Source organism: Lathyrus oleraceus, chromosome 5, assembly GCF_024323335.1.
Source record: "Lathyrus oleraceus cultivar Zhongwan6 chromosome 5, CAAS_Psat_ZW6_1.0, whole genome shotgun sequence".
NCBI classification, from domain to species: Eukaryota; Viridiplantae; Streptophyta; class Magnoliopsida; order Fabales; family Fabaceae; genus Lathyrus; species Lathyrus oleraceus.
The window spans coordinates 33033056-33105144 of record NC_066583.1 but is presented as its reverse complement, the minus strand read 5'-3'; positions in this window follow the sequence as shown (position 1 = coordinate 33105144).

The following is a 72089-nucleotide window of genomic DNA, read 5'->3' as shown; positions in this document are numbered from 1 at the left end:
GTTCATATCTCATCTAACAGCCACATGCGAACCTATATTCAAGTTATTGAGAAAAGATCGAACGGTCAGGTGGAATAATGATTGCCAAGCGGCATTTGAAAAGATAAAAGAGTATTTGCAGGAGCCTCCGATTCTGATGCCTCCTGTGGAGGGACGACCGTTAATTCTGTACTTGACGGTCCTTGAGGGGTCTATGGGGTGTGTATTGGGGCAGCATGACGAGACTGGTCGAAAAGAGCATGCCATATACTACCTTAACAAAAAGTTTACCGACTGTGAAACAAGATATTCACTGCTCGAGAAAACTTGTTGTGCTTTGGTCTGGGCTGCTCGCCGACTGAGGCAGTATATGCTGGTTCATACCACTTTATTGATTTCCAAGATGGATCCAATCAAGTATATTTTTGAGAAACCAGCATTGACCGGACGGGTTGCGAGATGGCAAATGATTTTGACTGAATATGATATCCAGTATACCTCTCAGAAAGCAATCAAGGGGAGTGTATTGTCTGATTACCTCGCCCAGCAACCCATTGAGGATTATCAACCAATGAAGTTTGAGTTCCCTGATGAGGACATCATGTTTCTCAAATCGAAGGATTGTGAGGAACCAATCCCGGAGGAGGGGCCTGACCCTGAATCCGAATGGATTTTGATGTTTGATGGGGCCGTTAACGTGAATGGTAGCGGTGTTGGTGTTGTTTTGGTTACGCCGAAAGGATCCCACATTCCTTTTGCTGCCCGGCTAACATTTGAATGCACCAACAACGTGGCTGAATACGAAGCTTGTATCTTGGGGATTGAAGAGGCGATTGATTTGGGGATCAAGAACCTTGTTATATATGGAGATTTGGCTTTGGTTGTGAATCAGGTTAACGGAAAATGGTATACGCATCAATCTCATTTAATTCCATATCGGGACTATACGAGGAGATTGTTGACGTTTTTCACCAAGGTGGTATTGCATCATGTGCCTAGAGAAGAGAATCTGTTGGCAGATGCTTTGGCTACTCTGGCCGCCTTAATTAAGGTGCAGTGGTGGAATCAGTTCCCCCGTGTTGAGGTGGGACGTCTGGATAGACCGACTTATGTGTTTGCTGTTGACACGGCGCCTGATGATGAGAAGCCGTGGTATTACGATATCAAGCGCTATTTGGAAATCCAAGAGTATCCTGAGGGAGCATCCAAGAAGGACCGAAAGACTCTGCGGAGGTTGGCCATGGTGTTCTACTTGAATAAGAATGGGGTTTTGTACAAGCGTAATTTCGATTGGGTTTTGCTCAGATGTGTTGATGATAAAGAAGCAAGCCAATTGATGAAAGAGGTCCACGAGGGGTCGTTTGGTACCCATGCCAGTGGGAATGCAATAGTGAAGAAGCTATTGAGAGCCGGATATTATTGGATGACAATGGAGGCCCAATGTTTCAACTTCGTGCGGAAGTGTCATAAATACCAGATTTATGCTGACAAGGTGCACGTGCCTCCAAATCCGTTGAGCTTGATGTCGTCTCCGTGGTCGTTCGCTATGTGGGGCATCGACATGATTGAGAAGATTGAGCCTACGGCTTCGAATGGGCACCGGTTCATATTAGTGGCTATTGACTACTTCACCAAGTGGGTGGAAGCAGCCTCTTATGCAAACGTGACAAAGCAGGTCGTCGCCAGATTCTTGAAGAGAGACATCATTTGCCGATATGGGGTTCCCGAGAGAATCATTACTGATAATGGTTCTAATTTGAATAACAAGATGATGGCAGAACTGTGTCGGGAGTTCAAGATTGAGCATCACAATTCTTCTCCTTATCGTCCGAAGATGAATGGGGCGGTCGAGGCAGCCAATAAGAATATTAAGAAGATTATGCAGAAGATGGTTGTGACTTATAAAGATTGGCATGAGATGTTGCCATTTGCATTGCATGGGTACCGAACTTCAGTGCGTACGTCTACTGGGGCAACACCTTTCTCGTTGGTATATGGAATGGAAGCCGTGCTACCGGTTGAGGTTCAAATTCCCTCTTTGAGAGTCCTGATGGACGTGAAATTGCAAGAGGCTGAATGGGTAAGGACTCGGTATGAAGAGTTGAGCCTGATTGAGGAAAAGAGGCTGGCGGCCATCTGTCATGGGTAGTTGTACCAGCAGCGAATGAAGCATGCTTTTGACCGAAAGGTGCGACCTCGTGTGTATCATGTGGGAGATTTGGTGTTGAAAAGGATCCTTCCTCCTCAAAACGATCGAAGGGGCAAATGGACACCCAATTATGAAGGTCCATTCGTGGTCAAGAAGGTTTTCTCTGGCGGAGCCTTGTTGTTAACGACCATGGATGGCGAGGATTTTCCATCCCCTGTGAATGCAGACGCAGTTAAAAAATACTTCGTATAAGAGACCCGCTGGACGAAAAGAATAAAATAGTCCAGGCAAAAATGGGCATCCCGGCGAACCAAGAAAAAAAAAAGAAGAAAGGTTCGGGCAAAAATTAGGGATAAAATGAAAAATGTACACCCGGCAAGTCGAAAACCTGAAAAGGCGGCTTGGGCAAAAAAGGGTATCCCGGTGGACTGAAAACCCGAAAGGACGGTCCAGGCAAAAGAGGGATTGAAACGAACAACTGCGTCTGGCATGATCGTTTGTGCTTTGGATATGACATGGATAATCCCCGGTAGGGATCAGTGGGAAACGTCTTGTTCAGAAGGCGGAAAGTGCGGAGAGTCTGAGGACATATAGGGTGTAACCGAGTTGGAACTCGATGAGATCACAGTTTCACATTGCCATTAGGATAGATGTTCCTTTTGTGCGCAATTACCTCTTTTCAGGAATTGCTTCCTTTGTATTGCTCAGTTATGAGCCACACTTTTTCAATCAATAAAATGCATATTCAGTCAAATAATTTTGTTTTTGTTTTCATTACCGCTGTCATACGGTGAATTGACTTTATTGTGTTTTTAATCGCAATGTCGCGGTTAGCAAGAGTCGCCACCGACTTTTCTTTTATCCCATAAGGAAAGGTGGAAAAGAACAGGAAAGACCTTAATTTAGATTCTTAGGTTCGGGAGGTACATTATACAAAGGGAAGGTGTTAGCACCCTTTGTATCCATGGTTGTCCATGGGCTCTTAATTGCTCAATCATTTATGTTTTTCTAGTTTGAAAAAGGTGGTTGAGAAATGTGTAGGAAATGTTTTGAAAAGGAGAATTTAACTTTGTAATGATTCTTGCATGAATGTATACAAAGTGGTTATCTCATTTAGATTTGAAAGTTATTTAGAAAAATATAACTCAGCAATGATCCTAGTACGGATGTATGCTAAGTGGTGATTTTCCAAAAAGGATGTTTGAAATGTGTAAGGTGGGAAAAATATTTTAGGTTATGAATGAGCAATTAGGAGTATACCTATCCGAGGTCTTTCCGGGTATTTCCTATCCTTGCGAGGGTAAAACTGTCTTTACTATTGAGAAGTAAGTAGTTTTATCCTTGGGACGTAAAAGGGTCATCGTAGGGTCATCGGCTGGTCATTGAAGGCAACAGTTGTGAGGATACCTTAGCATTCGAAGGGACTATCATCATTTAGCCATAGGCTACACCGAAGGGTCGTCGAGGGACAAAATCGTATTTGCGAAGGCAACATCCGAGGGACCATGATTTATTTTATGATGATTTAACCGAAGGGTCTTTGCTAAGGGTATCCCCATATTCGCGGGACATGACCGTATTACGTAATCGTGGGGTAACAAAGAGAGGTCCGATATCATTATTTAAAGTCCGTATTTTAAAGTTAATTAGGTAATTAGGATGAATCTCCACATTAAAATCAATACATTAACAATAATACATTAAAAGTACTATATTAAAATTAATTGAGTAATCCAGAGTGAATTTCCATAAGGGTATCCCACACATAAGGTGGAACACCTGGCCAGCCGTTGCTTCGAGAATATGTAGCCTTTACACAATTCAACACACGGGTTAGAGTATCGAGGTAAAGTACAATTGGAAATTACACCACAACATAACAGTCCCTAAATCAGACCAAATAATGCAGAATTATCATGAATATTGATCGGACAAACATAAGGCACCACAGCAAAGAAACAAAACAGCCACTGCTTCGTTCGCTCCTGCCTCGCCTAGCGAAGGCTCAGCGAATGCTCGCTGCAGGCTCGCTTAGCGATGTGCTAGCGAGTGGCCACGGGTTTTGGATTTGATGGCAGCATGATCTCCGGAAACCTGAACTTTCATGGCATTGGATTACAGGCATAGCATAGACAATTATACAGGATGTTCAGACATACTTAGATTCACATGTGAAATCAAATTACATATCAAAAATTTAATCGTAATGCATCATGTATGTAAAGAATATCGATTGGAAACGTAAAACAGTGGTGATACGCAAACCTGTGTGCAATTGCGATGTTGGATTGCAATGCTGAAAGGGACTGATCACTCTGGGTGTCGGCTTGAGTTAGGGCGGCGGTAGCTTCGGTGCGGATGAGCTGCCTTCAGGGTTTCTTTACTCTGAATTCTCCGGGTTAGCAGGGTTTCTGCGCCAGGGTTTCCGTCCTTCTCTGTCCGTCTTGGTCTCTCCGTTTGCCTCTCCCTTTTCGTGGCTGAAGAGTTGGTATTTATAGTGGTAGTGGTGACCTAATGGGCTCAGACTGAAGCCCGAAAATTATAATATTCGCAAGCTTCGCTAGGCGAGCCTGTAGCGAAGGTTCTCTAGGCGAAGGATTTGCTCGCCTAGCGAGTATGCAGTTTATGACCTAATGGGCTCAGAATGAAGCCCAACCATTCTGGTAATCGCAAGCTTCGCTAGGCGAAGGAGTTGCTCGCCTAGCGAGCAAGCTAGTTTGGGCCTCTTCTGGATTGGGTCTGTTGTGAGCTGAGCTTTTGTTCCTTTAAGATCAGTGCCTTGCAGAATAAGTCGGAATGCCTTGAAAGATGCCTTGTAATATCAACGGGCAAATTTTGGGGTATGACAGCTGCCCCTGTTCAATATTCTTGAACCGAGAGAGTAGAATGGTATGTGCCGTTCGTGGTCTGGAGGTGAAAGATTATTGGACACTAGAATGCCCCAAAAATTTGCACTTGTTAATTAGTCTTGATGGAGATGGGCTTAAAGATGCCATCCAGGAAGTTTGATGATGAGAGCTTCAGAGTGCGTCGTACGCTGCTGGGGATAAAGGATCAGAATGGACCATTCGCTAGCTCGTATCTGAATAGTAGAATGAGTTGTCCATTAGGCGGGTGACTTCACTGGGGATGAAAGATCAGAATGGATCGTACGCTAGATCGTATCTGAGTTGCAGAATGAGCCGTCCATTAGGCTGTATCTGAGGAAATGAGGATCAGAATGGATCATACGCTAGATCGTATCTGAGGAATGAAGATCAGAATGGATCGTACGTTAGATCGTATCTGAGTTGCAGAATAAGCCGTACGTTAGGCTGTATCTGAAGAAGTAAGAATCAGAATGGATCGTACGCTAGATCGTATCTGAGTTGCAGAATGAGCCGTACGTTAGGCTGTATCTGATGAAGAAAGTAGTCGTGCGCTAGACTACACCCCGGAATGTACCGTACGCTAGGCAGCATCTGAGGATTTGAGTATCCAAAGGGGTCGTACGTTAGACCGTATTGGAGTTGCTGAAAGTCAGAATGGATCGTACGTTAGGTCGTATCTGAGCTGAAGGTCCACATGGGTCGTACGTTAGACCGTATTGGAGTTGCAGAATGAGCCGTACGTTAGGCTGTATCTGAAGAAGAAAGTAGTCGTACGCTAGACTACACCCCGGAATGTACCGTACACTAGGCAGCATCTGAGGATTTGAGTATCCAAATGGGTCGTACGTTAGACCGTATTGGAGTCGCTGAAAGTCAGAATGGATCGTACGTTAGATCGTATCTGAGCTGAAGGAGTCATATGTTGGGTTGAATCAGAATGAACCGTACGTTAGGCTGTATCTGATAATATTTGTTGTATTTGCAGTGAATATCTGGGGAGGGCTTAGAGATGCCACCATTGGGAGGATGTCAGAACGTTCGTCAGATGGATTATATCTGAGAGCTGTATTCGAATCCTGAATGTGATCAGGAGGATAATTAGCCTGAAAAATAAAGTTAGTTTCATGCAATGTCATGATGCATGCGATGCTTTATGCTTGCGAACATGGTATGCATATACATGCTATGAAATGACGTAAAGTATATGATGCGGAATGAAGTAAATGTGAGCATTGTATGCAGGTATGTAATATGAAATGATGTAATGAATGCACTATGCGTCTGAACATTCTTCCAGGGAACTCTACTGGGGAAATAAATCTCCTCTTCTAATCGGAGATATTGGTATTGATGACCCTGTCTCAGCTGGGGTATTTGACTTCTGTCTGATGGTAGAAACATTTGACAGAGCCTGGCTGGGGATAGAAGAGGTGACCAATTCGTCCGGTTTTGCCAATTTCTTCTGGGAAATAGCTGGTTCTTGTTGGGGAACAGAATTAGCGACGGACTCATTGGAAAGCGTGGTTAGACCTTCTCCTTGGTCCTGAAGTCTCGTAGTAATTGCTATTTCTATTTTAGGCATGTATTTTTGTAAACATTAATCATATTCAAATGCATAAATCAATTCAAATTAAATCAATGGACGTTTATGCAATCAAAACAGAGGAGGTAAACAGAAGCATCTTTTTGGAAATAAAATTGGATTGATTTTGAAAGAGGGCCTACAAATAGGCAATTTATGTACAAGGAGACAGACATCCTAGTAAGAGGACATTGCCAGGAAAACAGAGAGAAAGCTATGCAGAGAAAGTCCTATCGATTCTAATTTCACTACTGTCATTATGTCTTCAAGCATCTCATCTCCTGCTGTCGGATAGAGGTGATTGGCTTGTTCAGTCCCTTGAACTTGGTTGAAGCTGACAGAGAACGGGATGTAGTCATACGCTTTAATCCCTAATTTTTGCCTGGACCGCCTTTTCAGGTTTTCAGTCCACCGGGATACCCCTTTTTGCCCAAGCCGCCTTTTCAGGTTTTCGACTTGCCGGGTGTACGTCTTTATATATTTATCCCTAATTTTTGCCCGAACCCTTTTGGTTCGCCGGGATGCCCTTACTTTTGCTTAGGTACGTCGACCTAGCGGGTCTCTTTTATGCGTAGTATTTTTTAACTACGTCCGCGTTCACAGGATGCGGGAAGCCTTCGCCATCCATTGTAGCTAGTATCATGGCTCCACCGGAGAATACCTTCTTAACCACAAATGGCCCTTCGTATGTGGGAGTCCACTTGCCTCTGGGATCCCCTTGTGGTAGAATGATACGCTTGATCACCAAGTCGCCAATTTGATACACCTGTCTCTTGACTCTTTTGTTAAATGTCTGGGTCATGCGCTTCTGATATATCTGCCCGTGACAAACAGCCGCAAGTCTCTTCTCATCAATCAAATTTATCTGATCGAGCCGAGTCTGAATCCATTCATCCTCGCCTAAACCCGCCTCTTTCATGATCCTTAGAGAGGGAATCTGAACTTCCACTGGTAAAACGGCTTCCGTTCCGTAGACTAAAGAGAAAGGAGTTGCCCCTGTCGAAGTGCGTACTGAAGTGCGATAACCATGGAGAGCAAACGGTAACATCTCATGCCAGTCTTTGTACGTTACTGTCATCTTTTGTATGATCTTCTTGATGTTCTTATTAGCAGCCTCTACGGCGCCATTCATCTTTGGCCGGTACGGAGAAGAGTTATGGTGTTTAATTTTGAACTGCGTGCAGAGTTCAGTAATCATCTTGTTGTTCAAATTAGTACCATTGTCAGTGATAATTCTTTCAGGGATGCCGTATCGACAAATAAGGCTATTCTTGATGAACCGTGCCACCGCGTTCTTGGTGACAGAAGCGAATGAGGCTGCCTCTACCCACTTCGTAAAGTAATCAATAGCGACGAGAATGAAGCGATGTCCATTAGAAGCCGTGGGTTTAATCTCTCCAATCATATCGATGCCCCACATTGCAAAGGGCCAAGGTGCTGTCAACACGTTCAATGGAGCAGGAGGCACATGTACTTTGTCCGCATAGATCTGACACTTGTGACAGGTTCTGGAGTGATGGTGGCAATCAGCTTCCATGGTAGACCAATAATACCCTGATCTCAGAATCTTCTTGGCCATTGTATGTCCATTAGAATGAGTCCCAAAAATACCGTCATGCATGTCTTTCATAATCCTTTCTGCTTCCTTTCTATCCACACAGCGAAGCAGAGTCGAATCATGATTACGTTTGTATAACACTCCATTACTCAGAAAGAATTTAGCGGAGAACTTCCTCAGGAATTTTCTGTCATTGATGGATGCCCCTTCAGGGTATTCCTGAGCTTCTAAATATCTTTTTACGTCGTGGAACCAAGGTTTCTCCTGTACACTCTCAGTGTTAAGTTCATAACAGTGTGCTGGTTCATCCAATCGTTCAATAGTGATCCTAGGGGCTTCACTGTCCCATCTCACTCTGAACATAGATGACATGGTAGCTAATGCGTCTGCCAACTGATTCTCCTCTCGTGGAATATGTTCAAATGTAATCTCTTCAAAGTATGGGATTAATGTCATTACCCGCTCTCGATAAGGGATGAGATTTGGATGTTTAGTATCCCATTCTCCTTTGATCTAACTGATTACCAAGGCCGAATCTCCGTACACTCTCAAAAACTTGATTCGCCGATCTATAGCAGCTTTGAGTCCCAAAATACATGCTTCATACTCAGCCATATTATTGGTACAATGAAAACACAGTCTAGCAGTGAAAGGTGTATGGTAACCTCCGGGAGAAATGATTACAACACCAACACCATGGCCTAATGCATTGGAAGATCCATCAAAAACCATAGTCCATCGGGATCCCAGTTCGGGTCCTTCATCCGGTTTAGGTTTTTCATCATCAGTAACAAGCATGACATCCTCATCTGGGAACTCAAAATTCATAGATTGATAATCGTCCACCGCTTGATGAGCCAAATGATCAGCTAGCACGCTTCCTTTGATGGCTTTCTGGGTAGTATACTGGATGTCGTACTCCGTTAAGATCATCTGCCATCTCGCTATTCTTCCGGAGAGGGAAGGTCTCTCGAACATGTATTTGATGGGATCCATCCTAGAAATCAACAAAGTGGTATGATTCAACATATATTGTCTTAGTCGGCGAGCAGCCCAGGCCAAAGCACAGCAAGTTCTCTCGAGCAGTGAGTATCTTGTTTCACAGTCGGTAAACTTTTTGCTTAGGTAGTATATGGCATGCTCTTTTCGACCAGACTCATCATGTTGCCCCAACACGCACCCCATTGAATTTTCTAACACGGTCAAATACATGATTAGAGGTCTTCCTTCAACTGGTGGTATCAGAATTGGAGGCTCCTGGAGATATTTCTTGATTTTGTCAAAAGCCTCTTGACATTCGTCATTCCACATCATCTCTTGATTCTTCCTCAGTAATTTGAAGAGGGGTTTGCAGGTAGCGGTCAAATGGGAGATAAATCGGGCAATGTAGTTCAAGCGTCCCAAGAAACCTCTGACTTCTTTCTCCGTACGAGGAACTGGCATTTCTTGAATAGCTCTCACTTTAGCCGGGTCAACCTCAATTCCTTTACCACTGACAATAAAGCCCAAGAGTTTACCAGATCTTACTCCAAAGGTGCATTTGTTCGGATTCAATCTCAACTTGTACTTCTTCAACCTCTCGAACAGTTTGTATAAATGATCGAGATGTTCTTTTTCAGTATGAGATCTGGCTATCATGTCATCCACGTATACTTCTATTTCATGATGAATCATATCATGGAACAAAACCACCATAGCGCGCTGGTACGTTGCCCCGGCGTTCTTTAAATCGAATGGCATTACTTTGTAATAGAAAGTGCCCCATTGCGTCACAAACGTAGTTTTCTCCATGTCCTCAGGTGCCATCTTAATCTGGTTATAACCCGAGAATCCATCCATGAAGGAGAATACTTTGTGTTGAGCGGTATTGTCCACCAGAACATCAATGTGCGGGAGTGGAAAGTCATCTTTGGGACTCGCTTTATTCAAATCTCTGTAATCTACGCACATTCGCACCTTACCATCCTTCTTCGGCACTGGTACCACATTAGCAACCCATTGAGGATAAGAAGTAACGGCTAGAAAACCGGCATTGAATTGTTTCATAACCTCAGCTTTGATTTTCTCAGACATTTCAGGACGCATGCGGCGAACCTTCTGCTTAACAGGACGACAATCTTCCTTCATCGGCAGCCGATGCACCACTATACCAGTATCCAATTCGGGCATGTCTTCATAAGACCAAGCGAAAACCTCTACATAATCATGTAACATCTGAATCAATCTTTCTTTGACACTGTTTTCCAAGCCTGCTCCTATTTTGACTTCTTTTCTGTCCACTTCAGTACCTAGATTTACGATTTCGAGTGACTCTTCATGCGGCTGTATAGTCCTTTCCTCTTGCAGTAATAGTCTGGCAAGCTCTCCAGGTACTTCACAATCTTCCTCACCTCCATCTTCGGCTTGGTAGATCGGATTTTCAAAGTCATAATGAACAGTAGCGGAATTATTATCCATAGGATCCAGAGTGGATACGGATCTGCAATTCGTTACGTGAGTGTGTGTAAGAAAGCATAGCTCGTTTGAAAGACGACAGGAAAGATAAAGAGCGCAATATTTGCATGCAACAAAGTCCATTGATTTATTGAATATGAATATGCTTATGAAATGACAAAACCCTTAACAAATTAGCTATTGTGCCCCGGGCATAGACACAATGCTTTAAGAAGTTCAATTGAAAAATTAAAAATTTGCAATACTAAATGGACAATAACAATTACTCCTGACTAAAGGAGATCGGGATAGTGTCTTCAGCCTTCCAATTATTGAGTCTGTCACCAATTGTTGGGTAGATCCAGCTATCCAGGTCGCAATCCCTGTCAGCATCTTCTACAGCATTGATTTGATCTTTGACCATCTTTTCAGAGCTAAATCCCAGACCAGATTTATCAGACTTGTAGGGTATGTTGATCAGTTGACCCCAGCCAGTACAGCCACCATCTTCGACCACAGCTTGAGCGTCCTTCAGGGAAACCATGGCAGGAGGAGCTCGAATAACCTCGGGCACAAGGGGAGTTGGCTTAAGGACAGGACTGGGCGGAGGAACCACTTCAAATGATTGAGATGGAGTCTCGAAGAATTCACCATCCATCTCAACGTATCTGAAGGTATGCACACTACTGACAATGTATTCTTCTTCCCCACACACAGTGACGATCTTACCCTCTATTGGATATCTCAGCTTTTGATGGAGGGATGAAGCTACAGCACCTGCCCCATGAATCCAAGGGCGACCCAGCAAGCAGGAATAGGCGGGGCGAATGTTCATTACATGGAAGGTAGTGTTGAAGACTTGAGGTCCTATCTTGATAGGCAGGACTACTTCGCCATGGACAACACTCTTCGCACCATCGTAAGCATGTACCACAATGTCACTAGGTTTCAGTTCAATGCTTTTACAATCCAGCTTATCCAGCACGGCTGTCGGCAGCACATTCAAGGAAGAGCCATTATCGATCAACACATGAGACAAAGTGATTCCCCTACACTCAATGGAGATATGCAGGGCTTCATTGTGATTCTTTCCCGCTGGTGTCAGGTCAGCATCGGAAAAGCCTAGGCCATTGTCAACAGCCAAGTGAGCAACATAATTTTCGAACTGATCGACAGATGTTTCCTGAGGCACATGAGCAGTCTTCAAGAATTTTATCAATGCATTGGCATGAGATTCAGAAGATAACAACAAGGATAACATCGAGATCTTAGACGGGGTATGCCCCAACTGTTCTACCACATCGAAATCGCTCTTGCGGATGATTTTCAGCACTTCTTCCATTTCCCGTTTGGCAACATCTTCGGGAGTAACTTCGACCGGTGTCTCTGACTGAGAAGGATTGACTGGTTCCTTTCCTCGAGTTTCAAGGACAGGAGGTGAGATTTCTGGAGAGAAGATCCTTCCGCTTCGAGTAATTTTACTAGTCCCAACAATGCCACTAGTATTAGCAGCATTATCCACTTGCTTCACGCCATGGACGTAAACATCACCGCCATAATTCCACGGAATAGCTTTGCTTGAGGAATACGGGATGGGGCCAGGTGCAGTAATGATTAGGGGGGCTACCTTGGGCTCAGCAATAATCTTCACAGGTACTCTGGGAGCAGTAATCTTTACTGGAACTTTGGACCTTGCAATCACTGATATTTCTTCGACAGTGTCTTCCGCCTTAGGAATCCTTTCAAAGAGAATTGTACGATCGTCCATCAGCCGTTGAATACCATTCCCCAATTTCAGGCAACCATCGGGTCGGAATAGACAGAGATCGCAATTTTCCGCACAACCTGGAAATAAACCAGCTTGCAACAACTTCTTCTTGATGATCAGGGGAGAGGATGTTAAGTCCGCTACAGTAGTGATGAGAGAATCGTCATCGAGAGCATTAACAGCCTTGTCATGATTAGGCATAGGTGCATTGATGACATTAGGAGTCTCCGGAGGCTCGAACTCAATTTCCCCAGCGTCGATCATGTCCTGAATTTTATTCTTCAACAGCCAACAATCGTTTGTATCATGCCCGGGGCTATCGGAGTGATATGCGCACCTGGCATTAGGATTATAACGAGGCGAAGTAGTGTTGACATTCGCAGGAGGACCTCTGAGAGTGATTAAGTTTGCCTTTAGCATACTTTGCAGTGCTTGTGCTAAAGTCATATTGAGCTTGGTAAACTGCCTTCTTGGTCTGTCTTGTCTTTGCTGGAAGTTTTGAGCTGGCGGGGCTGCGATTGTCACTGCTCCAACGGCGTGGTCACCATTTTCTTATTATGATTCTTTTGACCATACACAGCATTCGATTCATTCTTCCCATGGTAGGACTTTTTGCTGCTTGTAGAGGTAGCTGCCTGTATCTTTCCACTTCGGATGCCGCTCTCCACCCGTTCACCTGTCAGTATAAGTTCAGTGAAACCAGATGAAGAACTTCCCAGCAGATGGCTGTAGAATGGGCCAGTCAGGGTACCCATGAACAGGTCTACTAGTTCTCGGTCAGTCATAGGGGGTTTGACCCTGCCGGCCAAATCTCTCCATTTCTGAGCATACTCTTTGAAGCTTTCTTTAGATCCCATAGCCATATTCTGCAACTGTAGCCGAGTAGGCGCTAGCTCAGAATTATACTGGTACTGTTTATAAAAAGCGGTTGCTAAATCAGTCCAGGTGCGGATGTCAGAGCTCTCGAGCTGATAATACCATTCCAACTGTGTGCCAGACAGGCTCTCTTGGAAGAAATGGATCCACAGCTTCCTATCAGTGGTATGCGGCTGAATCTTTCTCACATAAGCCCTTAGATGCATCTGAGGACAGGACGCGCCATCGTACTTAGTGAAAGTGGGGATTTTGAATTTGCGAGGAATGGTCACATCGGAGACCAGGCCCAAACTTTCGAAATCCAGACCAGGCGCCTTCTGACCCTCCATGGCTAGCATGCGTTCTTCCAGCAATTTGTACTTATCATCTCTTGGAGAGTACTGTTCATTTTCATAATCTTCATCGTCGTTCTCAGGGTTGGAGAAATCAGCATTCTCTTCCTCTGAATCATTCTCCGCCCCCTCTTCTGGGCCATTCGGGATTCCAAATTTGATTCCCGTAGCCTGTCCTTTACGCCTTCTTCCCGGGTTAATGAAACTCACAGCTTTCTTGTCTTTCTTCTTTTCGACCAAAAGAGCCTTCAGTTCCTCCTGCCCCTTGGATAAGCTTAGCATCATCTCCTTGAATTGAGCATTCTGAGTCTGGAGATCTTTGACAGTTTGTTCGAGATCCATTTTTCTGTGTAAGAGGCAGACCGTGAGAATATGGTCCTTTAGAATACCTGTTATGCAATGTTATGTTATGCGATGCAATGTATGAAATGTTTTCAAGGACTTTTGGAATTTAACTTTGCGTAAGTCACCAACAAGAGAGAAATGTTTATTGCTAAAAATTTTTTGATCAACGTTCGTTACAAAAGGAATAAAAATACAACGAAAGCTCAAGTCTCCCAGGGGCGACTTCTTTTTGGGCGAAGATATGCATTGAGTCTTCGTTCCTCATTAAGCTGGCTGGTGAGCTCTAATACTTTCTTCCTTTCTGCATTGAACTGAGCTTCAAAAGTATCTCTCTCCTCTCTCAACTGGGTCCAGGATCTTTTTAATTCCTCAACATCGGCAGGCATATCTGGATAAGAAATGATCTGGGAAGTACCTCCTTCGACCCCTGATTCAACAATCAATGGTCCAGCCGCAAGATAGGGCATGACAAATTCACTAGCTCTTGCGCGTACCCATCTGAGATAAGGCTCCATAGGAATGGAGTTTCTCTGTCCCAAAGTGCTTCTTTTCACCATGCCCCAAGCTCGTACAAACCTTTGACGGAGACCTTGAGAGTCATTGTCATAGTCAAACACTGTACCCTGAATAATCATTTCATGTGGACTATCTCTTCGAGCATACCCAAACTGACGTAGGGCTAAGGCAGGATTATAAGTAATACCTCCTCTTATTCCCATGAGTGGCACATTAGGGAATTCTCCACACCGGTCGATGAGGATAACATTTTCTCTGAGATTAGAACACCAACGGATGTCTGAATGGGAGAGTGCCATTATCCTTTGTGACCATTTCAGATTTTGATCATTCTTCAAGACTGATTGAGGGAGGTGCGAAATAAACCACCTAGACAACAAAGGTACGCAGCACATGAGAGTCCCTTGCCTTTTCATAGTACGAGTGTGAAGGGAATGCAAAATATCTCCGAGCAAAGTAGGCACAGGGTTATGAGTGAGGAATATCTTAATAGCATTCATGTCTATGAATTGGTCTGGATTAGGGAATAACACCAAACCATAGATCAGTAATGCTAGGACATCTTCAAAAGCATGGACATTCATAACTTTTAGGAATTCTCGGGCCTTATTCATCAGAAATTGGGCAAGTAAACCCTTAACTCCACTTCTCGTTACCCAGTTAGTTTCAATGTCAGACTTTGTCATGTGTAAAGCTGTGGCAACCTCTTCAGACTTCGGAATCTTTTCCAGACCACTGAAAGGTATTTGATCAAGGATAGGTATCCCAAGCAACTTGGAGAATTCTTCTAATGTGGGTACCAACTGATAATCTGGGAAAGTAAAGCAATGATGTTTAGGATCGAAGAACTGGAATAGGACTCTCATCATATCTTCTTTGAAACCAGTGGTAACTAGAGTGAGGAGATGACCATGTTTCTTGTTGAACTGAGCATGATCGGGGAGTTCTGACACTAAATCCTTGAGTTGAGGAGAGATCGTTATAAGATTAATCCGGATAGTCTTCCTGGAAGCCATAACCTGTTTAACAGAGCAAAGCTAAATTCCTAAGCCCTTGAAATGGTTAGTACAATGATGTTATGATGTTATGATGTTATGCAAATAATAAGCATAAACAAGTCACACAACCATTCCTAGGTTTTAAGGCTTGCATGAGTTCCATAGGTAAGTACCCTTCCCACTGAAGTTTTGGTTGGTTCAACCTGTCCTAGAATAGTAACCGGGTTCTGGAAGGATCTCAAATCATCGACCTTTCCTTAAGTCCACTTCAGTGCAACGCCAAGTGGTTGACCGAAGCTTCCCTAAAGTCAAATCTCAAAGAGTGTAGTATCGAGTATCGACCAACCCCAGTCAGAACCGAAGTCAGTTATCTCACTACTTTCTAATGGCTAGGATGAGTCAATTAGGGTTCTAAAGGTCTGGTTAATGCTTTGATGACACCACGCGAATGCCAAATTTTTCCTCAAGTGAACATGAGGAAGATCAGGACATCCAAAGTGTCATATTAACCGTAGCCATCATTTTAACCGTTCCAGTATACGCCGGATAGTCGCGATGATCTATTGCTACTTACCTAAGGTACACTAGATCCGGGTGTAGGATCTTTCACTCAACACTACCTTTAAAAGAAGGAATAATTAGGAAAACATAAATGATTTTTTTTTTTAAGATGGACCTCTCTTTGTAGTCCCCAGCAGAGTCGCCAGTTCTGTCATACGGTGAACTGACTTTATTGTGTTTTTAATCGCAATGTCGCGGTTAGCAAGAGTCGCCACCGACTTTTCTTTTATCCCATAAGGAAAGGTGGAAAAGAACAGGAAAGACCTTAATTTAGATTCTTAGGTTCGGGAGGTACATTATACAAAGGGAAGGTGTTAGCACCCTTTGTATCCATGGTTGTCCATGGGCTCTTAATTGCTCAATCATTTATGTTTTTCTAGTTTGAAAAAGGTGGTTGAGAAATGTGTAGGAAATGTTTTGAAAAGGAGAATTTAACTTTGTAATGATTCTTGCATGAATGTATACAAAGTGGTTATCTCATTTAGATTTGAAAGTTATTTAGAAAAATATAACTCAGCAATGATCCTAGTACGGATGTATGCTAAGTGGTGATTTTCCAAAAAGGATGTTTGAAATGTGTAAGGTGGGAAAAATATTTTAGGTTATGAATGAGCAATTAGGAGTATACCTATCCGAGGTCTTTCCGGGTATTTCTTATCCTTGCGAGGGTAAAACTGTCTTTACTATTGAGAAGTAAGTAGTTTTATCCTTGGGACGTAGAAGGGTCATCGTAGGGTCATCGGCTGGTCATTGAAGGCAACAGTTGTGAGGATACCTTAGCATTCGAAGGGACTATCATCATTTAGCCATAGGCTACACCGAAGGGTCGTCGAGGGACAAAATCGTATTTGCGAAGGCAACATCCGAGGGACCATGATTTATTTTATGATGATTTAACCGAAGGGTCTTTGCTAAGGGTATCCCCATATTCGCGGGACATGACCGTATTACGTAATCGTGGGGTAACAAAGAGAGGTCCGATATCATTATTTAAAGTCCGTATTTTAAAGTTAATTAGGTAATTAGGATGAATCTCCACATTAAAATCAATACATTAACAATAATACATTAAAAGTACTATATTAAAATTAATTGAGTAATCCAGAGTGAATTTCCATAAGGGTATCCCACACATAAGGTGGAACACCTGGCCAGCCGTTGCTTCGAGAATATGTAGCCTTTACACAATTCAACACACGGGTTAGAGTATCGAGGTAAAGTACAATTGGAAATTGCACCACAACATAACAGTCCCTAAATCAGACCAAATAATGCAGAATTATCATGAATATTGATCGGACAAACATAAGGCACCACAGCAAAGAAACAAAACAGCCACTGCTTCGTTCGCTCCTGCCTCGCCTAGCGAAGGCTCAGCGAATGCTCGCTGCAGGCTCGCTTAGCGATGTGCTAGCGAGTGGCCACGGGTTTTGGATTTGATGGCAGCATGATCTCCGGAAACCTGAACTTTCATGGCATTGGATTACAGGCATAGCATAGACAATTATACAGGATGTTCAGACATACTTAGATTCACATGTGAAATCAAATTACATATCAAAACTTTAATCGTAATGCATCATGTATGTAAAGAATATCGATTGGAAACGTAAAACAGTGGTGATACGCAAACCTGTGTGCAATTGCGATGTTGGATTGCAATGCTGAAAGGGACTGATCACTCTGGGTGTCGGCTTGAGTTGGGGCGGCGGTAGCTTCGGTGCGGATGAGCTGCCTTCAGGGTTTCTTTACTCTGAATTCTCCGGGTTAGTAGGGTTTCTGCGCCAGGGTTTCCGTCCTTCTCTGTCCGTCTTGGTCTCTTCGTTTGCCTCTCCCTTTTCGTGGCTGAAGAGCTGGTATTTATAGTGGTAGTGGTGACCTAATGGGCTCAGACTGAAGCCCGAAAATTATAATATTCGCAAGCTTCGCTAGGCGAGCCTGTAGCGAAGGTTCGCTAGGCGAAGGATTTGCTCGCCTAGCGAGTATGCAGTTTATGACCTAATGGGCTCTGAATGAAGCCCAACCATTCTGGTAATCGCAAGCTTCGCTAGGCGAAGGAGTTGCTCGCCTAGCGAGCAAGCTAGTTTGGGCCTCTTCTGGATTGGGTCTGTTGTGAGCTGGGCTTTTGTTCCTTTAAGATCAGTGCCTTGCAGAATAAGTCGGAATGCCTTGAAAGATGCCTTGTAATATCAACGGGCAAATTTTGGGGTATGACAACCGCTTTGATTGCAAAAACATCCAATTGTTTGTGATAAAGAATCTTTGTGTTTTAAGACATACAGGTCCCTTCCAATGCCTGCTTATAAGATTGAAAACTTGAAATCTTATTCGGAAGGTTGAGTGACCCAAGTGTTGAAATTTTGGCACGCCTGGGGCACGTCTTTATCTAACAATCTCTTTTGCAGGTGTTGTTAGATATTTTCACTCACTTGCAGGTTGTGATGTGAAGCCTTTTTGACAAGAGATCCCCGTGGAGTCCGGTCAGGGACCAGGGATTGAAGAATGGTGAAAAGACGGCGAGGGATGACGATGATCCTGAATATTAATCAAGAAGACTCTTCAAAGTCTGAGGACTGGGAAGTTTGTATGAATCCAAGGAGCTCGATCCCCATGGAGTATGGAGAAGTCGAGAATACAAGGTGATGAATCAGAAAAGTCCAGACGAGTCTGGGAGCTCTCAAAAGTGGAAAGCTGACACTAGATTTGGATGTTGAATACCAGGGTTCGACGAGTCGACGGGTATTATGTGCCAGACTTTCCTGGTTTCCCCTAGCAGGGTCGGGATGGTTATCTCCCCAGCATGTTTGAGATCGGTGCTTCCTCAGCAGCCAGGCCTGAAGGTTGCTATTTCTCAGAGGAGGTGTCTGTGGGTAGTTTTTTCCCCCAGCAGGTCGGAGACTGTTGTCTTCCCCGCAGAGTGCGGTGGTGGTTTCTTCCCCAGCGAAATCCCCAGGCGGGTCGGGTGCAGAGGAGGTTATCTCTAGTAAGGGTGGCCTATTTCCCGGCAGCAGTACTATTCCCCAGCAGGGTGGAGATTGGAGTTTTAGTGAGTTCCTCAGTAGAGTGCCTCGAGCTCCCCAGAAGAGTCCCTTGAGGGGGATACTTTTTATGCATTTATCATGTAGATAAGCATAGCATATTGCATAGCTAATTGCGAAGCATTTCCATGATTATGGAGCATTACGCTAAAAAAGAAATCATCATCATGCATCAGCATTGCAAGCATAAGATAGTCTCAAGTCGTGGTTACTGTTCGAGGATTGGTTTCGCCAGATGGTGAAGATGTTACTCTGAGGAGTTTATCATCATGATGTCAGATCCATAATATCCCCCAGTAGTGCGATATTGGAGGAAGAGTTTCTGTTAGGCGGAGATGGAAATGATAATTCAAGAAGTTTTGGGGTTCAAGAAAAGCAAAAAGAAAAGTGAAAAGAGAAAAATCCCCAGCTGAGCGTGAATTGTTCGTTTGTTAGGGTCGAATACAGGATAGCATACTCATGGCTTGTTATCCCCGGCTTGGGTCGTCGGCATGCGTGCCGCCTCATTTATCACTGTCCCTTATTTCTGCCAATGCTGACAGGCATGAAGAGTTTTTCGGGTATTCAGACCGATGTGGCATTCAGGCCAGGTTTCCGGTGTTCAGGCCGAGGTGGGTATTCAGACCAGTTTCCGATTTTCATATCAAAGAAGTTTCCGACGATCAGGTTGAAGTACTTGTGGCATTCAGGCCAATTTCCCAGTGTTCAGGCCGAGGTGGGTATTCAGACCAGTTTCCGATTTTCAGATCGAAGAAGTTTCCGACGATCAGGTTGAAGTACTTGTGGCATTCAGGCCAATTTCCCGGTGTTCAGGCCGAGGTGGGTATTCAGACCAGTTTCCGATTTTCAGATCGAAGAAGTTTCCGACGATCAGGTTGAAGTACTTGTGGCATTCAGGCCAATTTCCCGGTGTTCAGGCCGAGGTGGGTATTCAGACCAGTTTCCGATTCTCAGATCGAAGAAGCTTCCGAAGTTCAGGTTGAAGTACTTGCGGCATTCAGGACAATCTCCCGGTATCCAGACCAAAGTGGTACCCAGACCGAAGTGGTATCCAGACTGAAATGGCATTCAGGCTAGTTTTTAGGGCATTCAGGCCAATCTCACGGTGATCGGACCGACATTAATACTCTCATGTTCTGATGCTCAGTATTCAGACCGATGAGCGGCGTTCAGGCCATGATGGTTCCTGTGTTATCATTTATTTTGGTATCCAGGTCAATGTTCCTTTTCGGTATTCAGGCTGACTTTCTCCGTACCCGAAGGATTCTTCTTTTGAGATTGTTTCTTTGCCGATTCTTACAGGCTTTGTTAATTATTTTCCCAGCGGAGTGCAAATTGTTCGTCTGTTCTTGGTATTCAATCCCTCTTCACCCTGATCATCTGAAAGCCGAGGTTATTCATATCGACAGGTTCACAGTGGATTGAATAGGGGCAGCTGTAACACCTCAAAATTTTCCCTCCTCTCTTGGGACTAGCTTAGCATATTGCATTTCATTTTGTAGGGCATTAGGCATTTGCATATTACATCTTTGTATATCATGAGAGAATAAGCAAGTCATCCTCCTAGGTCTTTCTTAGAAGATAGAGAGGTTAAGAGATGCAAGCCTGAGGGTCTCATAAATTGATCACTAATCATCTAAGGTTTGTGCTTCAATTAGGGTTTCTTGGTTCCTCAAGGAGGTTGAGTATTGTCTTGGTTGAGATGGTACCTCATCATCATCATGGTTCATTATTTCTGATCAGATTCCTTGAGATTAGGGTTTTGACCTCTGGTCAACTCTAATCAGTTGCATTCTACCAGTCAGGGTTTTTCAAGGAGATGAGGTCTTTATTGAGATGGAGATCATCATATGATTTTATTGAGCTTGTATAAGCTAGGGTTTCATTTTGGAGTTATTTCATCAAGTGTTGAAGGCTCAGAACCACAGTGCATTACCAAGTCAACTGCAAGTCAACTGCAAAGCCAACTGTGGATTTGGAGGTGGGAAGTGGTTAGAGATGATTCATTCATGTTCAAACAAGTCTCATTTGACATTTCAAACATCAACATTGAAGAATTTGAAGTCAGATCAAGACTTTCCAAAAATAGCAGGTGACCTGTAATTTGAACTTTCCAAAAATGGAAAGGTTTTGGACCAACTTCAACTCAAGATTACATCATCAAGAAAGCTTCAAATGAAATTTTGTCCAACATGAAAGTTGAAGATCTTTCTCTCCCATTTCCAAAAAGTCCAAGATCATGAATTTCTCATGTGTGGCTGAGGAGATATGGTCCAATCATGGCAAAGTGTGTTTCAAAGTTCAAATGGACATAACTTTCAAACCAAAACTCCAAAATGAGTGGTTCTTTTTGCATTTTGATCCTTATAACATGTATTTTCCAAGCATACCATTATTTGACATGAATTTCATTTGCATGGCCTTTGGTTTATTCATGAAGTTTTTGGAAGAAAATTGCATAACATCTTTTTGAATGATCATGAGCATACCAAACCAATTCACAAGTGTGCATGGACTCATTTTAAGGGAATTTTGGGCCAGAACTAATACTGTTCACGTGCATGGCATGTATGGGAGGTGAAATTCTAATTTTGCACATACACCACAAAATGGATTAATCTCATTTGCATTTGGCCTAAACAGTTCCTAAACATGATTAGTATGAGGTATAAAGGGTTAATCATAACTGTTTTCCATCATTAGCACATTTTCAGATCTAGAATCACAAAAATTCTCAAAATTTTCTCTCAAACTTTTTTCCAAATTTCTTCAAACAAAAGCACTTTCCATTGGTTGATTCATGTTCATGAGGTGTTGTTGAGTAGAATTGGACGTGGATTCAGAGAAAATCATGGCATATTGAGCTAGGTTCAAAGTGTGAAGCATCCATGACAGTTGAAGATTAAGCTGGTTTCGTGCATCCTTGAGCTTCAATTTCATCATTATTCACCTCACTAAGCATATTGGAAGAGTTCTGGAGCATCACAAGCCTTGAAGCAAGCTGAATTCAGTTCTGTTCATCAAGAGGTCAGTTTTTTGACCTCTTTAATTCTCAAATTCATTATGCTAATTGTGTAGATCCTGGAATGGTGATAATTCTGGTACAAATTTGGAGTGATTTGGTGTTGTTTTGAGTTAGTTATGTTCAATTGAAATTTTGATGTCAAATCTTTTTCTCTTCGATCCGTGCTTGTGATGTTGTTTTTGCATGAATCTTTGTTTGATCCTTGATGTACATGGAAGGATGAGTTGAATGGCGTAGGTTTCATTAATTTCTGGACATATTTTTTGAAATCTGGAAATTCCAGATGAAGATCTTCATGATCTTCATCGTCCATGCATGAAGTTCTTCGTTTCCAGTATTTGCTACAAATTGGCTAAGATTTAGCTACGAAAGTTGCATGTGTATGTTTGAAATTAGCTACGAAATGCAGAAGCGCGCCAGGCTAGGGTTTGAATATCAAAACGTTGTCGTTTGGCTTTGGCGCACTTGGAATTCAAATGTGCACATGGTTCGAATCCGGTTGAAGGCATATTTCAAATTGCCTTGCCAATTATCCTTTTCCCTCCACATTTCATACCTTGGTTCCATTTTCATTTTCAAAATTTCTCCAAACTTCAAAAAATCATTTAAAAATGAAAAATAATCCAATTGATCTCCAATTTTTTGCATCATGATCCTCATTCTGTCTACTTTTTTATGATCATTAAATTTTAAGTTGTGCCTGGCTTAAAAAATGATTTGTCCTAGGGTGTTTGAATGCATATACATGTTTGACCTTGCCTTATTCCATTCATCATAAAATGCTCAAAAATGATCCAATGCTTCTGAAATTTTGTGTGTGGATTCTAGACATTTTGAGTGATGTTTTGGCTTTGGTTTGAGATTTTTCCCATGATCCATCTCTGTTTTATGATTATGCTAAGTTGGTGTGACAATTTGTGTCACACATTTGGTTGTCTGTTTTATACTAAGTGATTGCCATGCCTAATGATGTCCAATGCCTCTAATTTTTTGTGTGATGATCATGTTGTATGTCCTGTTTACTCATGAATTTTGCCAAGATTATTTGAGTCATTTTTGATTTAATGTGCATTTGTTGCTTCTGATGTCTCAATGTGATCACCATTTGCATGCCTTGCCATGTTTTGCTCATGAAATGAATATGATTAATGATTTTGATGTGGGACTTTTTGAGATTTGTTCTTGATTGAATGAAGATGATTCATGTTAAATTTCATGTTCTGTTTTGGATTTTTGACCCTCCTTTAACCCTAGGCTTTGACCTAGTGGTTTGTGGCTTACATGTGGGTTTTGATTTCAGGTTTAAGCTTCCAAGTCCATAGTTGATGATGCTTCCTCATTTGAGCATTGATGTTTGCTCTTGATTACTAACATTTGTGTGTTTTGTAGGTTGATGTTAATTCATTTGAGGTTGCCTTATGGCTTACACTTTTGTGCATTGTGTGTCTGTGTGATGTTGACTGTTGATTGTTTGTCTGTACAGTTGAACTGACTGGTTTAGTGTTTTCACAGATACTTAAGTTGCTTTGAGTTCATTTGAACTTGCTTTGCTAGCTTGTGGTTTGCTTACCACTGAGGTATAATTCTTCTGACTTCATGTAGTCTGGAAGACCTGTCCTGTTATGTGGGCAGGCATTTGTCTGAAGCCCTCCTTAAGAGGCAATGCTTGTGTTTGTTTATTTTGTGCCTTGTACATATCAAAGACCTCCTAAGTGAAGAGGCATTGGCAGATATAAGGGATGTGCAATCCATCCCCTGCTATTCAGTTGAGTCATTCATCCTGCTCACACCATTGTGTTGATGCACTTTGAATATTAACCCAAGATCCTATTGTGTCAGTCATCTGTGGAGAAGAGTTCCTACATTCTGAACTCCCACACTTTCATTTGTCTGAAGCTCTCCCAGGCCAGGGATAAGAGCTGTGAGGTCTTACCCTCACTTCCCATTTCATCTGCTTCATCCTAACTCTCAATGTTAGGGTTAAGAGCTAATCATACCCCATTCCAGTGGCTTGTTTGTTGAGGTTGACATGACCCCTTGACTAAAGCCTAGCCTTGTATGAGCCCATCTGTTTGCATATAGTGTGTGTGCTTGCTTTTTGTGCCTGTATGTCTTTGCCTGTGCTGTTTAGGATAGCTTGCTTCCTGTGCAAGTTAGATAGAAACCTTAACATAGGGATCGTATGCATGACAACTTCTAGGCTCGAGTCGTAGTCTCCCTAGTAGTTTGTGTCTCCCTTTGTTTCTGGTTAGGACAGAAGTTCTTTCCCTGTTAAGGGGAACTACGTCGCCCTGATCCTCATACCAGATGAGGTACGTCGGCAGGAGATGAGCTGATCTCTCAGGGCGCCCTTTTTCTTTTTCAACCCCTTTGTGTGTGTTGGAGTCTGACATAAGTCCAGCGATTGGCAGTTAGTTTCCTGTGTGTGTTTGTTGGTTCGGAGTCTGATGTAAGTCCAGCGATTGGCATTCGGTTTCCATGTTTGCCTGTTTGTGTGGAGTCTGACGTAAGTCCAGCGATTGGCAGTCGGTTTCCCGTGTGATTTTGTTTGGCGTGCGTTAGCCGAACTACGGTAGCTCTGATTCTCATTCCAGATGAGATACGTAGGCATAGGATGCGATATCCTAGCGAGCCCGTTTCCCCTTTCCTCGAACTACGTCGACTCTGATGTTTGTGTCTGACAAACTACATAGGCCCAGGATGCGATATCCTGCCGAGTCCTCTTCCTCCATCCTCTCCCGCCTATTTATTCCAGTGTGTGTGCATTCTTTTGAGCAGTTGTCTAGCAACCTTATTCTTTTCTTTTGAGCGTGGATCCCGTCGAGTACGACGGACGTGAGGGGTGCTAATACCTTCCCCTTGCGTAACCGACTCCCGTATCCTGTAATCTCCGGTCGTAAGACCATTCCTTTCCAGGTTTACTTCGAGCGTTTCCTTTCCCTCGTTTGGGATAAATAACGCACGGTGGCGGCTCCGTTTGTTTTTTTTTCCCGCCGGTTGTTTTTCGCGGATGCGACACCGTACAAGAGTTTGTGGAAGTAAGACGAGCTTTCACTTGAGGGGGAGCATTGTGGACTCACACTTGAGGGGGAGTGTTGAGAATGTATCAAGTGTAAGTAGTATGGTGTCGCATTACGCGAAAAACCGGCGGGAAAAGAAAACAACAGAGCCGCCACCGTGCGTTATTTATCCCAAAAGAGGGAAAGGAAACGCTCGAAGTAAACCTGGGAAAGACGTGGTCTCGCGACCAGAGAAAGATGGGATCGGGAGTCGGTTATGCGAAGGGAAGGTATTAGCACCCCTACGCATCCGTCGTACTCGACGGGATCCACGCACAAAAGGAAGGAAAAAGGTTGCTAAACGCTGCTCAAACAACACACACATTGGCTGAAAGAGACACAGGAAACAAAAGAAACTAACTCGGCAGGATATCGCATCCTGGGCCTACGTAGTCTATCAGGCATAGACATCAGAGTCGACGTAGTTCGGACAGGGGAAAACGTGCTCGCTAGGATGTCGCATCCTATGCATACGTATCTTCTCGGACTAAAGAAGAATCAGAGCACTCGTAGCTCGGCTAACGCGCGCCAAACAAAACCAACAGGAAACCGACTGCCAATCGCTGGGCTTACGTCAGACTCCACACAAAACAGGCAAACATGGAAACCGAATGCCAATCGCTGGACTTGCATCAGACTCCGAACCAACAAACACACACAGGAAACCAACTGCCAATCGTTGGACTTATGTCGGACTCCAAACAAAACAAACCAGACACAGGAAACCGACTGCCAATCGTTGGACTTACGTCGGACTCCAAACACACACAAAGGGGTTACAAAAGAAAAAGGGCGCCCGGAGAGATCAGCTCATCTCCTGCCTACGTACCTCATCTGGTATGAGGATCAGGGCGACGTAGTTCCCCTACGCAGGGACAAAGGACTAGCCTAACCAGATACAAAGGGAGACATAAACTACTAGGGAGACTACGACTCGAGCCTAGAAGTTGTCATGCATCATAGCCCTATGTTAAGGTTTCTATCTAACTTGCACAGGAAGCAAGCTAACCTAAACATGACTTGCACAGGAAGCAAGCCAAACTAAACCTAACTTGCACAGGAAGCAAGCTAAACTAAAGAAAGCACAAACACACAAGCACAAATAACACACACTATATGCAATCAGTTGGCTCAATCATGGTTAGGTTTTAGTCGAGGGGTCATATCAACCTCGACAAACAAACCACTGTAACAGGGTGATGTTAGCTCTTAACCCTAACATTGAGAGTTAGGGTGAAGCAAATGAAATAGGAAGTGAGGGGTGTGCCTCACAGCTCTTATCCTTGGCCCGGGAGAGCTTCAGACAAATGAAAGTGTGGGAGTTCAGAAAGTTGGAACTCTTCTATCCACATGACTGACACAACAAAGATCTTGGGCTATTATCCACAATGCATCAACACAAGGTGTGTGAGCAAAGTGGATGACTCACTGATTAGCAGGGGATGGACTACACATCTCTTGTATCTGCCAATGCCTCTTCACTTAGGAGGTCTTTCATATGTACAGGGGACAAAGATAAACAATCACAAACATTGCCTCTTAAGGAGGACTTCAGACAGGTGCCTGACCACATAACAGGCCAGGTCTTCCAGACTACATGAAGAAAAGAAATTATACCTCAATGCTCAAGCTATCAAGCAAAGCAAAAGCAAGTTCACAAAGGAACTATAGCAACTAAGGTACCTGAAAACAATCTAACACAATCAGTATACAAGTCAACAAAAGTCAAACAGACAGACTAGTGGTCAACAGTCAACAGTACACAATTAAACAGACAAGCATCAATGCACAGGAAGCAAAGCACAAGCTCAACTTAAAGGAGCTAATCCACCTACAAGACAACTCAATGTTAATCAACATCAATCAAATAGGTAGATCAAGCCAATGAACCAATTCCTCAAGGCCATATGCTTCTTGTCCTGAAAACACAACTCAACCATAAGCACAAACCACTAGGACAAGGCCTAGGGTCAAAGTGGGAGAAATAATCCAAAACAGAACATGAAAATATACAAGAAGCAAGCTCAATCAATTAGGAACATCATCCAAAAAGTCTCACATTCATATCATACACCAATTTCATTTCATAAAGCAAACATGGCAAGGCATGCAATTTGAAATCTCATAGAAGCAAACAGAATGAACCAATCCACATCAACTCAAGAATGACTCAATAAATCCCAAGAAAAATCATGGCTAAACAGCACTCATAACATGATCATAATAACAAATTTCAAGGCATTTGGACAAGTTTAAGCAAGGCAATTAAATTCATCAAGGCAAGGTATACACAAACAAGCTCAAACAAGGCACAATTGGATGCATCATCTTAACACAAGCCTAAAACATAATCCAAACATGATATGGACATCAAACTAAAGCCAAGACAAACTTCAAAGTGTCTAGAAAACATGTTCAAAATTTCAAGTTCATAGGATAAACATCAAGCATTTCGCAAATCATCTAAGTTCATGACTATCAAAAAGTGCACAAATGACAAGTCAGCAAGAAAAATCCCAAACAAATCAGAAATCATTCCAAAAATTCATGATCAATCCTAACATCCAGAAGTAGCATCATGCAAAAATTCACTTCATTTGGCATTTAATTGGCATGGCAAATAAATTCATCAAGTTGAGCAAGCAAAGGTGTGACACACATTGTCACACCTACATTAAACAGATCATAACTCAACAACCAGAAATGAGAAAAATGCAAACTCTATACCAAAATGTCCCTAAGGATGTCTAGTTTAAGCATGCAAAGTTTCAAAGTCATTAGATAAAATCTCATCATTTCACAATCAAAATGGCAAGGTAGGTGCAAGATAGCATACACATGAACAATCCCTAAGCCAAAACAAATTCCATCCGTGCACAATTTCTGGAAAAAATCTCATAAAATACTAGACATGATAAGGATCATAGTGCAAAAAATCCCAGGTCAATTGGATCAATATTCAATGAGTTATGATTTTATGAAGTTAGAGAAAAATTTAAAAACAACATGAAACCAAGGCATATGAATAACATGGATGAGCAATAAAAATGAAATGCAATTGAAATAGTGTGGCAAGCCAGAATCGAAGGGTGGTATCATTTGAAATGGATCAGGCGCCAAGGGATGAAACGCGCCGTTTCATTTAATCCCTGGCTAGTCAACGTAGTCAACGCGGGGAGGCCACCAATCAAAACACCAGGCGGGTGCAACGTGGACCAATACATGGAACGATTCACACAAACACATGCAAACCCTAAAAAAACTCAGCCTAACGGATCTATGCGCGCCTGGGAACGAGTTCATCAGCACCTTCATACAGTTCATCATGTTCTTCCCAGGCCAAGAATAAAATTCTCAGAAATTAAAAAAAATTACATCAATGCGTTCGTCTTCCAATATACATCAACAATCCATCAATGATTCATCAAGAGAACAACAAGCATGTGCAAATCGAAAGAAAAACAAATCAACATCAAGACTTTAAATGCATGTAACTAACTCATTTTAGCACGAAAATCAATGGTTCAAAGCTCATTTTCACCAGTGTCACAAGACCTACAACTATCACATAACCAATTTAAGAAAGAAGAAACTCGAGTTCTGACCTCTTGGAGCAAACAGAATTGGAATCGATGGATTTAGGTCCTGAAATGCATAAACAGTGGATCCTTAGCTCCTATATGATGGAATAGATGAATGATTGATGTTTATCCTTGCATGATTTGGCCAGAAATTTCAACTGCCATTAATGGATGTATGCTTCAACAATCCCAAATTAGCTCGAAAATGGATGGATTTTGCTTCCAAAATGTCCAACTATGCTGGTGGATGAAGGATTAATCGAGAAACATGCAATGCTTTTGAAGAAATTTGCAGAAAAAATTGAGAGCACAATGTGAAAAAAAGTGTGAAATAGATCTGGATCTGAGAAATTATGAAGTGTTAATGCTGCAATCTGTTAGGGTTTCACTTATATATCATTTGTTAATCAAGTTCTTAATCATGTTCAGCCATGTGGTAAGTGGAATTAGTGAAAACAAGTGTTTATGCAAATTGATATTTCCACCTCTATGCATGGTATGAATGGAACAATACACGAATTTGGGCCTAAATCCACTCAAAATTCTGTTTGTAAGCCAATGGAAGTGTTGAAATGTGTAAGCAATGCATTACTTTAAAATTTGAAAATTCCATCCAAAAATCAAGTGAAAAATCAAAAAATTATGTGATGAGAATGCATGGTTTTTGATGTATGTTTTGGATAGCTCATGTCAAAATAGAAATGTTACAAAAAGAACCATCTCATTTGGAGTTATGGTTCAAAAGTTATGCAAGCTTGAAGTTCAAATTGACTTGGCAATGATTTATCCATAACTTTCCAACCATACATGAGAAATTCATGTTCTTGGACTTTTTGAAAAGGTGAGAGCAAGATCTTCAACTTTCATGTTGGACAAAATTTCATTTGAAGCTTTCTTGATGATGTAATCTTGAGGATAAAACCTTTCCATTTTTGGCAATTTCAAATTACAGGTCACTTACTATTTTGGAAACTTTTCATCTGACCTCAAATTCTTCATTGTTGATGTTTGAAATGCCAAATGAGACTTGTATGGACATGAATGAGGCCTCTCTAACCATCTCCCACCTTCAAATCCATGATTTCATGCACAGTTGACTTTCGTTGACTTTCTAGGGTTTCAGATGCATTGTGCAATGACTGATGAGCTTTGAGCATCCAACCTTTGGCCAAACCACTTCAAAATGATCCCTAGGTCTCATGAAATCAATGAACCAACCCTAGGGCTTTGCTTCAATAGGAAATGCACTTGCTTGCTTGCACAATTGGATCTCCTGACCAGTCTTGACTGATGACTTGCACTAGGCAATGAACAATGCAATGCTATGCAGTGGACAATGTTAATGTTAATGACCTACAATGAAAATGAATGTACAAAATGAGAGGTGCAAATTTGAGGTGCTACAGCTGCCCCTATTCAATCAACTGGGAATCCGAATGGATGAGAGCAACGGCTGTCAGACATTCAGGATAAACAGGGATTGAATACCAAAGAACCGTAGAAATTTGCACTCTGCGGGATATGATACCAAGAAAAGCCAGGTCATTTACCGATGACGGCTGCACGATAACTTCAGGAAAGCGAAACCGTTTACCGATGGCTAAATACTGGAAACTTGATATTTACCGATATCAGCTTCAGCGAGACCATTTACCGATGGCTGCTGGGATTGAGGATTCGATATTTACCGATATCGAAGAAAGCGAGGCCATTTACCGATGGCGGCTAAAAATGGGCATTCGATATTTACTGATATCGAAGCAAACGGGGCCATTTACCGATGGCATCTCCACCTGGGGAGGAACAAGATATTCGCAACTGGAATCAGACAAGACGTTTACCAACGAATTCTGGGGATTTTTGATTTTTATCAAAGGAAATATGCACGACCAGACATTTACCGATGACTGGGAACAAGACTCGATGTTTACCGACATCGAAAGATGATGTTTACTGACATCAAAGAAAGGTGACCAGACATTTACCAATGACTGGGGAAAAGAACTCGACCAGACGTCAACGGACGAAAGGGAGAAGCTCGACGTTTATCAACACCAACGGAGAGGTGAGCACTTCACTGGGGAAGGAAAACAAATACTTGCAACCGGAAACCAGATAAGACGTTTACCGACGACTCTACTGGGGATCTCTAGCTGGGGAATTACCAGACATTTACCGATGACTGGGGAAAATACTCGATGTTTACCGACATCGAAAGATGATGTTTACCGAAATCAAAAAAATGCGACCAGACATTTACCGATGACTGGGGAAAAGGACTCGACCAGACGTCAACGGACGAAAGGGAAAAGCTCGACGTTTATCGACACCAACGGAGAAGGAGACTCTGTGGGGAAAGATAAAGATGTTACAAACATCGAAAGATGATGTTTACCGACATCAACAAAGAAGACCAGACATTTACCGATGACTGGGGTAGGACTCGATGTTTACCGACACCGAAACAATGGTGTTTATCGACACCAAATAAGGGACACACGCGGGTGCTGACATGACACTTACCGGTATCACCAGGATGACATCTTCAATACATCAAGGCAAGGCTAACCACTTGATGGGGATCTCACTGGGGAGAAACAAGCTTTCCGTTCGCGGACGGGTGAGGAAATAAACCTCTCTGGGGAATATCAATCCTGAATGTTGTCAGGAGCAACTGTAGCAAACGTGTTGTACGGACGTTGAACAAATGATCCGCCTCTGTCGGGGATACGATCTGGTTAGGTTTAACACATGAATGCATATGTTTGAATTTTTCCGTGGCGTAATGCTCCATATTGAATCGAAATGCTACACGATTTTGAGGATGCAATGATTACTATATGCAAAATGCAAATGATGAACTCCTGCTAGGGAGCAAACTGATTAGACACTCCAGCTCTGTGGGGAGACTCTGTTTGAGGAATACTCTGCGGGGGGAGCACCGACTTCTCACCCATGCTGGGGAAATAAAACTGCTGCTGGGAAAAGACCCCAATCCACTCAGAGACTCCGCTTGGGGGAACAAACAAGGCGACTTCACTGGGGAGAGCTAACCACAGGTAGGATAAACTCTGCTGGAGATAAATTCCACCGAACCTGATCCGCCCGGGGAACCTGCTGGGAAAAAACCATCCACACAAATCTCTGCTCAGGAGACCTGCTAGGAAAAACTTTCACGACCCTGATGAGGATAAGCGTTCACGACCACGCTGGGGATAGCAGTACCTCAAACCAGACTGCTGGGGAGCAACACTCCACTGACACCTTCACTGGGGATACAACATCTACCCAATTTAATGGGGATAATCAAACTTCAAACTCAGCTGGGAACTCAACTGGGGAAATATCTGCTGGGGAAACGTCCTCACAGATGACAACCTGCAAAACAGCACGACATTCATGGCCCAGGGGATGCATGGACAAGATACGCTCAAGCGTCCTCAACATTCAAAAATGATTTTCAAATGTTTTATCTTTCTGCACATTATTGTTTAGCCTTCATGTTTTTATATGCAATGTTTATCAAAAATTCGGACGTTTTTTGCAAACAAAACAGTAAAATAAAAACAAGAGAGCTATTTAACTGAATAACGACTTTTATTGATTGAAAATGGGCCTGAAAAGGCGAATACATCGGGAAGAAATTCCTAGAAAGAGGTAATTGCGCACATAAGGAAAAATCTATCCTAATGGCAATGCGAACACAGCATCCACTATTTCCCAATTCTGTTATAACCCACAGATCATCAGTTTTTTCCTCCCAACTCCTTGCTTTCTGAGAAGAATGACCGATCACATCTTTCGAGATGGTAGACGACGAAGCGTGAAGTAGTACAGATTACTCAGGCTGTAGCCTTCGCTTTAATCCCTCGTTTGCCTGGATCGCCCTTTCGGGTTTTCAATCCACCGGGATACCCATTTTTGCCTAAGCCGCCCTTGCGGGTTTTCGACTTACCGGGTGTACAAATTCTTTTCATTTTTATCCCTAATTTTTGCCCGAACCTTTTCTTTCTATTTTTTGGTTCGCCGGGATGCCCTTTTTTGTCTGGACTCTTTTATTCTTTTTGTCCAGCGGGTCAATTTATGCGAAGTATTTTTTTACTACATCTGAGTTAACAGGGGACGAAAAATCTTCACCATCCATAGTTGTAAGCATCAAGGCTCCACCGGAGAAAACCTTCTTCACACCATATGGACCTTCATTATTTGGAGTCCACTTGCCCATGTTATCTGTACCGGGAGGAAGGATCCTCTTCAAGACTAGATCACCAGTCTGATAGCTTCGAGGACGCACTTTCTGATCAAAGGCTCTCTTCATCCTTCTCTGATACAACTGCCCATGGCACACAGCTGCTAGCCGTCTCTCTTCGATAAGGCTCAACTCATTAAACCTTGTTCGAATCCACTCGGCTTCGTCTAGCTTGACATCTAACAAAACTCTCAGAGAAGGGATCTCCACTTCAACTGGTAGGACTGCTTCTATACCATACACAAGGGAGTACGGGGTTGCCCCAGTTGACGTACGTACTGAGGTACGGTACCCATGCAAAGCGAAAGGCAGCATCTCATGCCAATCCTTGTACGTCACGACCATCTTCTGCACAATCTTCTTGATATTCTTGTTTGCCGCCTCTACAACACCATTCATCTTCGGTCTGTAAGGAGAAGAATTGTGATGTTCAATCTTGAAATCTTTACAAAGCTCTTTCATCATCTTGTTATTGAGATTCGAACCATTGTCAATGATGATTCTCTCAGGAACCCCATAACGACAGATGATTTCCTTCTTGATAAACCGGGCAACCACTTGTTTGGTAACATTAGCATAGGAAGTTGCTTCCACCCACTTGGTGAAGTAGTCAATCGCAACTAGGATGAAGCGATGTCCATTCGAAGTAGTAGGCTCAATCTTCCCAATCATATCAATGCCCCACATGGCAAACGGCCAAGGCGAATTCATGACATTCAGAGGGCTTGGTGGTACGTGCACCTTATCAGCATAGATTTGACACTTATGGCACTTCCGAGCGTACTTGAAACAATCGGATTCCATAGTCATCCAGTAATAACCGGCCCTCGACAATTTCTTCGACATTGCATGACCACCAGCATGGGTACCAAACGAACCTTCGTGCACTTCTTGCATCAACATGTCTGCTTCGTGTCTATCCACGCATCTGAGCAAGACCATGTCAAAGTTCCTCTTATACAGCACATCATCCTGATTCAAATAAAAGCTTCCAGCTAGCCTTCTCAGGGTTTTCTTGTCATTCTTCGGTGCACCTTCAGGATACTCCTGGCTTTTGAGGAAGTTCTTGATATCATAGTACCACGGCTTCTCATCAACAACAGACTCGGCTGCAAACACATACGCAGGCCTCTCGAGTCGATTCACCGCAACATGTGGCACATGATTCCACCAATGAACTTTGATCATAGAAGACAAAGTAGCCAAAGCATCAGCCATCTGATTCTCATCCCGGGGGACATGATACAACTTCACCTTCTTGAAGAACGTCAGTATCCTTCTGGTGTAATCTCTATAAGGAATCAAATGCGGCTGGTTGGTATTCCAATCTCCATTGACCTGATTGATCACTAGAGCGGAATCCCCATAGATGTCAAGAGTCTTGATTCTCAGATCGATGGCTTATTCTATACCCATAATGCAAGCCTCATACTCAGCCTCATTGTTGGTCACATCAAAAGTCAGCCTGGCAAAAAAAGGTATATGTGCACCTTTGGGATTAATCAATACTGCCCCAACACCGTTGCCATTCATATTCACGGCCCCATCAAACATCAGTGTCCACTTGTCATCAGGATCCGGTCCTTCCTCGACAAGGGGCTCTTCGCAATCTTTCATCTTAAGATACATGATGTCTTCATCAGGGAATTCAAACATCATAGGCTGATAATCCTCAATCGGTTGCTCGGCGAGGTATTCTGACAGAATACTACCTTTGATGGCCTTCTGCGATGTATACTGGATATCATATTCTGTTAAAATCATCTGCCATTGAGCAACGCGCCCGGTGAGAGTCGGCTTCTCAAAGATGTATTTTACTGGATCCATCTTAGAAATCAATAAGGTAGTATGGTTCAACATATACTGCCTCAGTCGGCGAGCAGCCCAGGCCAAAGCACAACAAGTTTTCTCGAGCAGTGAATATCTTGTTTCACAGTCGGTAAAATTTTTGCTAAGGTAGTATATAGCATGCTCTTTTCGACCAGACTCGTCATGCTGTCCCAATACACACCCCATCGAGTTCTCAGTCACTGATAGGTACATTATCAGAGGTCTCCCTGGAACTGGAGGTATAAGGATTGGAGGTTTCTGCAAATACTCTTTTATCTTGTCAAAAGCTTTCTGACAGTCATCATTCCACCTGATTGCTTGATCTTTTCTTAGTAATTTGAAAATTGGTTCACACGTGGCAGTTAGGTGAGATATGAACCTTGCAATGTAGTTCAACCTCCCTAAAAACCCACGGACTTGCTTTTCCGTTTTCGGTTCAGGCATTTCTTGAATAACTTTGACTTTCGTTGGATCAACCTCAATCCCTTTCTCACTGACAATGAAGCCTAACAGCTTCCCAGATCTCACTCCAAATGTACACTTGTTTGGATTCAGCCTCAGCTTGAACTTTCTCAGCCTATCAAACAGCTTCTGCAAATTAACCAGGTGCTCCTCTTCTGTCTGCGACTTCGCAATCATATCATCCACGTACACTTCAATCTCTTTGTGCATCATGTCATGAAAGAGAGTCGTCATAGCCCTCTGATAGGTAGCACCGGCATTCTTCAGCCCAAATGGCATCACCTTATAGCAGAACGTGCCCCAAGGTGTAATGAATGTCGTCTTTTCCATGTCCTCTGGCGCCATCTTGATCTGATTATATCTAGAGAAACCATCCATGAAAGAGAAAACCGAGGATTGAGCCGTATTATCAACCAATACATCAATGTGAGGTAATGGGAAATCATCTTACGGACTCGCCCTATTCAAATCCCGGTAATCGACACACATTCTGACTTTGCCATCCTTCTTCGGCACGGGAACGATGTTGGCCACCCACGGGGGACAACTGGTAACAGCCAGAAAACCCGCATCCCACTGCTTCTGAACCTCTTCCTTGATCTTGACAGCCATATTAGGACTCGTTCTCCGAAGCTTCTGCTTGACTGACGGATAATCTTCTTTGAGAGGTAGTCGATGCACCACAATGTTTGTATCCAAATCAGGCATATCTTGATATGACCAGGCGAATATCTCCACATATTCTCTCAGCATCTCAATCAGCCTCCTTTTGACAGAGTCCTCTAAAGCAGCCCCAATCTTGATCTCTCTTCTGGCGTCCTCGGTACCCAGATTAACAATCTTCAACTCCTCCTGATGAGGTTGGATGACCCTTTCCTCCTGCTTCAGCAATCTAACCGATTCTGCGGGGAGTTCACAGTCTTCCTCACTCTCCTCTTCGGCTTGGTAGATGGGATTATCAAAATCATACTGAGCCATAACAGAACTGTTCATAGTGGATTCCGTGATATCACTTCTGCATGTTTAATGCTTTATTTTAGAAAAAGAGTTCAAGAAAGTCACAAAAAACAAAAACATTGCCATTTTTATTGTTTTGGAAAAAATGAAAAAAATAAAAATAGAAAGACAGGGATCATAAAATTTGATTGCAAAACGTCCTTTATTAATGATAATCATTAAAACATGATGAGGCCCTACAATGAACCACTACGCCTTAGGCAGAACGTAGGGTTTTCATGCAAAATGAAAAACAAAAGAAAATTACTCTGTCTGAAGAGTAACTTGGACCACTTCTTCAGCCGTCCAGTTGTTGATAGACTCCCCTGGTGCACACGGGCGAACCCAATTGTCTAGATCATAATCACTATCACCGTCTTCACTACTGGTTGCAAAGACGTCACCGTGGTTCATCAGCCCAGCGCTGGTAAAGGTACTCAGACCTGTCTGCACACTCTGCTCTGCTTGGAGAGGCTCATAACCAATGCCAAATTTGTCTTCTTTTTCAGGCAAGTCCACCATCTTGCCCCAGCCTTCAGCTCTACCAGAGTCAACAACCTCCTTGGCCTGCTTATAGGATGCAATCGAGGCACCCGGCTTCTTCTGCTCAGCAAAAGCCACCCTCTCAATAGCAACAGTCTCGAATGCCTGGCATAAAGTTTCGTGGATCTCGCCATCCACCTCTACATATTTGAAAGAGGATAGATGACTCACCAGAATATCTTCTTCGCCGCACACGGTCACAATCTGACCGTTCCATACATACTTCAACTTCTGGTGGAGAGTTGACGAAACTGCCCCAGCTGCATGAATCCACGGACGCCCCAACAAACAACTGTACGCGGGCTGAATGTCCATTACATAGAAGATGATGTCAAAGACCTCCGGACCTATCTTCACTGGCAAGGTGACTTCACCAAAAACAGACCGTTTGGATCCATCGAATGCACGCACAATTAGGTCACTCGGAGTGAGCACAACCCCTTCCACATCAATCTTACCCAGAATCTTCTTAGGCAGCACATTCAACGACCAACCAGTGTCTACCAGCACATGAGACAAAACAGCACCCTTACATTCCACAGTGATATGCAAGGCCTTGTTATGGTTTCGCCCATCAGGTGTCAAATCCAGGTCAGTGAACCCCAAACCATGCCTGGTACTCACATTGGCAATCACTCCTTCTAACTGGTTGACGGAAATCTCTTGAGGTACATACGCCATATTCAGCATCTTCAACAAGGCGGTACGATGTGCCTCAGAGCACAGCAGCAACGAGAGTATTGAAATTTTGGACGGAGTCTGATTAAGTTGGTCTACAATCTTGTAGTCACTCTTCTTGATTATTTTCATGAACTCCTCCACGTCCTTCTCGAATGAACCCTCAGGCGCCTCCTTCTGAGTCGGTTCCTCATCAACGATAGCATGTTTGCCCTTTGACTTGGCAGAAGCCTCAGCATTAGCATCTCTCAACGGTTGAGGAGCAAACAGTCATCCACTTCGAGTAAAACCTCCTGGTCCACCAACGTTGTCCACAACGGGACTCACAACCACAGGAGTTCTTAACGGCACACCAATTGTCACAGGCGCTTGATTCACCGGCCTTGTCTGATTCTCAGCCCTTCGATTGCTGCGGTAGGCATTATCATATTTCCATGGCACAACCCTACCATTCTCAACCGGTCTTCTTCCAGATGCAACGATAGTAGCTGGAGCACTGATGGTCATAGGAGCGGAAATGGTAACTGGGGTACCAACAGTTGTAGAGGCACTTCTCTGGCCACGTCCCTCGGACGGTTTGAAATAAATGGTGACGGTCGACACCACCCCATTATCTTTAACATCCCGAACAAACTGTAGACAGCCCTCATCTATTAGATTCTGAATACCAGTCTTCAACTGATCATAACCATTTTCTGACTCTGCACAGTCTACACAGCCCTCACAACAGCCCGGGAATACTCCACCTTCCCACAGACGACCCTTCACAACCATCAACGGAGTCTGGACCTCCTCAACACTAACCACCAAGTCTTCAACTTCTCCCCCTTCAACATTGTTCACCCCATGCCCACCATGCTGAGGCATAGGATTGTTCACGATGTTAGGCACTAGAGCGAAGTTGATCGTCTTGGCGTCGATCAAATCTTGGACTTTGTGCTGGAAAGCCCGACATTTCTCGGTATGGTGTCCTGGTGCCCCAGAGTGAAAGTCACAACGGACGTTGGCATCGTACCCAGGAGGCAATATTGTTGGCGGAGCCATTGTACACAACTCAACAAATCCCAATCTGAGTAGTTCGGGCAACAGTTTGGCGTACGACATTGGTAGCGGATCAAAACGTCGATCAGGCATCCTCTGTCTGGGCTGATACGGACGCTACTGTTGTTGTTGTTGTTGTGGCGGTTGTTGAACTCTTTGTTGTTGTTGTTGTTGTTGACGAGGTCGAGGCGCTGGGATGGTTACAGCAGCAACCGGGCGATACTGATTTCTATTTGTCGCATTACGCGAAAAACTGGCGGGATAACAAAACAACAGAGCCGCCACCGTGCGTTATTTATCCCAAAAGAGGGAAAGGAAACGCTCGAAGTAAACCTGGAAAAGTCATGGTCTCGCGACCAAAGAGAGATGGGATCGGGAGTCGGTTATGCGAAGGGAAGGTATTAGCACCCCTACGCATCCGTCGTACTAGACGGGATCCACGCACAAAAGGAAGGAATAAGGTTGCTAAACGCTCCTCAAACAAACATCAAACACTGGCTGAAAGAGACACAAGAAAACAAACGAAACTAACTCGGCAGGATATCGCATCCTGGGCCTACGTGTAGCACCTCAAATTTGCACCTATCATTGTACATACATTTTCATATTAGGTCATAGCATATCATGGTCCATTGCATAGCATTGCATTGCCTCTTTTGCCTCAAGTGCAAGCCAATCAAGAAATTAGGTCAAACTGGTCAGGAGATCAGTCAGTCAGGCAAGCAAGTGCATTTCTCAAGGAGCCAAGGCCCTAGGGTTTGTCCAACAAGTTCACATGACTTGGAGGTCCATTTGAAGTGTTCAAGTCAAGGGTTGAAGGCTCAGAGGTCATCAGTTCATACACAGACAGTCAAAAACCCTAGAAAGTCAACAGTCAGTCAAAGCAGTGGATGGTGGCTATTCTTGTGGAATTTGGGCACCATGATCAATAATCAAGAGTCCATACAACTTGGGACATCATTTGAAGTCAAGGTCTCAAGGAATTAGGGTTTGGAAGTCATCAGTCAATGCACAGTCAGGCAGAAACCCTAAAAGTCAACTGTTGGTCAACTGTCCATTTAATCAGTGATTTGATGATTGGAATTGGTTTGTGAGAGCTCATTCATGGCCAAATAGTCATCATATATCATGCCAAACACCATCATGGAAGAATTTGAAGCCAGATCAAAAATTTCCCAAAATGGAAACTGGACCTGTAACTGAAACTTACCAAAAATGGAAAGTCTTGATCCTCAAATTTACATCATGATACAAGCTTCAAATGAATTTTTGCCCAACATGAAAGTTGAAGATCTTGTTCTCCCATTTCCAAAAAGTCCAAGAACTCTCAATTCCCATGTGTGGTTGGCAAGTTATGATCGAATCGATTTCAGAAAATCTTGAACTTCAAAAGGCCATATCTCTCAAACCGTTTGGCCAATTTTGGTGGGGTTTTTTCCTACAAGTCACATTTGATCCCCTCTTTCCAAAAATATAAATTTCGTGAGCCAAAACTTCACCAATCAAAATGGCATTTTTCGACCTATCTCATTTAAATGCAAGTTTGACCAAGAGTTGACTTTTTGATATAAACATTTTTCTAACATTTGGCTAATTGGAACAGCTCAGAAATGTCATTTAAAATGTGTTTGCAAGCTCAATTATGCAGTACATGAAGCCATTCTTTAACTTGCTTGAAATTTGGATAAAAGTACATTTCATCCATACTTCCAAACCATGCTTTGTGCCATGACCATAGCAGCCTTGATCATCATATTTTTCTGTCATGAGGACATTAGGAGAAGCACAGCAGACCAACCAATTTTTCACTCATCTTGATTCATCTTGCTTTGGCACTGTTGCAAGAAGGCTGTCAAAAAACACCAAAGTTACAACCATGCCTTGTACTGTCTAACAGCAGAGATTATGCAGCATTTTTCTATCATGTTGAAATTCAATGGCAGCCTCTAACCACACAAAATCCTCACTCTCTCACTTAGCATTTTCCTCCTCAAAAATTGCAAGAGCCTGCTTAAAATAGAAGCAACAGCAAACAGCATGGAGAAGCATGATTTGCTGTCAATTGAAACACAGTTTGAAGCCTGATTGTGCAGCCAAAACCAACAGGAGGCCATGCCCTAGCTGCTTGAAATGTGGAGAGCAAGTACATGTTTGCAACAACTCCATCCCACAAAACCATAGACCATGCTTGGCACTCAAGGGCAGCAGACTTATGATGGATTTTTCTGTCAATTAAGGACAGTAGCAGCAACTGCAACCAAAAAAAAAACCAACAGAAAAAACCTTACTTGACTGATTCATTGATACACACCCTTGGCCATTTTTTTTCTCAAGAATATTGCCTTACCAAAACGGCACCAAAACAGAAAGTGAAAGCCTCACTTTCTGTCATGGAGTAGCAGTAGCAGCCAACACATAACAAACCAAGAACTTCATACACTCTCTCAAAACCACCCTGCTGTTTTAGCATTCCAAATTTTTCTGTCCAAACACAAAAGACCAACCCTGCCTTGCCAACATAACCAACAAACCACAAACCATTTGGCCCAAGCAGTAAAAAACACACTGCACACATCATGCATTCTAAGAGCATTCACTTTACTTTTGGCCATTCCCATTTTCTGTCAACAAACCAAGCCTAGCCTTGCAATATGTTTTCATCATCCATACATCATTTCCTGCCACATGAAATCAATGGCAGCCATCTAATACAACAGAAAACCCTTGGCTATTCCTCTCAAAAAAAACACTTTCCAAAACCTGTCCAAGAGAAACTCCAGAAAACTGAGCCTTGCATCATTATCCTTACCATCCATTCATCATCTGAAAACCATTAGAGGCAGCCACACAAGTCACAAGCCATCACAACACAACATAACTTCACATTCTAAAAAACTGCATCCTTTTGCATTTTTCAAAGACAGTCCAAAAACTCCAAATACCCTGACCTTGTTTTGGTTAATTCATCAATCAAACAACATCTTGAGTCCATTCCTACCACTTTCCTCCATCTACAAGTACCTTTTCTAGCACTGTTTTAAAGAAGTGGCTTCCATGGCAATCCAAGTTTGAGCTCATTCCAAGCATCCACAAGCCAAGGCATCTTCATCATACATCAAGGCATAGCTGTGCTGCAACTGTTTCACTCCAACAACACCAAACAATAGCTGAATCTCTACTGTCCATCCAAGTTGGTAAATTTTCAATCTCCCTATTTTGTGAAATTAGTGCATGCTTAATGTAGGTCTTTTGATGCTGATTTCATGGATGGTCTTAGTTTTACAAATGGTCAAGTGGTGTTTGAGTTATTTTGAAATGAACATTGAGGATCCAAACTTATTTTGCATATAACTTGAGAGATAGCTCAAATTAATGAAAACCAATGTTAGGATGTTGTTGTATGTTGTTTGATGATCACAATGGTATAGCCAATTGCAATTTCTGAGCAAGTTTGTGAAATCACGATTTGGGATGCCACTGTTCATGAAACCCTAGCCTTTGAATTTCCCAGATTTTTCCCCCATTTTCGTGCTGCATGGCTTAAACTCATCAACCAATAGAAACATTTCATTTTATGCCCAAAACGACTGTGTTTTGATTAGTGGATTCAAATATTACAAAAATGCCATTCTTGCTTCATTTATTCCATTCTAATTTCACATTTGATATCCCATCTTCCAAAAATCATAAATGCTTCAATTTTAATCCAATTTGAATGGGATTTTTTGTGTTGTGTTCATCATGATCTCTACTTTTTTATCATTATTTTTCCAGAATTTTTGGATGATTTGTTTTTAAATGTTGCTAGGGTTTGTGACATGTGACCAATTTTTGTACACTTTGCCAAATCAATTGTGAAATGATGAGAATGTATCCAATGGCTCCCAAATTTTTTGTGTTTAAACTAGACACACTCATGGTGATTTTGGTATAGAGTTTTTGAATTTATCATTTGTGGTTTGTGAGTTATGATTTTTTGAATTAGGGTGTGACAATTTGTGTCACACCATTGATGTCCAACTTGATGATTTTCATTACCATGCTTCTTGACCTCCAATTGATCTGATTTTTTGCATGAACCTACTCTTGTATGTCTAGTTTACATGTGAATTTTCTTGGAATTATTTGAGGCATTTCCTAATTGTTTGAGATTTTCTCCCCTAGTTGGTCATATGTTGACCTTGTGTGACACATGTTCCCATTTCATTTGTGAAATTCTCATACTTTATTAGATGGACATGAAATTTTACATGAGATAACTAGACATCCTTATCTTTGCCATGGTCTTAGTCCCATTCATTTATCATACACCATTCTTGACTTATGATTTTTCTAAGTTGATGCATGTTTGGTTGACTTCTTTGAGCATGTTCAAAATTGCTTTGACTTTCTGATTTTCATTGACTGCCTTCCACTTGTCCAAATGAGATGAAATTTTACATGCATACCATGCTATGGGTTGTGATTGATCATGATTTATTTGGTGATTTTTGGAAATGTTTAGGATTGCTTTTGATTCAAGTCTTGCTGTTGACTTCTGTGAGCTTCTAAATGCCATGTTTTGACCTAATTTGATCATGAAATGATGATAGTGATTGATATGAATGTGGACCCAATTGGTTTTGTTTCTTGATTGTGTGAACATGATTTTGGATACTTAACCCATGCTGTTTTGACTTTTCTTGTTCTCTTTTGACCCTAGGCTTGCCCTAGTGGTCCTGTTACTCACCTTTGAGCTTGTGTTTTCAGGTTGACCATCAAATGGCCATTGAGACCAATTCTTTTGATTGAGCTTGCTTAAATATCATTGTCTAACCTCTTTGTCTTGTAGGTAGCTTGGCTCACATGCTTTAAGCTTTGTGCCTTGCACATTCACTAGCTTGTGTTGACTGGTTGATGTCTGTTTCATTTTGATTTAACTCTGACTTGTACACTAACTGTGCTTGACTGATTTCAGGTACTTTAGTTGCTTTTAGTTCCTTGTGAACTTTTGCTTTGCTTTGCTTGTATAAGCAATTTGCATTGAGGTATGTCTCTTTGTCTTCATGTAGTCTGGAAGACCTGGCCTGTTACTTGGCCAGGCAACTGTCTGAAGTCCTCCTTAAGAGGCAATGTTTGTGGATGTTTACTTTTGTCCTTGCATAGAGTCAAAGTCCTCCTAAGTGAAGAGGCAATTGGTGGAAGGTAGGGATATGCAATCTATCCCCCACTATTCAGTGTGTCATCTGCTTTGCTCACACCACTGTGTTGATGCATTGCAGATACAAACCCAAGATCTTGCACAATTGTACAGTTGAGTCAGTCTTAAATGTGTAGAAGGGTTCCCACTTTCTGGACCCACACATTCTTGTCTTGAGCTCTCCCAGGCCAGGGATAAGAGCTGTGAAGTCTTACCTTCACTCACCTTTCATCTGCTTCACCTTAGCCCCTCAATGGCAAGGTTAAGAGCACATTCACCCAGTTCCAGAGGTTTGTTTGTTGAGGTTGATATGACCCCTCGACTAAAACCTAGCCTTGTTTGAGCCACTTGCTTGTGTATAGTGTGTGCTATCTGTGCTTGTAGGATGTTTTGACTTGCTTCCTGTGCAAGTTAGGATTGTTTGACTTGCTTCCTGTGCAAGTTAGGATTAGTTTAGACTTGCTTCCTGTGCAAGTTAGGTTTTGCTTGGCTTGCTTCCTGTGCAAGTTAAGTGTGTGTGTGGCTTGCTTCCTGTGCAAGCCATGCTTAGGATAGGCTGGCTCCCTGTGCCAGTTAGCTAGAAACCTCAACTTAGGGATGATTTGCATGATAACATCTAGGCTCGAGTCGTAGTCTCCCTAGTTGTGTCTCCCTCTGTTATCTGGTTAGGCTAGTCCTTTATCCCTCTGAAGGGGAACTACATCGCCCTGATCTTCATACCAGATGAAGTATGTAGGCAGGAGATTGAGCTGATCTCTCCGGGCGCCCTTTTTCTTTTTTTTGTGTGTGTTGTTTGACAGTTGCTAGGCTCGAGTGCCTAACTCCTTAGCAATTTGTTGTCTGTCTGTTTGAGTGTGTGCTTGACAGTTATAGGCTCGAGTCCCCGACTCCCTATCAACTTGTTGTGTTGTTGTGTGCTTGGAAGCTGATGTAAGTCCATCGAGTGGCATTTGGGTTCCAGTGTGCGTGTGTTTAGGTTCGGATGTCAATGTAAGTCCAGTGATTGGCATTTGGGCTCCATGTTTGCCTTCTTGTGTGTTTTGGTTCGGATGCTGATGTAAGTCCAGTGATTGGCATTCAGGCTCCATGTTTGCCTTTGCCTGTGTTTGTTTGTGTGCGTGTCAGCCGAGCTACGAATGCTCTGATTCTTCTCTCGTCCGAGAAGATACGTATGCATAGGATGCGATATCCTAGCGAGCATGTGTCGTTTCCCCAGTCCGAACTACTTCGACTCTGATGTCTATGCCTGATAGACTAAGTAGGCCCAGGATACGATGTCCTGCCGAGTCAGTTTCAGTCAGTTTCTTTTGTCTCCTTCAGCCAGTGTGTGTGAGTTTGAGCAGTGTTTAGCAACCAATATTCCTTCCTTTTGTGCGTGGATCCCGTAGAGTACTACGGATGCGTAGGGGTGCTAATACCTTCCCTTCGCATAATCGACTCCCGAACCCATTCTCTTTGGTCGCGAGACCATGTTCTTTCCTAGGTTTACTCTGAGCGTTTCCTTTCCCTCTTTTGGGATAAATAACGCACGGTGGCGGCTCTGTTGTTTCTTTCTTTTCCCGCCGGTTTTTCGCGTGATGCGACAGCTGGCGACTCTGCTGGGGATCATAGAGAAGTTGACCTATGCTGGTCCATCTTCCCTGAGCGAGTCTCTCCTAGCGCTCTCTAGGTTAGGGTTTTGGTTGCTTTGTGCTGTTTTTTTATTGCATTCATTGTATATATGTGCATTTATTGTTTGCATTTATTATTTGCATTAATGTTTGCATTTCATTCATATTCATCTGCTGTGCTGTCTGTGTTTCTCTGTTTGGGGGTGGGAGTTACTCGAGGTAAAAGGCCCAATACCCAGGCTATGAGTGAAATCTAGGAAACCTAGGAATAGAGTGATTCATGGGAAGCGGGTGGTATGGCGCCACTTAGCGGAACATTGATATCACGAGCAGTTCAGACCATGGTGGGATATTATCGGTGCATACATCGGGTGTGCACAGGATGATATTCTGCGAAAGGTTATTTATGCTGCGTTTCTCTCGACCTTACCCTGGCCTAGATGACACCCGTGAGTGGGGGGGATTGATCATTTTAACAGGTACAGTTGGTGACTCTCGGTACAGATGGTGACTGTGAATTATGGACATTTATTTCTGGGACGCCGGAGTTCTGTCCGTGGTTTATCAGCGGGTTCCGTTTATTTCGGATCCCCGGGTTGAATTTGAGAGTACCTGTTCAGAGGAGCTGGCTGTCATCCGTTCAATGGATGTTCCTGTGATGATAGTGATGTAATCTCCAGTTTCGTTTATTTCGGAACTCCCCAAGTCGGATTTATGGTGACTTGGTTCCTCAGATTGGTTTCAGATGCCAGTTGATCAGATTGACTTTGGGTTTCAGATGTTTGTGATCAGAGTTCAAGCCGAAGCTTTGACCCTGTGCCTTGAAATGCACAGCCTGACCAGTCTTGGCTCCATCATTTGCATCATAGCATACTTATTTTTAAAAATAATAATGCATGAAAAAAGTTAACTCGCATACGCATATCCTTTATCAGGATCATTCATGACAAAATAGTACCCATATCATGCATATCATGCATATCATGCACATCCTTGCATTGCAGACATGTTTGGGAGAGAGTTCTCACTTTGACTGAGACAGGATTGCTGATTGTCGTCCACACCGCTACTCAACCAGATTGAATCAACAGAGGAGTATGGACCAGGTTCAGACGGAGTTGGCTGAGATGAGGACTAACATGGCCCATTTTATGACGATGATGCAAGGAGTTGTTCAGGGGCAAGAGGAGCTGCGTGCCTTAGCCCAGAGACTGGAAGCCGTGATTCCACTAGTCCATCGTGCTTCACCAGTGGATGTACCCGTTCATGAGAATGCTGTTGTCACTATTCTCGTCAATGATTATGCCTTGGGTGATTAATTGAGGGGGATCAGAATCAGTGAACAACCTCTTGCTGCAGAGACTATTAATGTCAGAGCAACCCGCACTCCGGTTCGCCATCCTGGCTCTTCAAGTTCTTCCGGTTCTAATCAGCCATCCTCTGGGGCACCCAAAAGGGGAGAAAGTGAAACAAATGTTGTGCACCGTCGGAGGAGTGCAAACAGAGGACAGTATCGTCAGGCTGCTGCTGTAACTATTCCAGCGACTCAAACTCAACAGCAACAGAGAAGACCAGCTCAGCAGCATCAGCGTCAACAACGTCATCCTCAGCAGCAGGTTTACCAGCCCATTGATAATCAAGCTGGTACAAGTAATGAGAGGAAGAAGATCATTTTTGATCCAATCCCCATGTCCTACGCCGAGCTCTGTCCCTCGTTGATAGAGCGGAACTTGATTACTCCCAGAGACCCGCCACCCATACCCGTCAACCCTCGGTGGTGGTATAGGCCTGAACAACATTGTGTGTATCACTCGGGTGCTCCTGGTCATGATGTGGACAGTTGTTTCCAGTTGAAGATGAATGTTCAAGACCTTGTGAGGTCAGGTATTCTGATTTTGGAAAACTTAGGTCCCAATGCTAATCAAGCTTGAAGATAACGAGTCCTGGGCTGGCGCCGACTTTTTCTTCAGAAGGGTTGTTCAGAAAACAGAAGCTGCTGATGCAAAGGATACTGACAGTTGTCATCCTCGGTGGGATCTATCACAATCGGGTCACTGTGGGCTTTCCTACAGTTGTTCATAAGTCAGAGTAACAATCACTTTGTTTAAAAACCCTTCTCCCATGCCAAAAGGAGAAGTGATGACATTGTTGGCAACATTTTGTGCAATGATATTTTCATTCAAATAATTCATGTTAAACATTTGTTTTTCCATTTGTTTTCCCTTTTCGCTTTTTGCATGAAATTGGTGATCACAAAAAACCCTAAAAAAACAAGAATAAAAGCAATCTTTTCATCTGCATAACGATTGTATTGATTTTCAAAGTGCTTTTTATACTCAAAATCATTATGCAGGTTGTTTCTTAAACCCATTGAACATAGTGATCAGACGTCATCTCCCAATTTTGAATTCCCTGTATTCGAAGCGGAAGAAGATGATGTTGAAGGGATTCCTGACGAGATTTCCCGACTTCTTGAGCAAGAAAAGAAGATCACTCAGCTGCATCTCGAGAATCAGCAGAATAGCCAACTGGGGCATCAAAAAAAAAAAGAAAAGAAAAAAAGAAGAGAAAAAGAAAGAGAGGGTGCAAAATCAAAAAGAAATCCAAATCAAAAGAAAGAAAAAGAAAGAAAGAAACAAAAAAATAGCACCCTCAAAGTCCCAAGTTGGCTGATGCTGAATTCGATCGAAAAGAAGAGATCAACTGCCATAATCAGTTATGTCAGCAGAGAGTGATGAAAGCATTCGACAAGAAGGTCAAGGCTCGTGTGTTCCGAGGGACCTTGTGCTCAAGAAAGTCTTGTCTTTCGTGCCCGATTCCAGGGGCAAGTGGACTCCAAGCTAAGAACGTCCATACGTTTTCAAGAGAGCCTCTTCAGGCAATGTTTTGACACTTACAACAATGGAGAAGTTCACTCGTCCTGGGAACTCCGATGCAGTCAAGAAATACTTCGCCTAAAAGAAAAAAAAAGCAAAACAGCTCGCTAAGTCGAACACCCCAAAGGGCGACTTAGGCAAAAAGGAGCGTCTCGGTGGATTGAAAACCTGAAAGGGCGATCCAGGCAAAAGTTAGAGACATTGAAAAAGAATGTGCATCCCGCTAGATTGATCACCTCACACTGGGGCAATCTAGGCAAAAATTAGGGATTTGGCAAGTAACTGCATCGACAAGACTGTGCTCCATATCTGTCATCCGTCAGGGATTTTCGATTCGTCGTCGACTGAAACTTTGAATACATCGAAAATTCAGAATGGTAGAGGAAAGGTCATTATGTTCAATGTAGCCCTCTCCAATATACATCACCGATTTCAAACTTGCACAGATCTATGGAGTCTCGCCCTTTGCAGACTACTATTCCATCACATCAATTTGAGCTTTTATCCAATTATTTGCACTCTTATTTGTTTCAACTCAACAAACGTTTTGCATGTTTTAATTGATAAAGTATCATTGTTTTCAAAATAAACAAATTTTTCAAAAAAATTGTTCTTAAACCAAGTGAACGTTCACAATGATGGAAGGATACTTAGGAGACCCACAGTGTTCTCCCGGGGGTGGTATGATTACCAACAGGTAAGACAATTGTTCGTATCTCGAGCATGACTGTATCTTTGTCCTGCAGAACCTCGTATGGTCTCTCCTCAGTGAGGTTGCTCAGTGCAGTGTTTGGTTGAAAGTTTTTATCTTCATGCTCCCGGCAGTACAACATTCTTCCTCCAAGTCCCTATTAGCTCTATTGTGGGGCATCCCCAGTAGAGTGCTGTTTGAGCCTTATCATGGGGCATACCTGGGGCACGTTTTTTATCTAACGATCTCTGGTGCAAGTGCAGTTAGACATCTTCATTCACTTGTCAGTGGTGATGTGAAGCCTTTATGACAAGAGATCCCTGCAGAGCCAAATCAGGGGCAAGGGATAGTTGAACGGTGAAAAGACAGTGAAGGATTACGACGACGGTCCTGGAAAGTTAATCAAGAAGACTCTTCAAAGTCTGATGATTGGAAAGTTTGTATGAATACCAGGAGTTCGATCCCCGTGGAGTACGGACGAGATTGGGAATACAAGATGATGGAGCAGAAAAGTCCAGAAGCGTCTGGGAGTTCATAAAAGAGGAAAGCCGACACTGTGGGTGGACGATGGATGCCGCTGTTCGGCGACTCGACAGGTGTTCCGTGTCTATAAGTTGTATTTCCCCAGTAGGTATGAGAGCGTTACCTCCATAACAGATTCGAGATCGTTGTCTCCTCAGCAAGCCTGAAGGTTGTCACGTCCCCAGCCCAAGCCAGTATTGAAGCTATCAGAATTATTTTCCCCTGCAGAGATACCTGTGGACAGTACCTTCTTTCCCCAGCAGATCTAAGGATTGCTTCTCCCCAGCAGGCCTATGCTTGCAGATTTCCCCAGTTGAGAATCCCCGCTGAGCGCCGGACAGTTATTTTCCTCGGGAGCACCCCAGTGGAGTTTACCTGTAGACCGTTGGTGTGTCCCCCAACAATTGGTTTTGTGATGCTATCATCTCCAGCATGGCCGTGAGTGCTTATCCCAAGCAGGATTGTGGGAATTCATCTCCAGTATGATATGACGTGCTATCATCCTCGACAGAGTTGTTACTCTCGCCACTATTGTTGTTCTCTCCACTAGGATCGTTCTCCTCAGCAGAATGGTGTGGTTTTTCCTCAGCAAGTTCCCCGAGTGGAGCGGGTCTCATGAAATACATCTCCAGCAGTGATTCTCCTACATATGGATTGGTTGGGTCGTCCCTAATGGAGTAGCATTTATTTCTCCAGCAGAGTTCATCCTACCAGTGGATTGGACGGGTTTCTGTAGTAGACTGATATCGGCATCCCCAGCGGAGTTGTGACTGTTTTCCAAGTCTGAAGCTGTCTTCCCAGCAGAGGTTGTGTTGATGGTTTTTCCCCAGCAAGGTTTGTCTTTCCCCGGCAGGATGGAAGTTGACATGGTTATAGGATCCCCAGCACAGTTCCTGGAGTTCCCCGGTGTTGTCTCTGAAGGAAACGTGTGTTTATGCATTCAGCATTTAGATAAGCATAGCATATCGCATCATTAGTGCATAGCATTTCCATGATCATGGGGCATTGTGTAAAGCAAGAAAAAACTCATGCATCAACGTTGCAAGCATATCCATTAGCCCTAGGCCGTGGTGACCAGCCGAGGTTGGGTTGTTGGAAAGAGTTTAGCATCGCGCCATTGGATCGGCTTCAGGATTGGGTTCATCAACATGGTTGAGAGGTTGGTGTTTTCCTAACAAGTGATTCCTCAGTCGAGCGGGTATCCCCAGCAGTGTTACTCCCCAATTGTTAGCGTCTTGCCAGCTTGGGTCTTTTTCCTTAAGCAGATATGGGTGTGTCTAATCTCTCCATGTAGAGTCTACCCCTTAAGCAGAAAGTGTCAATCTTTTCCTGCCATTTCCCCACTGAGATACATCCTCGTGGATGACGGTTGCTTCCGTTCCCTCCCTAATGGGATGGGTTTTCCCTATTGAGTTCTTTCCTCATTAGGATGAGTCTTGATTCAGTCTGCCTTTTTGGATCGATCCTAAATTGGCTTCTTGTTGACTGTCTCTTGTGCTGCCCTGGGGCATGAATGAATAGTGGCTCACTAACCGGCACTCATTCATTTCATCCTCAGCGGAATTTGTGGGCCTCTACCACCAAACCGGTAGTTGTAAGTCCTATCTTTGTGGTTTTCTACCTACTAGTTGGTAGTTGTAAAATCCCACTCTCATCCCCTTGATTGGAGTTAACCCTTTGTGCTCATCCTATCGATGACTGGTTACTTTTCCGTGGTTTTCTGCCTACAAACCGGTAGATGTAATCCCCTCTTTGCAGTTATCAGTATCCGGTTTGTGATATTGATATTCTTTCCCCTCTGGATACTTGCCTTGATCAAGCAGTATTGTCCTCATTGGGTCTCCCCTTTCTTTTTGGATACTTGCTCCGAGTAAGCAGCTTTATCCTCTTTTGATCGGTCATCTTTTGCATACCGAGTCTGGTACCCAGATTCCTTTCTTTTCGGTCGATTATTCATTTAACAACCTACAACCCGGTTATGGATAATCTTCCATGCGAGTGTATTATCTACGTTTTGACGGCTATAGATAATATGTACTTATGATTTCCCGGTATTCAGACCGAAGGAGTTTCCGACGATCAGGTCGATGTACTCATGGCACAAGGCCAATTTTCCGGTATTCAGACCGAAGGAGTTTCCGACGATCAGGTCGATGTACTCATGGCACAAGGCCAATTTTCTGGTATTCAGACCGAAGGAGTTTCCGACGATCAGGTCGATGTACTCATGGCACAAGGCCAATTTTCCGGTATTCAGACCGAAGGAGTTTCCGACGATCAGGTCGATGTACTCATGGCACGAGGCCAATTTTCCGGTATTCAGACCGAAGAAGTATTCTCCTCTCCGTTGGTGTCGATAAACGTCGAGTTTTTCCCAATCATCCGTTGATGATTTGGTTGTGTCCTTCTTCCCTAGTGAAGTATTCTCCTCTCCGTTGGTGTCGATAAACGTCGAGTTTTTCCCAATCATCCGTTGATGATTTGGTTGTGTCCTTCTTCCCTAGTGAAGTATTCTCCTCTCCGTTGGTGTCGATAAACGTCGAGTTTTTTCCCGGTCATCCGTTGATGATTTGGTTGTGTTCACTCTCTCCAGTAGAGTTTCCTCCTCTCCGTTGGTGTCGATAAACGTCGAGTTTTTCCTATTCGTCCTATGACGTCTAGTTGTACCTGTCCCCACGTGGATTTACCTCTCCGTTGGTCTTGGTAAACGTTGAGTTTTTCCCATTTCGTCCGTTGATGTATGGTTGTATCCCTCCCAGTCATTCATTAATGTCTGGTTACCTCTCCGTTGGTCTTGGTAAACGTCGAGTTTTTCCTAGTTGTCTGTTGGCATCTAGTTGTGATTTCTATTCCCATTCGTCATCGTTGTGATGTCTGGATGTGGCCATACCCTTTGACAACCAAAAAAAAAAAAACAAAAACAAAATACCCAGTAATAAATATCAAACCTCAGTGGACGTTTCCATTGGTGGATCCCTGTTGTGCAAATTCTACGGTTCTTGGTATTCAATCCCTGTTTACCCTGAAAGTCTGACAGCCACTGCTATCATCCATTCGGGTTCCCAGCTGATTGAATAGGGGCAGCTGTAGCACCTCAAATTTGCACCTATCATTGTACACACATTTTCATATTAGGTCATAGCATATCATGGTCCATTGCATAGCATTGCATTGCCTCTTTTGCCTCAAGTGCAAGCCAATCAAGAAATTAGGTCAAACTGGTCAGGAGATCAGTCAGTCAGGCAAGCAAGTGCATTTCTCAAGGAGCCAAGGCCCTAGGGTTTGTCCAACAAGTTCACATGACTTGGAGGTCCATTTGAAGTGTTCAAGTCAAGGGTTGAAGGCTCAGAGGTCATCAGTTCATACACAGACAGTCAAAAACCCTAGAAAGTCAACAGTCAGTCAAAGCAGTGGATGGTGGCTATTCTTGTGGAATTTGGGCACCATGATCAATAATCAAGAGTCCATACAACTTGGGACATCATTTGAAGTCAAGGTCTCAAGGAATTAGGGTTTGGAAGTCATCAGTCAATGCACAGTCAGGCAGAAACCCTAAAAGTCAACTGTTGGTCAACTGTCCATTTAATCAGTGATTTGATGATTGGAATTGGTTTGTGAGAGCTCATTCATGGCCAAATAGTCATCATATATCATGCCAAACACCATCATGGAAGAATTTGAAGCCAGATCAAAAATTTCCCAAAATGGAAACTGGACCTGTAACTGAAACTTACCAAAAATGGAAAGTCTTGATCCTCAAATTTACATCATGATACAAGCTTCAAATGAATTTTTGCCCAACATGAAAGTTGAAGATCTTGTTCTCCCATTTCCAAAAAGTCCAAGAACTCTCAATTCCCATGTGTGGTTGGCAAGTTATGATCGAATCGATTTCAGAAAATCTTGAACTTCAAAAGGCCATATCTCTCAAACCGTTTGGCCAATTTTGGTGGGGTTTTTTCCTACAAGTCACATTTGATCCCCTCTTTCCAAAAATATAAATTTCGTGAGCCAAAACTTCACCAATCAAAATGGCATTTTTTGACCTATCTCATTTAAATGCAAGTTTGACCAAGAGTTGACTTTTTGATATAAACATTTTTCTAACATTTGGCTAATTGGAACAGCTCAGAAATGTCATTTAAAATGTGTTTGCAAGCTCAATTATGCAGTACATGAAGCCATTCTTTAACTTGCTTGAAATTTGGATAAAAGTACATTTCATCCATACTTCCAAACCATGCTTTGTGCCATGACCATAGCAGCCTTGATCATCATATTTTTCTGTCATGAGGACATTAGGAGCAGCACAGCAGACCAACCAATTTTTCACTCATCTTGATTCATCTTGCTTTGGCACTGTTGCAAGAAGGCTGTCAAAAAACACCAAAGTTACAACCATGCCTTGTACTGTCTAACAGCAGAGATTATGCAGCATTTTTCTATCATGTTGAAATTCAATGGCAGCCTCTAACCACACAAAATCCTCACTCTCTCACTTAGCATTTTCCTCCTCAAAAATTGCAAGAGCCTGCTTAAAATAGAAGCAACAGCAAACAGCATGGAGAAGCATGATTTGCTGTCAATTGAAACACAGTTTGAAGCCTGATTGTGCAGCCAAAACCAACAGGAGGCCATGCCCTAGCTGCTTGAAATGTGGAGAGCAAGTACATGTTTGCAACAACTCCATCCCACAAAACCATAGACCATGCTTGGCACTCAAGGGCAGCAGACTTATGATGGATTTTTCTGTCAATTAAGGACAGTAGCAGCAACTGCAACCAAAAAAAAAAACCAACAGAAAAAACCTTACTTGACTGATTCATTGATACACACCCTTGGCCATTTTTTTTCTCAAGAATATTGCCTTACCAAAACGGCACCAAAACAGAAAGTGAAAGCCTCACTTTCTGTCATGGAGTAGCAGTAGCAGCCAACACATAACAAACCAAGAACTTCATACACTCTCTCAAAACCACCCTGCTGTTTTAGCATTCCAAATTTTTCTGTCCAAACACAAAAGACCAACCCTGCCTTGCCAACATAACCAACAAACCACAAACCATTTGGCCCAAGCAGTAAAAAACACACTGCACACATCATGCATTCTAAGAGCATTCACTTTACTTTTGGCCATTCCCATTTTCTGTCAACAAACCAAGCCTAGCCTTGCAATATGTTTTCATCATCCATACATCATTTCCTGCCACATGAAATCAATGGCAGCCATCTAATACAACAGAAAACCCTTGGCTATTCCTCTCAAAAAACACACTTTCCAAAACCTGTCCAAGAGAAACTCCAGAAAACTGAGCCTTGCATCATTATCCTTACCATCCATTCATCATCTGAAAACCATTAGAGGCAGCCACACAAGTCACAAGCCATCACAACACAACATAACTTCACATTCTAAAAAACTGCATCCTTTTGCATTTTTCAAAGACAGTCCAAAAACTCCAAATACCCTGACCTTGTTTTGGTTAATTCATCAATCAAACAACATCTTGAGTCCATTCCTACCACTTTCCTCCATCTACAAGTACCTTTTCTAGCACTGTTTTAAAGAAGTGGCTTCCATGGCAATCCAAGTTTGAGCTCATTCCAAGCATCCACAAGCCAAGGCATCTTCATCATACATCAAGGCATAGCTGTGCTGCAACTGTTTCACTCCAACAACACCAAACAATAGCTGAATCTCTACTGTCCATCCAAGTTGGTAAATTTTCAATCTCCCTATTTTGTGAAATTAGTGCATGCTTAATGTAGGTCTTTTGATGCTGATTTCATGGATGGTCTTAGTTTTACAAATGGTCAAGTGGTGTTTGAGTTATTTTGAAATGAACATTGAGGATCCAAACTTATTTTGCATATAACTTGAGAGATAGCTCAAATTAATGAAAACCAATGTTAGGATGTTGTTGTATGTTGTTTGATGATCACAATGGTATAGCCAATTGCAATTTCTGAGCAAGTTTGTGAAATCACGATTTGGGATGCCACTGTTCATGAAACCCTAGCCTTTGAATTTCCCAGATTTTTCCCCCATTTTCGTGCTGCATGGCTTAAACTCATCAACCAATAGAAACATTTCATTTTATGCCCAAAACGACTGTGTTTTGATTAGTGGATTCAAATATTACAAAAATGCCATTCTTGCTTCATTTATTCCATTCTAATTTCACATTTGATATCCCATCTTCCAAAAATCATAAATGCTTCAATTTTAATCCAATTTGAATGGGATTTTTTGTTGTGTGTTCATCATCTCTACTTTTTATTATTATTTTTCCAGAATTTTTGGATGATTTGTTTTTAAATGTTGCTAGGGTTTGTGACATGTGACCAATTTTTGTACACTTTGCCAAATCAATTGTGAAATGATGAGAATGTATCCAATGGCTCCCAAATTTTTGTGTTTAAACTAGACACACTCATGGTGATTTTGGTATAGAGTTTTTGAATTTATCATTTGTGGTTTGTGAGTTATGATTTTTGAATTAGGGTGTGACAATTTGTGTCACACCATTGATGTCCAACTTGATGATTTTCATTACCATGCTTCTTGACCTCCAATTGATCTGATTTTTTGCATGAACCTACTCTTGTATGTCTAGTTTACATGTGAATTTTCTTGGAATTATTTGAGGCATTTCCTAATTGTTTGAGATTTTCTCCCCTAGTTGGTCATATGTTGACCTTGTGTGACACATGTTCCCATTTCATTTGTGAAATTCTCATACTTTATTAGATGGACATGAAATTTTACATGAGATAACTAGACATCCTTATCTTTGCCATGGTCTTAGTCCCATTCATTTATCATACACCATTCTTGACTTATGATTTTTCTAAGTTGATGCATGTTTGGTTGACTTCTTTGAGCATGTTCAAAATTGCTTTGACTTTCTGATTTTCATTGACTGCCTTCCACTTGTCCAAATGAGATGAAATTTTACATGCATACCATGCTATGGGTTGTGATTGATCATGATTTATTTGGTGATTTTTGGAAATGTTTAGGATTGCTTTTGATTCAAGTCTTGCTGTTGACTTCTGTGAGCTTCTAAATGCCATGTTTTGACCTAATTTGATCATGAAATGATGATAGTGATTGATATGAATGTGGACCCAATTGGTTTTGTTTCTTGATTGTGTGAACATGATTTTGGATACTTAACCCATGCTGTTTTGACTTTTCTTGTTCTCTTTTGACCCTAGGCTTGCCCTAGTGGTCCTGTTACTCACCTTTGAGCTTGTGTTTTCAGGTTGACCATCAAATGGCCATTGAGACCAATTCTTTTGATTGAGCTTGCTTAAATATCATTGTCTAACCTCTTTGTCTTGTAGGTAGCTTGGCTCACATGCTTTAAGCTTTGTGCCTTGCACATTCACTAGCTTGTGTTGACTGGTTGATGTCTGTTTCATTTTGATTTAACTCTGACTTGTACACTAACTGTGCTTGACTGATTTCAGGTACTTTTAGTTGCTTTTAGTTCCTTGTGAACTTTTGCTTTGCTTTGCTTGTATAAGCAATTTGCATTGAGGTATGTCTCTTTGTCTTCATGTAGTCTGGAAGACCTGGCCTGTTACTTGGCCAGGCAACTGTCTGAAGTCCTCCTTAAGAGGCAATGTTTGTGGATGTTTACTTTTGTCCTTGCATAGAGTCAAAGTCCTCCTAAGTGAAGAGGCAATTGGTGGAAGGTAGGGATATGCAATCTATCCCCCACTATTCAGTGTGTCATCTGCTTTGCTCACACCACTGTGTTGATGCATTGCAGATACAAACCCAAGATCTTGCACAATTGTACAGTTGAGTCAGTCTTAAATGTGTAGAAGGGTTCCCACTTTCTGGACCCACACATTCTTGTCTTGAGCTCTCCCAGGCCAGGGATAAGAGCTGTGAAGTCTTACCTTCACTCACCTTTCATCTGCTTCACCTTAGCCCCTCAATGGCAAGGTTAAGAGCACATTCACCCAGTTCCAGAGGTTTGTTTGTTGAGGTTGATATGACCCCTCGACTAAAACCTAGCCTTGTTTGAGCCACTTGCTTGTGTATAGTGTGTGCTATCTGTGCTTGTAGGATGTTTTGACTTGCTTCCTGTGCAAGTTAGGATTGTTTGACTTGCTTCCTGTGCAAGTTAGGATTAGTTTAGACTTGCTTCCTGTGCAAGTTAGGTTTTGCTTGGCTTGCTTCCTGTGCAAGTTAAGTGTGTGTGTGGCTTGCTTCCTGTGCAAGCCATGCTTAGGATAGGCTGGCTCCCTGTGCCAGTTAGCTAGAAACCTCAACTTAGGGATGATTTGCATGATAACATCTAGGCTCGAGTCGTAGTCTCCCTAGTTGTGTCTCCCTCTGTTATCTGGTTAGGCTAGTCCTTTATCCCTCTGAAGGGGAACTACATCGCCCTGATCTTCATACCAGATGAAGTATGTAGGCAGGAGATTGAGCTGATCTCTCCGGGCGCCCTTTTTCTTTTTTTTGTGTGTGTTGTTTGACAGTTGCTAGGCTCGAGTGCCTAACTCCTTAGCAATTTGTTGTCTGTCTGTTTGAGTGTGTGCTTGACAGTTATAGGCTCGAGTCCCCGACTCCCTATCAACTTGTTGTGTTGTTGTGTGCTTGGAAGCTGATGTAAGTCCATCGAGTGGCATTTGGGTTCCAGTGTGCGTGTGTTTAGGTTCGGATGTCAATGTAAGTCCAGTGATTGGCATTTGGGCTCCATGTTTGCCTTCTTGTGTGTTTTGGTTCGGATGCTGATGTAAGTCCAGTGATTGGCATTCAGGCTCCATGTTTGCATTTGCCTGTGTTTGTTTGTGTGCGTGTCAGCCGAGCTACGAATGCTCTGATTCTTCTCTCGTCCGAGAAGATACGTATGCATAGGATGCGATATCCTAGCGAGCATGTGTCGTTTCCCCAGTCCGAACTACTTCGACTCTGATGTCTATGCCTGATAGACTAAGTAGGCCCAGGATACGATGTCCTGCCGAGTCAGTTTCAGTCAGTTTCTTTTGTCTCCTTCAGCCAGTGTGTGTGAGTTTGAGCAGTGTTTAGCAACCAATATTCCTTCCTTTTGTGCGTGGATCCCGTAGAGTACTACGGATGCGTAGGGGTGCTAATACCTTCCCTTCGCATAATCGACTCCCGAACCCATTCTCTTTGGTCGCGAGACCATGTTCTTTCCTAGGTTTACTCTGAGCGTTTCCTTTCCCTCTTTTGGGATAAATAACGCACGGTGGCGGCTCTGTTGTTTCTTTCTTTTCCCGCCGGTTTTTCGCGTGATGCGACACTACGTAGTCTATCAGGCATAGACATCAGAGTCGACGTAGTTCGGACTAGGGGGAAACGTGCTCGCTAGGATGTTGCATCCTATGCATACGTATCTTCTCGGACTAAAGAAGAATCAGAGCACTCGTAGCTCGGCTAACGCACGCCAAACAAAACAACACAGGAAATCGACTGCCAATCGCTGGACTTACGTCAAACTCCACACAAGCAGGCAAACCTGGAAACCGAATGCCAATCGCTGGACTTACATCAGACTCCGAACCAAACACACCCACACTGGAAACCAAATGCCAATCGCTGGACTTACATCGGACTCCAAGCACACAACAATAGGATACAGAATGCCAATCGCTGGTCTTACATCCATCTCCTAACACACACAAGACAAAACAAAAAGGGCGCCCGGAGAGATCAGCTCATCTCCTGCCTACGTACCTCATCTGGTATGAGGATCAGGGCAACGTAGTTCCCCTGAACAGGGGAGAAACTTTCTCCTAACCAGAGACTGGGAAATGACAAACTAGAAGGGAGACTGACTCGAGCCTAATAGTTATCATGTATTCCACAATGGTCCTAGGTTGAGTTTTCTATCTAACTTTCACCGGCTGCAAGCTATCCTAAACAGGTAAAGCAAAGCATGCAAGCATAATCAAAACCAAGCAAACATACACACAATTAGCACACACTATATACAGACAAAGTGGGCTCACACAAGGGTTAGGCTGCAAAAGCAAGCCAACTGTATCAGGTGATGCTAGCTCTTAAGGAAAGAATAAGGTTGCTAAAACTGCTCACAAACATCACACACGCACACTGAAAACAACACAGATGGGGGAAGAGGGGAAAGGGCTCGCTAGGATATCGCATCCTATGCCTACGTATCTCATCTGGAATGAGAATCAGAGCTACCGTAGTTCGGCTCACGCACGCCGAAACAAAACACACGCACAGACGCTGAGACGTCAAAACAAACACACAAACAGGCAAACATGGAAACCGAATGCCAATCGCTGGACTTACATCAGACTCCGAACTAAACAAACCCACACTGGAAACCAAATGCCAATTGCTGGACTTATATCGGACTCCAAGCACACAACAATAGGATACGGAATGCCAATCACTGGGCTTACATCCATCTCCTAACACACACAAGAAGGATCAACAAACAACAGGTTACTAAGGAGTCGGGAACTCGAGCCTAATAACTGTCAAGCAAACACACACAAAAAGAAAAAGGGTGCCCGAAGAGATCTCGTGCGACCTCCTGCCTACGTACCTCATCTGGTATGAGGATCAAGGCAACGTAGTTGCCCTGAACAAGGGAGAAACTTTCTCCTAACCAGAGACTGGGAAATGACAAACTAGAAGGGAGACTGACTCGAGCCTAATAGTTATCATGTATTCCACAATGGTCCTAGGTTGAGTTTTCTATCTAACTTGCACCGGCTGTAAGCTATCCTAAACAGGTAAAGCAAAGCATGCAAGCATAATCAAAACCAAGCAAACATACACACAATTAGCACACACTATATACAGACAAAGTGGGCTCACACAAGGGTTAGGCTGCAAAAGCAAGCCAACTGTATCAGGTGATGTTAGCTCTTAACCCTAACATTAAGAGTTAGGGTGAAGCAAATGAAATAGGAATGTGAGGGGTGTGCCTCACAGCTCTTATCCCTGGCCAGGGAGAGCTTCAGACAAATGAAAGTGTGGGTTCAGAAAGTGGGAACCCTTCTACACTTATGACTGACTCAACAAAGATCTTGGGTTAATATCCTCAATGCATCAACACCAGTTGTGTGAGCAAAGGGATGACTCAACTGAATAGCAGGAGATGGATTGCACATCTCTTGTATCTGCCAATTGCCTTATCAAAGGTCTTTTCCTGCTTGGCACAAAGATAAACATACACAAGCATCGCCTCTTAAGGAGGACTTCAGACAGGTGCCTGACCAAGTAACAGGCCAGGTCTTCCAGACTACATGAAGTCAGTGGGTTATACCTCAATTGGTTAAGCAACCAAGCAACAGCAAAAGCAAGTTCACAATGAACTATAGCAACTAATGTACCTGAAAACAATCTAACTCAGTTAGTACACAGCTCACAAAGTCAAACAGACAAACTAAAAGTCAACAGTTAACTGTACACAAGACAACAAGCTACAATGTGCAAAGCACAAGCTTAACTCAAAGGAGCTAATCCACCTACAAAACAACTTAATGTTAATCAATATCAATCAAACATCAATCCAAATGAGCAAATGAATCAAACTCCCCAAGGCCATATGCTTCTTGTCCTGAAATCACAACTCAAACATAAGCACTAACCACTAGGACAAGGCCTAGGGTCAAAGAGGGAGAAATAATTCAAAACAGAACATGAAAATTGACAATAATCAAGTTCAATAAAATTAAAACATCCTCCAAAAGGTCCCATGTTCATATCATGCACCAAAATTATTTCACAATCCAAATATGGTAAAGCATGCAAGTTCAAAGCTCATTGGACCAAACAGAATGAATCAATCCAAACTAACTCAAAAATAGTTCAATAAATCTCCAGAAAAATCATGGCTAAACAGAACACATCACATGATCATCATACCAAAATTCAAGTCATTTGAACAAGTGGAAGCAAGGCAATTAAATTCTATAAGGCAAGGTAAGCACAAACAAGCTCAATTAGGGCACAATTTCATGCATCAACTTCACACAAGCCTAAAACAGAATCTACACATGATAAATGTCTCAAACCAAAGCCAAGATAAACTTCAAAGTGTCTAGAATCAATGTGCAAAATTTCAAGTCCATATGATAAACATCAAGCATTTCACAAATCATCTAAGTTCATGACTCCCAAAAAGTCCACAAATGACAAGTCAGAAGAGAAAATCCCAAACAAATCCAAATTGAATCCAAAAATTCTACAAAACTTCACAAGCAATCCTGACATCCAGAAGTAGCATCATGCAAAAATTCACATCATTTGGTATTGAATTGGCATGGTAAATAAAATCCACAAGTCAAGCAAGCAATGGTGTGACACACATTGTCACACCTACATTAAACACATCATAACTCATCAACCAGAAATGGGAAAAATACAAACTCTATACCCAAATGTCCATTAAGGTGTCTATTTTAAGCACACAAAGTTTCAAGTTCATAGGATAAAATCTCATCATTTCACAATCAAAATGGCAAGGCATGTCAAGAAAACACATGTACACACAATCCCTAGCCAAAATTAAAAACTATGCGTGCACAATTTCTGGAAAAATCATCAAAAAATAGTAGAGATCATGAAGAACATTATGCAAAAAATCCCAGGTCAATTGGATTAATAATCATGGAGATATGATTTTTGGAATGAAGGAAAAAAAATATGATGAAGCATGGTATGAACATGGTTGAAATAATGAATAAAATGCAAAGGCTCATTTGGAATGTTCAGAGTGGGGAATCGAAGTGAGGCTAGTTTTGAAATGTAGCGCGCGCTCACTTAAGTGGATGTACACGTGGTCCAATGCATGACCAGAAACATGGAATTACATGCAGAGCGCGCTAACACGGATCAAACCACTTCTGGAATCAAAAACCCTAGTTGTTCATCATGTTCTTCGCAAATTTCCAGGTGATGAACAAATTGTCACAGAAATTCATAAAACCTATACCATTGGAATCATCTTTCAGTGTACAACACGGATCAAGGCTTGGTTTAACCTAATTCAAACTATATTAAAAGATTCGAGCACAAGAACAAACATGCATCAAACTTATAATCAATGTAACTTTCTCATTTCAGCATGAAAATCAAGGATCTAAAGTGCAGATTCATCACCTAAGAAAGATCTACAAGATACATCCACCAATTTCACGAATGGTAACATGCGAAATCTAACCTTCTTTGAAGTGCAGAAACGAAATTGCAACTTTCAAGCTTTGTAAGGTCCAAACAGATGTTCTTCAACTCTTGTACAATGGAATGGATGAAGATTTGAGTGTTAAGCATGCACGATTTGGCTTGAATCTTCAAATGCCATTGATGATGCAACTTGCAACAGTTCCAAAATCAGCTTGTAATCCTTCGAATATTGCTTCAATTCAACTCAATTATGCCTCTTGGTGATGGTTTGATCAAGGAAATAGCAAGGCTTGTGAAGAAAATTGAAGAAAAAGTGAGAGAGAAAATTGAAGAGTTTTTGGATCTAGATCTAGATTTCAGAATTCTGTTATGCTAATGAAGAAAACAGTTATGATTAGGTTCTTATATGTTCTGTTAATGAGGTTGCTAATCACAATTAGCCAAAATGCAAGTGGATTAAGGAAATGCAAGTGTTATGACCAATTTTGCAATTCACCCTCATGTGCATGAAAAAGCAATGTAACAGTGCACATTCTGGTTTGAAATCCATTTCAAATGATGTTTGGAGGCAAGTGTAATTGATACCATGTGAAAACAATGCCTATTTTTCAAATTGCAATTTTCCCTCCAAATTCAAATGGAAATTCAAATTTTTTTGCAATGTAAATTCATGGATTATGATGCTTGAATTGGATAGGACATGTCAAAACAAGAATGTGGCAAAAAATCCCACTCCATTTGGCCTTTTGGTTCAAAAGTTATGCACTTTTGAAGTTCAAATTTTCTTGACCAAGATTGATCCATAACTTCTCAACCACACATGCGAAATTCATGTTTTTGGACTTTTTGGAAATGGGAGAACAAGATCTACAACTTTTATGTTGGACAAAATTTCATTTGAAGCATTTTTGGACATGTAATCTTAAGGAGAAAACCTTTCCATTTTTGGCAATTTGAATTACAAGTCACTTTCTATTTTTGGAAAGTTTTCATCTGACTTTATTTTCTTCAATGTTGATGTTTAAAATGTCAAATGAGACTTGTTTGAACATGAATGAAGTAGTTCTAACCCTCTCACACCTCCAAATCCATGATTTGACTTGTGGTTGACTTTTGTTGACTGATAGATGAATTGGCTTGACTGTTGAGCTTGAGCCTCAATCTCCTGATGAAATGGCTCCAAAATGAAACCCTAGATTTCCCAAGCTCAATATAACCACATGATGATCCCCATCTCATAAAAGACCTCATCTCCTTGACAAGCCCTGATTGGCACAATTCAACTGATTAGGGTTGACCAGAGGTCAAAACCCTAATCCCAAGGAACATGATCATGAATAATGAATCCTTTGGTGATGATAAGACCATGATGATGATGATGTACCATTTCAACCAAGATAATGATCAATCTCCTTGAGGAACCAAAAAACCCTAATTTGAAGCACAATCCCTCAGATGATTAGTGATCAACTCATGAAACCCTCAGGCTTGAATCTTTTAACCTCTTTATCTTCTGAGGAAAGACCTAGGAGGATGACTTGCTCAATGTTGCCACATGATATGCAAAAATGCAATGACTAATGACCTAAAAAATGAAATGCAATATGCTAAGCTAGTCCCAAGAGAGGAGGGCAAATTTTGAGGTGTTACACTATTCACACTTCCTCTGTACACATTCCCTCGGTGTTGTACAGCATTGGTTTCACCCTCTCTCCGGCGAGGTGCCCCAGCAAATGGTTTCTTAGACGACGAAGAACCTACATCTTGAATCTTACCAGCCTTGATCAAACTTTCAGTTCTCTCACCACATATCACCACGTCTGAGAAACTACCGAATGGGCAACTTCCCGTCTGATCCATGAAAACGCCTTGTAATGTGCCGATGAACATATCAGTTAACTCCCTCTCTAGCATAGGGGGTTGTACTCTTGCAGCCAACTTACGCCACCTCTGGGCGTACTCCTTGAAGCTTTCACCTGATTTTTGACAAAGACACTGCAACTGAGTCCGGCTAGGCGCCATGTCCATGTTATATTTGTATTGCCTCAAGAAGGCCTCACCCAGATCCCTCCAACAGCGGATAGCATCTCTCTTCAGTTCCATGTACCAATCCAAGGAAGCCCCAGATAGACTATCCTGGAAAAAATACATCCACATCTTCTCATCATCGGTGTAAGCAGAGATTTTCCGATAATAAGCCTGCACATGGGTGCGAGGGCAAGAAGTACCGTTGTATTTATCAAATGAGGGTGCTTTGAATTTGTAGGGAATCCTCAACCCTTCTACCAACCCCATATTTGTCACATTAAAACCAAGGGAGTTCTGACATTCCATAGCTCTGATTTTCTCAGCAAGGGCGTCAACTTTACGATCCCTCTCATCAACCCTTCCCACAACGTCTTCGTCTTCACTGAGCAGAGTGAACATATCCTCTTGTCTGTCAACAATCGGAGCAGGATTACAGGCCGGAGCACGGACTACTCTGGCATTAGCAGCATCTAGAGCAATAGGTTGACCGTTGATTCGAATACCCTTCAACTCATCCCCTACAGCATAGTTGTTGATGGGCACAGCCGCAGTAGCAAGGTCATTGATCGGGCCTCCTTCTGGCAGAGCTTGGTTGGCCGGTGGAATTGCAGCTTCTTGTCTCTGAACTAGAGCTCGAAGTTCCTCTTGACCTTGCGCAACCCCTTGCATCATATGCATGAACTGGGCCATGTTAGCCCTCATCTCAGCTAACTCAGCTTGCACTTGATCCATGTTCCTTTGATGATTCAGTCTGGTTGAGTAGCGATGCAGCCTTTGATCAGCTATCCTGCCTGAACACAGGAATCAGAGTGAGAAGTCACGAACAAGAACACCTGTTATGCAAAATGATATGAGTATGATGCTAATGATGCATATGATGCATATGATATGTTCATTTCTCAGGCATTCAAAGAGCCTGGTTCATCCTCAAAAGATGGCAACCTGCAACAAGAACAACGCAGAAGCACAGAAACAACATACACAAGAGTGATGGGTACAAGGTGAAACCAACAACCTCATCTATAGATAAGAGCAACAAAAGATCATACCACAAAGTCAACAAAGATCCACATAATCGGGGTACAACAAATGAATCCCATCCAACAAGCCTGGAGGTGATTCTCAACATGAACAACAAAGATACAAACTAAGACAAATGGCCTCCAGGAATGAGAGTCTTCAGGTACTGACACTGGTCTATCAACAGGGCGCATTCTGAACATTCTGGTAGAGGAGTGATCTTCTCCTTCAGTTGTCTTCGGAGCTCTACAACCTCTCCTCCAAGATGGTTCTCTGATGCATGTCTCAAGTATACTTCCTTCTTCAACTTGATGTCTTTGTCTCTGAGTTGCTTCTCCAGGTCTCTGATCTTCTTCTGATAACTGGCTTCAGCTCTCTGCAGCCTTAAGCACTCCCGGTGTTCTGCATCTAACATGGCTTCCATCTCCTCATAGGATCTCTTCTTGCTTCTCAATCTACTAGCACCTTCCCCCTGCACTCCTCTGAGTTGATGAGCCAAGTTCGACCTATCAGCTTTGGCTTTGTAAAGCTCCATCTGGGTATCTTGCTCCTTCTCTTTCAACCGACGATTCTCCATCAGGGCTTGCTTGTAGTGCTCAGCAGGCACACTCTCAGCAAGGATCAAAGGTGGTTGCTCCTGCAACGGCTCCATCCTATCGTAAGGTAACAACAAAGTCTCCACTCTCTCCTTGACCCACTCAGTGTAATCAGGCATAGCAATGGCAAACTTCTTCCCTAAGACAGATCCATCCTTCACACCAATAGTCTTCCAAGCTCTTCCTATCTGCTCCAATCTAGCCGGGTCACTCTGCTTCTCAAAATACACACTTTCAGCTATCTCAGCATCAAGTGGTCTTCTATTCATCACAAACCCCAACTGGCGAAGAGAAAGAACCGGGTTGTAATTGATGCAACCCTTAGTCCCTACAAGTGGCACATTCCAGAACTCTCCATAACTCATAATAACATTCCGCACATCCATCCGATATGACTGCCATCTGATATCATATGAAGTAAGAGACATAACCCTCTTAGTCCACTTATGCGTGCTCTGAGCATCCACAAAAGGTCCACTGACTGGCAGGAGAGACATGAACCATCTGAGCAAAAGTGGGAGACAGCATCTGATAGCCCCACCCTTACCATGCCTACTGTGAATAGCATAGTAAGTGTCAGCTAACAGAGTAGGAACCGGGTTTCCTCCAAGGAAAATAATAACTGCAGCGTAGTCCACAAAGTTGGGCATACTCGGAAACAATATAATCCCATAGATCATGATGGCCAACTGAGCATGAAAGGCTTCCCAATTCCCCTTCTCTGCTTCTTCTCTAGCAATCCTCAACAAGAACTTCAAAGGCAATCCCACAACATCCCCACTGGTCTTCCAACTATTACTAACTTCTTTGATACCCAAATGGAGAGCTCTGGCAACAATTCTGAGATCAACCTCCTTAGGCACATCCAAGAAAGGAACCTGATACCGGATCGGGACACTCAGCAGAATGGAGTACTCCTCCAGAGTAGGCGCCAACTGATAATCTTGAAAGGTGAAACAACGAAGCTCTGGGTCGTAGAACTATAGAAGAGTCTGCAACGGCACCGGATCAACTACCATCTTCAACAGTGTCAGAATATCCCCATATTGATCCACAAACCCCTTCTGATTACCACTGGTTACAAGGTTCCTCAACTCTATCAGAGACGTCAAAGGCTCACGGTGAAAGCTGTAGGAACAAGTCTTCCGCTTCAACTCCGGGACTGTTGCCATCTCTATCAGTGAATAGACTCTGGAATGTACCTGAGAAATGATATGCATGCAGATATTAGCTTTTTTTTCCTTTTTTTTCAATTCTTTTTTCTTTTTTTTTTTTGATTGCGTATTTTTTTGAAAATACATATGCTATGATGCAAATGATGCAGACAAGACTGGCTGGCTGTATGTCTCAGAACACAGGATCGAAGCTTCGGCTTGAACTCGGGACCACAATTCATCTGAAACCCAAAGTCATCTGAGAAACTGTCATCTAAACCCATTCTGAGGAACCAAGTCACCAACAGGACCACAAGTCACCAACAAGTCACCGACAAGTCACCAACTGTACCTGTAATAATGATCATTCCCTCCCCACTCACGGGTGTCATCTAGGCCAGGGTAAGGTCGAGAGAAACGCAGCATAAATAACCTTTCACAGAATATCATCATATACACACCCGAAGTATGTAACGATAATATCCCATCAGGGTTTGAACTGCTCGTGATGTCAATGTTCCGCTAAGTGGCGCAATACCACCCGCTTCCCATGAATCACTCTATTCCTAAGTATCCTAGATTTCACTCATGGCCTGGGTATTGGGCCTTTTACCTCAAGTAACTCCCACCCCAACAGAGAGACAACAGACAACCAGCCAGCCAGATGAACAGATGAATATGAATGAATGCAAACATAAATGCAAACAATAAATGCAAACAATAAATAAATGAATGCAATAAATGAAACAGCAAACAGCAACCAAAACCCTAACCTAGAGAGCGCTAGGAGAGACTCGCCTAGGGAAGATGGACCAGCAAGAGGTCAACTTCTCTAAAGTCCCCAGCAGAGTCGCCAGCTGTCATATTACGCGAAAAACCGGCGGGAAAAGAAAACAACAGAGCCGCCACCGTGCGTTATTTATCCCAAAAGAGGGAAAGGAAACGCTCGAAGTAAACCTGGGAAAGACGTGGTCTCGCGACCAGAGAAAGATGGGATCGGGAGTCGGTTATGCGAAGGGAAGGTATTAGCACCCCTACGCATCCTTCGTACTCGACGGGATCCACGCACAAAAGGAAGGGAAAAGGTTGCTAAACGCTGCTCAAACATCACACACACTGGCTGAAAGAGACACAGGAAACAAAAGAAACTAACTCGGCAGGATATCGCATCCTGGGCCTACGTAGTCTATTAGGCATAGACATCAGAGTCGACGTAGTTCGGACAGGGGAAAACGTGCTCGCTAGGATGTCGCATCCTATGCATACGTATCTTCTCGGACTAAAGAAGAATCAGAGCACTCGTAGCTCGGCTAACGCACGCCAAACAAAACCACACAGGAAACCGACTGCCAATCGCTGGGCTTACGTCAGACTCCACACAAAACAGGCAAACATGGAAACTGAATGCCAATCGCTGGACTTACATCAGACTCCGAACCAACAAACACACACAGGAAACCAACTGCCAATCGCTGGACTTATGTCGGACTCCAAACAAAACAAACCAGACACAGGAAACCGACTGCCAATCGCTGGACTTACGTCGGACTCCAAACACACACAAAGGGATTACAAAAGAAAAAGGGCGCCCGGAGAGATCAGCTCATCTCCTGCCTACGTACCTCATCTGGTATGAGGATCAGGGCGACGTAGTTCCCCTACGCAGGGACAAAGGACTAGCCTAACCAGATACAAAGGGAGACACAAACTACTAGGGAGACTACAATTCGAGCCTAGAAGTTGTCATGCATCATAGCCCTATGTTAAGGTTTCTATCTAACTTGCACAGGAAGCAAGCTAACCTAAACATGACTTGCACAGGAAGCAAGCCAAACTAAACCTAACTTGCACAGGAAGCAAGCTAAACTAAAGAAAGCACAAACACACAAGCACAAATAGCACACAATATATGCAATCAGTTGGCTCAATCATGGTTAGGTTTTAGTCGAGGGGTCATATCAACCTCGACAAACAAACCACTGTAACAGGGTGATGTTAGCTCTTAACCCTAACATTGAGAGTTAGGGTGAAGCAAATGAAATAGGAAGTGAGGGGTGTGCCTCACAGCTCTTATCCCTGGCCCGGGAGAGCTTCAGACAAATGAAAGTGTGGGAGTTCAGAAAGTTGGAACTCTTCTATCCACATGACTGACACAACAAAGATCTTGGGCTATTATCCACAATTCATCAACACAAGGTGTGTGAGCAAAGTGGATGACTCACTGATTAGCAGGAGATGGACTACATATCTCTTGTATCTGCCAATGCCTCTTCACTTAGGAGGTCTTTGATATGTACAGGGGACAAAGATAAACAATCACAAACATTGCCTCTTAAGGAGGACTTCAGACAGGTGCCTGACCACATAACAGGCCAGGTCTTCCAGACTACATGAAGAAAAGAAATTATACCTCAATGCTCAAGCTATCAAGCAAAGCAAAAGCAAGTTCACAAAGGAACTATAGCAACTAAGGTACCTGAAAACAATCTAACACAATCAGTATACAAGTCAACAAAAGTCAAACAGACAGACTAGTGGTCAACAGTCAACAGTACACAATTAAATAGACAAGCATCAATGCACAGGAAGCAAAGCACAAGCTCAACTCAAAGGAGCTAATCCACCTACAAGACAACTCAATGTTAATCAACATCAATCAAATAGGTAGCTCAAGCCAATGAACCAATTCCTCAAGGCCATATGCTTCTTGTCCTGAAAACACAACTCAACCATAAGCACAAACCACTAGGACAAGGCCTAGGGTCAAAGTGGGAGAAATAATCCAAAACAGAACATGAAAATCTACAAGAAGCAAGACCAATCAATTAGGAACATCATCCAAAAAGTCTCACATTCATATCATACACCAATTTCATTTCATAAAACAAACATGGCAAGGCATGCAATTTGAAAGCTCATAGAAGCAAACAGAATGAACCAATCCACATCAACTCAAGAATGACTCAATAAATCCCAAGAAACATCATGGCTAAACAGAACTCATAACATGATCATCATACCAAATTTCAAGGCATTTGGACAAGTTTAAGCAAGGCAATTAAATCCATCAAGGCAAGGTATACACAAACAAGCTCAAACAAGGCACAATTGGATGCATCATCTTAACACAAGCCTAAAACAGAATCCAAACATGATATGGACATCAAACTAAAGACAAGACAAACTTCAAAGTGTCTAGAAAACATGTGCAAAATTTCAAGTTCATAGGATAAACATCAAGCATTTCACAAATCATCTAAGTTCATGACTATCAAAAAGTGCACAAATGACAAGTCAGCAAGAAAAATCCTAAACAAATCAGAAATCATTCCAAACATTCCACAAAAATTCATGATCAATCCTAACATCCAGAAGTAGCATCATGCAAAAATTCACTTCATTTGGCATTTAATTGGCATGGCAAATAAATTCATCAAGTTGAGCAAGCAAAGGTGTGACACACATTGTCACACCTACATTAAACAGATCATAACTCAACAACCAAAAATGAGAAAAATGCAAACTCTATACCAAAATGTCCCTAAGGATGTCTAGTTTAAGCATGCAAAGTTTCAAAGTCATTGGATAAAATCTCATCATTTCACAATCAAAATGGCAAGGTAGGTGCAAGATAGCATACACATGAACAATCCCTAAGCCAAAACAAATTCCATCCGTGCATAATTTCTGGAAAAAATCTCATAAAATACTAGACATGATAAGGATCATAGTGCAAAAAATCCCAGGTCAATTGGATCAATATTCAATGAGTTATGATTTTATGAAGTTAGAGAAAAATTTAGAAACAACATGAAACCAAGGCATATGAATAACATGGATGAGCAATAAAAATGAAATGCAATTGAAATAGTGTGGCAAGCCAGAATCGAAGGGTGGTATCATTTGAAATGGATCAGGCGCCAAGGGATGAAACGCGCCGTTTCATTTAATCCCTGGCTAGTCAACGTAGTCAACGCGGGGAGGCCACCAATCAAAACGCCAGGCGGGTGCAACATGGACCAATACATGGAACGATTCACACAAACACATGCAAACCCTAAAAAACTCAGCCTAACGGATCTATGCGCGCCTGGGAACGAGTTCATCAGCACCTTCATACAGTTCATCATGTTCTTCCCAGGCCAAGAACAAAATTCTCAGAAATTAAAAAAAATTACATCAATGCGTTCGTCTTCCAATATACATCAACAATCCATCAATGATTCATCAAGAGAACAACAAGCATGTGCAAATCGAAAGAAAAACAAATCAACATCAAGACTTTAAATGCATGTAACTAACTCATTTTAGCACGAAAATCAATGGTTCAAAGCTCATTTTCACCAGTGTCACAAGACCTACAACTATCACATAACCAATTTAAGAAAGAAGAAACTCGAGTTCTGACCTCTTGGAGCAAACAGAATTGGAATCGATGGATTTAGGTCCTGAAATGCATAAACAGTGGATCCTTAGCTCCTATATGATGGAATAGATGAATGATTGATGTTTATCCTTGCACGATTTGGCCAGAAATTTCAACTGCCATTAATGGATGTATGCTTCAACAATCCCAAATTAGCTCGAAAATGGATGGATTTTGCTTCCAAAATGTCCAACTATGCTGGTGGATGAAGGATTAATCGAGAAACATGCAATGCTTTTGAAGAAATTTGCAGAAAAAATTGAGAGCACAATGTGAAAAAAAGTGTGAAATAGATCTGGATCTGAGAAATTATGAAGTGTTAATGCTGCAATCTGTTAGGGTTTCACTTATATATCATTTGTTAATCA